Genomic DNA, 60,948 nt, shown 5'->3' with positions numbered 1-60,948 from the left:
TGGTAACGTGGTCACTAAAACTACTGTGCCATACTGTATCTCCACTACTACAGAGGTAATGGAGGCCCTAGATCCGCTGTGCCAGATCTCCCCTTCTAGAGGGAACGGAATCCCTAGAACCACTGTGTCGGATCTCCCTTCTATGGAGGTAACAGATTTCCTAGAACCACTGAGTTGGATATTCCATTCTATGGAGGTAATGGAGTCGCTAGAACCTCTGTGACAAATTTCCCCTTCTAGAGGTAGCAGAATCCCTAGAACCTCTTTGACGGATCTCGCCTTCTATGGAGGTAATGCAATTCCTAGAACCATTGTATCGGATATTCCATTCTATGGAGGCAACTGAGTCCCTAGAACCACTGTGCTGGATCTTCCATTCTATGGAAGTAATGGAGTCCTTAGAACTTCTGTGATGGATCTATCCTTCTATGGAGGCAACGAGTCCCTAGAACAGCTGTGATGGCTATCTCTTCTGCAGAGGTAATGGAGTCTCTAGAATTGCTGTGCCAGTTCTCCCCTTCTAGAGGTAATGGAATGCCTAGAACCATTGTGCTGGATCTTCCAATCTATGGATGTAATGGAGTCCCTAGAGCCACTGTGATGGATGACCCCTTCTGTGGAGGTTACAGAGTCCCTAGAACCAGGTGCTCGTAATAAAGTCCCTAGAGCCACTGTAATGGGTCTCCACTTCTACAGAAGTAATGAAGTCCCTAGAACCACGTGTCCGAAGCAGAGTCCCTAGAGGCACTATAATGGATCTCCCCATCTACAGAGGTAATGGAGTCCCTAGAGCCACTGCTTCCGGAGCAGACTCCCTAGAGCCAATGTGCCGAATCTCCCCTTCCCATACCTCCCAACATGACCCTCTCCAGGAGGGACACAATGCTCTGTTTCTGGACTTCCCTCCTAATGTATGATTGCTGTCACCTGTTTTAAACCGGTTCATTTGTAAAAAAAGGTGTTTCACCAAAGGTGATGACAATCATACATTACCAGGGAAGTCCAGAAACAGAGCGCTGTCCTCCTGGAGAGGGTCATGTTGGGAGGTATGGGAAGGAACTGCTGTGACTGATCTCAGCCTCTATAGATGCACTGGGGTTCCTAGAACCACTGTGTTGGGAACAGAGTTCCTAGAACTGTTGTGCCAGATCTCAACTTCTACTAAGGTAAAAGACTAGCGCTGACTGTGGTAAATACAGGTTTTGTCTATATTTCTGTAATTGTTATAATTAGGCCTTGGTACTAAAAGAGAGATCCTAACAAAATACATTTTGAGAGTGAAATATATTGTGTTAAGTTGTGTCTAGTTCTTGAGATCAGAGGTTCTCAAATTGTGGGTCCTGACCCCAAAGTAGGTCCCGACCTTCTCAGCATGGGGTCGCGGCTCCATGTTGCTGACCATCAGGCTGATGACTTTTCTAATCTCAGTCATACTACTTTCAGACCGCAAATGCTGTGTCGCACACAGGATTAGGACACAGGTCCCATCCCCAGAGCAACACGGCAATGCGGTCTGAAAGTTCCGACACGGCATATTGCCGAATCGGTGACGTCACATGGGGCGGTGCTGGGCGGCGGCGCGTCATCGGGGGCTCGGGAGGAGGCAGTACTTGGAGCTGACAGTGCTGCCTCCTCCATACTGTGAACGGGACACGGGTCGCTCGACCCAGGCACCCGTTCACACTACACTTGACACGGGTCATAGCCGTGTTCAACCCTGGTCATTACCAGGGTTGAACACCCGTGTTGCTCGACCCGTGGTGGCCTTTTCAGACCGCACCGTGACCCGTGTTTAGGCCCGGCGAACACGGCAATAAGCTGTGTTCGGAGTGCGGTCTGAAAGCGGTATCAGTGATTCAAGGAGTCTGAAAAGTCTGTTGAATTGTCTGTTATTTTAGACTCCTTCCATCAGTCTGTGCCTCCACAATGCTGCCATGTATGTGCCATCTTCTGACTACACATGTGATGTCATGACCTTCTGCAGTAACCTGCTGGGGTCCTGTGATTATTTTTATTGTCTGATGGGGTCCCAGAGCAAAATAGTTTGAGGACCCCTGCTTTAGATTGTCTTCATAGCCTTGTTTAGTGTCATTAATCATCAGCAGAATATGAAATGTCAGCTATGTTTATTTCCTCTTATTGCATAATATTGTGCAAAGGACAAGGACATACTGTACCAGACCTGGTGATAGTGGGATACAAGGGGCACAATTGTACTGAGCTCTCAACTTCCAATAAAAATATAATTTTTGTTAAATGCGATGCATCACCCACAGCTGATCAGAGGAATGCAGACAATATAGTTGGAGAGACAGAAGGGGTGTCTGGAGCTACATCGGGATGCTGTAGAGATGGAGGATGGCTGGAGCTGTAGTGACACTCGAGAGAATAGAGAGACAAAGGGGCTGGCTTGAGTGACACTTGGGGGCTGGAGTGACAGAAAGGGCCTAGCTGTAGTTTGAGTGTCACTGGGGGGCTGGCTGGAGAGACACAAGGGAGCTAGAGATACAGAAGGGGGTGGCTGGAGCTGCAGAGACACAGAGGGGCTGGAGAGAAAGAAAGGGACGGGCTGGAGAGATACTTGGAAGCTGGAGTGAAAGAAGGGGCTGGCTGGAGTTGGAGGGACACTGGGGAGCTAGAGATACAAAAGGGTGATGTCTGGAGCTGGAGAGGCAGTTGGTGGCTGGAGTAACAGAAGGGGCTTAGCTGTAGCTTGAGTGCCACCGGAGGGCTGGCTGGAGTTGGAGAGACACTAGGGAGCTGGAGATACAGAAGGGGGGTGGCTGGAGATGGAGAGACAATGGGGAGCTGAAGAGACAGAAGGGGGATGGCTGGAGCTGGAGAGACACAGGGGTTGGAGAGAAAGAAAGGGACTGGCTGGAGAGATTATGGGAAGCTGGAGTGACAGAAGGGGCTGGCTGGAGTTGGAGATACACTGGGGAGCTGGAGATAAAGAAGGGGGATGGCTGGAGCTGGAGAGAGATGGGCTGGAGAGACAGAAGGGGACTGGCTGGAGAGATACTGGGTGTGCAGGGTCACGTAACGTCTGTTGCCAGCTATGACTGTATCCCATCACAGCCAATAGGATATCTTCTCTCTAGTCTAGTCAGGCTAATGAAGTGAAATGATTTACATAAGCCACATTGTCCTTGAGCTGCCATCTTAACTAAGGGAAAATAAGACATGTTTGTCAAAGTGGCAATTCATTTATAGAAAAACACAATTAGTTAAATTATTGATTTTGGGCATACCTAGATTAAGGTTTACAACTCGACACTTGGTAAATAACCCCATAGAGTCTATTTTGCTATTTTAATTGCTGGTGCTGAAAAAGTATCTTAAGCAGTGCATTTTCCGCACCATTTGGCAAAGACACAAAAATACAAAGGTGTCCCCTGTTCTGGCGTCCCTCTGGAGGCTATAACAGAGATCAGGGGTCAGAGATACTGGAGACTGCTGACTTATACAGAGATTGCAGTCCTGTCAGGGCAAGTGCTGTGCAAGTGATTAGCAATGGAACCATATGTTTATTGCCTTAACACTGTCAGTCTACAAGACTCTCCCATTGACATAGCCAGGGAGCCTTTCCAGTGTCAGCCAAGGAGCATCTCCCATGTCAGAAAGGGATCTTCTCCCATGTCAGAAAGGGATCTTCTCCCATGTCAGCCAGGGATCTTCTCCCATGTCAGCCAGGGATCTTCTCCCATGACAGCCAGGGATCTTCTCCCATGTCAGCCAAGGAGCCTCTCCCATGTCAGCCAAGAAGCCTTTCCAGTGTCAGCCAAGGGGCCTCTCCTGCCTCTCCCATGTCCACCAAGGAGCCTCTCTGATGGCAGCTAGTGGGCCTCCCCTGCCTTTCCCATGTCCACCAAGGAGCCTCTCTGGTGGCAGCCAATGGGCCTCTCCCGTGTCCACCAAGGATCCTCTCTGCTGTCAGCCAGGGAGCCTCTCATACCTCTCCCATGTCCACCAAGGAGCCTCTCTGGTGTCAGCCATGGAGCCTCTCATACCTCTCCCATGTCCACCAAGGATCCTCTCTGCTGTCAGGCAGGGAGCCTCTCATACCTCTCCCATGCCCACCAAGGAGCCTCTCTGGTGGCAGACAGTGGGCCTCTCCCGCCTTTCCTATGTCCACCAAGGAGCCTCTCTGGTGACAGCCAGTGGTCCTCTCCTGTCTCTCCCATGTCGACCAAGGACCCTCTCTGCTGTCAGCCAGTGGGCCTCTCATACCTCTCCCATGTCCACCAAGGAGCCTCTCTGGTGGCAGCCAATGGGCCTCTCATACCTCTCCCATGTCCACCAAGGAGCCTCTCTGGTGGCAGCCAATGGGCCTCTCCTGCCTCTCCCATGTCCACCAAGGAGCCTCTCTGATGGCAGCCAGTGGGCCTCTCCTGCCTCTCCCATGTCCACCAAGAAGCCTCTCTGGTGGCAGCCAATGGGCCTCTCCCCTGTCCACCAAGGAGCCTCTCTGCTGTCAGCCAGGGAGCCTCTCATACCTCTCCCATGTCCACCAAGGAGCCTTTCTGCTGTCAGCCAGGGAGCCTCTCATACCTCTCCCATGTCCACCAAGGAGCCTCTCTGCTGTCAGCCAGGGAGCCTCTCATACCTCTCCCATGCCCACCAAGGAGCCTTTCTGGTGGCAGCCAGTGGGCCTCTCCCATGTCCACCAAGGAGCCTCTCTGGTGACAGTCAGTGGGCCTTTCCTGTCTCTCCCATGTCCACCAAGGAGCCTCTCTGCTGTCAGCCAGTGGGCCTCTCATACCTCTCCCATGTCCACCAAGGATCCTCTCTGCTGTCATCCAGGGAGCCTCATACCTCTCCCATGTCCACCAAGGAGCCTCTCTGCTGTCAGCCAGGGAGCCTCTTATACCTCTCCCATGCCCACCAAGGAGCCTTTCTGGTGACAGCCAGTGGGCCTCTCCTGTCTCTCCCATGTCCACCAAGGAGCCTCTCTGCTGTCAGCCAGTGGGCCTCTCATACCTCTCCCATGTCCACCAAGGAGCCTCTCTGGTGGCAGCCAATGGGCCTCTCATACCTCTCCCATGTCCACCAAGGAGCCTCTCTGGTGGCAGCCAATGGGCCTCTCCTGCCTCTCCCATGTCCACCAAGGAGCCTCTCTGATGGCAGCCAGTGGGCCTCTCCTGCCTCTCCCATGTCCACCAAGAAGCCTCTCTGGAGGCAGCCAATGGGCCTCTCCCCTGTCCACCAAGGAGCCTCTCTGCTGTCAGCCAGGGAGCCTCTCATACCTCTCCCATGTCCACCAAGGAGCCTTTTTGCTGTCAGCCAGGGAGCCTCTCATACCTCTCCCATGTCCACCAAGGAGCCTCTCTGCTGTCAGCCAGGGAGCCTCTCATACCTCTCCCATGCCCACCAAGGAGCCTTTCTGGTGGCAGCCAGTGGGCCTCTCCCATGTCCACCAAGGAGCCTCTCTGGTGACAGCCAGTGGGCCTTTCCTGTCTCTCCCATGTCCACCAAGGAGCCTCTCTGCTGTCAGCCAGTGGGCCTCTCATACCTCTCCCATGTCCACCAAGGATCCTCTCTGCTGTCATCCAGGGAGCCTCATACCTCTCCCATGTCCACCAAGGAGCCTCTCTGCTGTCAGCCAGGGAGCCTCTTATACCTCTCCCATGCCCACCAAGGAGCCTTTCTGGTGACAGCCAGTGGGCCTCTCCTGTCTCTCCCATGTCCACCAAGGAGCCTCTCTGATGGCAGCCAGTGGGCCTCTCCTGCCTCTCCCATGTCCACCAAGGAGCCTCTCTGCTGTCAGCCAGGGAGCCTCTCATACCTCTCCCATGCCCACCAAGGAGCCTCTCTGGTGGCAGACAGTGGGCCTCTCCCGCCTTTCCTATGTCCACCAAGGAGCCTCTCTGGTGACAGCCAGTGGGCCTCTCCTGTCTCTCCCATGTCGACCAAGGAGCCTCTCTGCTGTCAGCCAGTGGGCCTCTCATACCTCTCCCATGTCCACCAAGGAGCCTCTCTGGTGGCAGCCAATGGGCCTCTCATACCTCTCCCATGTCCACCAAGGAGCCTCTCTGGTGGCAGCCAATGGACCTCTCCTGCCTCTCCCATGTCCACCAAGGAGCCTCTCTGATGGCAGCCAGTGGGCCTCTTCTGCCTCTCCCATGTCCACCAAGGAGCCTCTCTGGTGGCAGCCAATGGGCCTCTCCCCTGTCCACCAAGGAGCCTCTCTGCTGTCAGCCAGGGAGCCTCTCATACCTCTCCCATGTCTACCAAGGAGCCTTTCTGCTGTCAGCCAGGGAGCCTCTCATACCTCTCCCATGTCCACCAAGGAGCCTCTCTGCTGTCAGCCAGGGAGCCTCTCATACCTCTCCCATGCCCACCAAGGAGCCTCTCTGGTGGCAGCCAGTGGGCCTCTCCCATGTCCACCAAGGAGCCTCTCTGGTGACAGCCAGTGGGCCTCTCCTGTCTCTCCCATGTCCACCAAGGAGCCTCTCTGCTGTCAGCCAGTGGGCCTCTCATACCTCTCCCATGTCCACCAAGGATCCTCTCTGCTGTCATCCAGGGAGCCTCATACCTCTCCCATGTCCACCAAGGAGCCTCTCTGCTGTCAGCCAGGGAGCCTCTTATACCTCTCCCATGCCCACCAAGGAGCCTTTCTGGTGACAGCCAGTGGGCCTCTCCTGTCTCTCCCATGTCGACCAAGGAGCCTCTCTGATGGCAGCCAGTGGGCCTCTCCTGCCTCTCCCATGTCCACCAAGGAGCCTCTCTGCTGTCAGCCAGGGAGCCTCTCCCATGCCCACCAAGGAGCCTCTCTGGTGGCAGACAGTGGGCCTCTCCCGCCTTTCCTATGTCCACCAAGGAGCCTCTCTGGTGACAGCCAGTGGGCCTCTCCTGTCTCTCCCATGTCGACCAAGGAGCCTCTCTGCTGTCAGCCAGTGGGCCTCTCATACCTCTCCCATGTCCACCAAGGAGCCTCTCTGTTGGCAGCCAATGGGCCTCTCATACCTCTCCCATGTCCACCAAGGAGCCTCTCTGGTGGCAGCCAATGGGCCTCTCCTGCCTCTCCCATGTCCACCAAGGAGCCTCTCTGATGGCAGCCAGTGGGCCTCTTCTGCCTCTCCCATGTCCACCAAGGAGCCTCTCTGGTGGCAGCCAATGGGCCTCTCCCCTGTCCACCAAGGAGCCTCTCTGCTGTCAGCCAGGGAGCCTCTCATACCTCTCCCATGTCCACCAAGGAGCCTTTCTGCTGTCAGCCAGGGAGCCTCTCATACCTCTCCCATGTCCACCAAGGAGCCTCTCTGCTGTCAGCCAGGGAGCCTCTCATACCTCTCCAATGCCCACCAAGGAGCCTCTCTGGTGGCAGCCAGTGGGCCTCTCCCATGTCCACCAAGGAGCCTCTCTGGTGACAGCCAGTGGGCCTCTCCTGTCTCTCCCATGTCCACCAAGGAGCCTCTCTGCTGTCAGCCAGTGGGCCTCTCATACCTCTCCCATGTCCACCAAGGATCCTTTCTGCTGTCATCCAGGGAGCCTCATACCTCTCCCATGTCCACCAAGGAGCCTCTCTGCTGTCAGCCAGGGAGCCTCTCATACCTCTCCCATGCCCACCAAGGAGCCTTTCTGGTGACAGCCAGTGGGCCTCTCCTGTGTTTCCCATGTCCACCAAGGAGCCTCTCTGCTGTCAGCCAGTGGGTCTCTCATACCTCTCCCATGCCCACCAAGGAGCCTCTCTGGTGGCAGACAGTGGGCCTCTCCCGCCTTTCCTATGTCCACCAAGGAGCCTCTCTGGTGACAGCCAGTGGGCCTCTCCTGTCTCTCCCATGTCGACCAAGGAGCCTCTCTGCTGTCAGCCAGTGGGCCTCTCATACCTCTCCCATGTCCACCAAGGAGCCTCTCTGGTGGCAGCCAATGGGCCTCTCCTGCCTCTCCCATGTCCACCAAGGAGCCTCTCTGATGGCAGCCAGTGGGCCTCTTCTGCCTCTCCCATGTCCACCAAGGACCCTCTCTGGTGGCAGCCAATGGGCCTCTCCCCTGTCCACCAAGGAGCCTCTCTGCTGTCAGCCAGGGAGCCTCTCATACCTCTCCCATGTCCACCAAGGAGCCTTTCTGCTGTCAGCCAGGGAGCCTCTCATACCTCTCCCATGTCCACCAAGGAGCCTCTCTGCTGTCAGCCAGGGAGCCTCTCATACCTCTCCCATGCCCACCAAGGAGCCTCTCTGGTGGCAGCCAGTGGGCCTCTCCCATGTCCACCAAGGAGCCTCTCTGGTGACAGCCAGTGGGCCTCTCCTGTCTCTCCCATGTCCACCAAGGAGCCTCTCTGCTGTCAGCCAGTGGGCCTCTCATACCTCTCCCATGTCCACCAAGGATCCTTTCTGCTGTCATCCAGGGAGCCTCATACCTCTCCCATGTCCACCAAGGAGCCTCTCTGCTGTCAGCCAGGGAGCCTCTCATACCTCTCCCATGCCCACCAAGGAGCCTTTCTGGTGACAGCCAGTGGGCCTCTCCTGCCTCTCCCATGTCCACCAAGGAGCCTCCCTGCTGTCAGCCATGGAGCCTCTCATACCTCTCCCATGCCCACCAAGGAGCCTCTCTGGTGGCAGCCAGTGGGCCTCTCCCATGTCCACCAAGGAGCCTCTCTGGTGACAGCCAGTGGGCCTCTCCTGTCTCTCCCATGTCCACCAAGGAGCCTCTCTGCTGTCAGCCAGTGGGCCTCTCATACCTCTCCCATGTCCACCAAGGATCCTTTCTGCTGTCATCCAGGGAGCCTCATACCTCTCCCATGTCCACCAAGGAGCCTCTCTGCTGTCAGCCAGGGAGCCTCTCATACCTCTCCCATGCCCACCAAGGAGCCTTTCTGGTGACAGCCAGTGGGCCTCTCCTGCCTCTCCCATGTCCACCAAGGAGCCTCTCTGCTGTCAGCCAGTGGGCCTCTCATACCTCTCCCATGTCCACCAAGGATCCTTTCTGCTGTCATCCAGGGAGCCTCATACCTCTCCCATGTCCACCAAGGAGCCTCTCTGCTGTCAGCCAGGGAGCCTCTCATACCTCTCCCATGCCCACCAAGGAGCCTTTCTGGTGACAGCCAGTGGGCCTCTCCTGTGTTTCCCATGTCCACCAAGGAGCCTCTCTGCTGTCAGCCAGTGGGTCTCTCATACCTCTCCCATGTCAACCAAGGAGACTCTCTGATGGCAGCCAGTGGGCCTCTCCTGCCTCTCCCATGTCCACCAAGGAGCCTCTCTGCTGTCAGCCAGGGAGCCTCTCATACCTCTCCTATGTTCACCAAGTAGCCTCTCTGCTATCAGCCAGTGGGCCTCTCCTGCCTCTCCCATGTCCACCAATGAGCCTCTCTGCTGTCAGCCAGGTAACCTCTCATACCTCTCCCATGTCCACCAAGGAGCCTCTCTGGTGGAAGCCAGTGGGCCTCTCCTGCCTCTCCCATGTCCACCAAGGAGCCTCTCTGGTCAGTTAGACTCTCCGTGTCAGCCACTGTTTTCCTCCACCCAACAACAAACTTCATGGTTACTGGCAACTCTATATAAATGCAAGATCACTCATGTGAACTGTAAGGTTCCACGCCAACATACTTGTCTGTTCCTGTAGCCTAATAGGTCACACCCTATAGGCGGTAACCTTCACCCATTTCTCTATTGAGGGCAGATTATGTGTACATGGTAGAACATGTTAACTGTCTTGTCTGCTGAACACAAGCAGTACAAATGCCGCAGAGGCTCGGTCACTGTAGATGACAATGAGCTGGACAGAAATCTATATGACTGAGGTGTATTTGGATACACCAGGAAATTTCCGTGGTGTGTTACACTGGCTCAGCAGAGCTAAATATACAATGATGTTTTATCCAACTGGGGAGGTTTGCGTGACATGCAGCCAATAGATGTTAGCGAACTAGCTGGCATTCAGGAACACTGGGCTGCAGATGTCTAGGTCTTACAATATCCCACTACATTTGCTGTAAGTTAATGAAAGGTGCAGATAAAGATTCCCAGGTAACCTGACAGCTGCCTCAGTGCTTTATCATAGGACCCGTTCTCCTACAGACCTCCATCCCCGCAGTATGCATCCATCCACACAGGATTGCTCAGTAATGTGATACGCTCAGTGTGTTGTAACAACAAATTTGATTGTGATAACACAGAATTCCGAGGATTTCATTCTCACCAGCTGTTCAAAAGGATCTGAGCTGTCTGTATACACCGCTTTCGGGCAAATTGTACCACGAAGCATCACAAAAGCAACACTTTATCATACAGATCTTGGTGCGTGGATATCAGGACAGCTCATTTTGTCTTTATGGGGAATAAAAGACCATGCCGGTTATTTGACGAGCTTCAAGATGATGTAACAGACAGGACTGGATTTTGGCAATGTGGATGCACTCCCCGGTTAAAAATGCTTTTTTTTTTTTTACTATTCCTGGAATGTACTGAGACTGAATACTGTAAGCTCAGAGGCGCGCCTTGCTGTAGGAAAATATGTCCGCTTTAGGGCCCTGTCAGCTGACGTCCTTCAGATTTATCTCAGCCTTGGATATTACATCGTTTTCCTACTAAAAATAGCAGCAACAGTGAGCGAGGATGGCGGTAATACAGCACAAGGGATCCCTAGCACCTGGGACGGTATTGGCCACTTTCTCACACTAGATTGACACTCAGTATATTTTTTTGCAGGTTACTATTGAACTAATTAATAAGTCGCATTTCTATTTTAAAGGCTTGCACAGTGCACCACTACAGTGGACCAATAGTCGACCACTATTGGTCCACACCTGAAAAAGACAACATATCTTAAGTCGACACAAGCAATAGGTCGACACAGAAAGGTATGTTTTTTCATACTTTACCATCAAAGTGGACATAGAGTTAAATTATAATAGTGCACCAAACATGGCGAAAAAATTGCATTATGGAAACTATGGATAAGGGATATTTGGATAAGGGATAATCAACCTATACACTTAAATGGTGTCCATGTCGACCTATGTCGATCAGCATTCCCCATCCTATAAACAGGTACCAGGTGGGACGACCCTGGTTACCTATTTACACTGCTGCTCAACTGGACCCTTCCTGGGTAGAACCCTGCTAGGTCCCTGGGAATGATTCCCGGGTTACCCCATTTTACATGGACGCTGCTCTCCAAGAAACTGGGATTAACCGGTCAGTGGAATAGGAGTATTTAAAATCCAGGTTTTAAGGATAGCCATATTTGAGCACATGACTTAATTAGAACTGCAGTTATTTTGATTTACGCATGTGTGTCCAGATATAGCTAAAACCTGGACTATTCACTTGAAAACAGTGGATGGGAACCCCTGTACTGAAGCAATATCACCTGCCGGCATGTGACCCTATAACCATATTCACCAGAAATATCTATATTTTTAGAATGTTTTTTTCCTGTGTGCCACTGGTAAAGGGTTAAAGGTATGAATCAGGCTGCGGCACGAGGGGGTTAACACTTTCCATTTCTGAACAGTAAGTCACCAGCTGTAGAGCTGGCCAGAAGCCAGGTACAGCTTCAGGCAAAGAGGCGAGAGAGACGGGCGTGAAAGCTGGCGCTATAGGTGTCGGTCGGATCGTACTGCAGACAAATGGTTTGGCCTGGAACAAACAATGCAATTCTATTTTTGGGAAAGGGGAGGCGATTTGCCGAGAAGCTTATGGCTTGGGGAAATATTAAACCATGGGTTGGACGTCCGTGGCACTAATTGGGCTTCCCTGGTCTGTTCTACATAAGCCATTCAAAAGCGAAAAAGGTAAAAGTTTTAAAAAATGCAAGCGACAGGTGTTAAGGTGTCACACTCACTGTTACAGCAGTTACTCACTCTGTTGTGAGTGTACAGTAATATCAGACTAGGACAACAGGTGGCTGCGTAATGCGGTCACCGCACAAGTCCTCACCATAGGCCAAGCAGCTGTATACACAGCATGTGGCCATTGGTTATGGCTTTCAGCCTGAAGTTTAGGATAAAAGATCAATAGCCCTTTTAGATCACATTTCATATACTCACTTGTTGCATTTATATCTACTGTAGAGACATCTTTGGCGCATATAATTGTCCCACGTCCATATCCCCTTCACTATGTCACCTACAGGCTAGGGTGGGGATGATTTATCAGTCTTTGTGACAGGAGATGATTATCTGTACAAACAGCTGCTTATCACAATTCACCTTCAATTCTTGAAGGAACCGGGATTTGGGACCGTGCCAAACTGTCTACAGATGTCAGCTGGGGTTGCGTCTTAAAACAGCAGCTGGGGCGGGAACAAGGACGACCCTTCCAAAAAAGTGATTGCTGCTGCCCTAAATCACCTGTGTGACAGCAAAGGTTAAGGAGTGGCACCCGTAAAATGTGCTAGGTAGGGCCGGGATCATTAAAAAAAACCAGAGGGCCAGATGCATCAAGCTCCAAAAAGTGATAAAGTGGAGAGTGATGAACAATCTGCTCCTAATTGTCATTTTTCCAACCCAGTCTGTAATATAGCAGGCAGGTGCTGATTGGCTGTTTCATCACTCTCCACCTTCTAACTTTTTGAAGCTTAGTGCATCTGGCGCTCAATGTTTTTATTTTTGTTCTATATAATGGTAAGGCCAGTATCTCCAATGCTAGGTAAAACCGGGGCATGAGTTATTTCAATGGTACACCAATGGGCAACACTTACACACAAACATGTTCGAGGAGATCACAGAACACTTAGATCAGTCTTTGGGTGGACAGATGTTCCATGTAAGATCACCCAATTTACAGACTAGTTGTCGGATGGTAGGAGTCTAGGTACTAATGAACTAATGAACCTGCTCCTGTAATTTTTCAAACAGCCTGTAACATGGGATTTAGGAACGGATTGACTGGTACTTTATCCCTCTCACAGACCCCAAAGTACCAACCAATCTGCTGCTGTGCTGTTTGAAACGACAGGCACTGGAGAACTTGGTTCTCCAGGCTTAAACTGGATCCACACCTAGGATTTAGCTGTCCAACTCACCCGTCAGGAAAAGGACATGTTTTCAGGATTAGTCTGGGGGAAGCAGGTGGGATAATTAACGCACCTGTGCATGATTACAGAAAGCCAGAAAACATGACCTGTTCATGGTAGTCAAAGACAGGAGAACCCCTGGCTGACAAGCGTTTTTATGATCATCTAAACCAGGCATGTCCAAATTCTGGCCCTCCGGTTGTGAAACTACAAGTCCCATCATGCCTTGCCACAGTTTTGCTATTAGGGAATGCTAAAACTATTGCAAGGCATGCTGGGATGTGTAGTTTCACAACCACTGGAGGTCCGGAGTTTTCACAAACTTATTGATTGGGTACTTATGTAATATCTGGGCTCCCGTTTTTCTTATGAGACCGCGTCCGCTCGCCACACTATATAAAATAAACTCCATGCTTAGTTGGATAGTAGGGGTATGAAAAAATGGGGTGCATTTAACATGGGAGCCCAGATAATACATAAGTACCATTGATTGTAACTGCAGTATAGACCAGAAGAATGCAAAAACCAAGTCATTGAAGTTTTTTTTTTATTCTTTTCTGAAGCTTATTCTAAACAGCTTGCCACGTAAAGGCTACTATATCAGTCTGGGCTGAGCCCAACATAGTGTAATTTAAGCAAACAAGCCTTGTTAAGAAACATTGATGAAATTTTTTGTTGACCACCAGCATGTCATAATATCATTAAGAGAAATCCATATAGAGCAAAAACCCAATTAGATAGCCTCTCCCCCCTTCGTGTCTCTACCACCCAAAGTCCATCGAGTTTCCCGGACCAGCTTTGGGGGGGGGAAGGGGGTAAAGTTGGCATTACAGGAAATCATTTTAGGAATTACATGTTGGTCAGCGTCTTTTTTTCATCAGGTCTTCAGAATCTGCAACTTTGGATCCAATACAGAAACATGAACTGAGGACAACTTTCATTAAGATAATATTTAAATATTAACAATACCAAAAAAGTTTAATCAAAGGCATTACGGGCAGGAGAGAAGCGGATGTTAAGACTTTGCTTCCGCTCGCCGTGTGTTAGCTAAGTGATAATACAAGTTTTTCTATAAAGATTTTGTTAAGGATATTATACACGTCAGCAATGATGTATATATATTGTTAAAACTATTCAGAGGCAAACTTCAGGAATCTGTTTATAAGAAAAATAAAGTTTTAAATACAAAGATATGTAAAAACAAACAAAATTTGCATCCCCAGGCAAATAAACAAAAAGAAGTTCCATTTATCCCGTATTCATATATTGAGGCAGTATTATAAGGTGCTGGCAAAATCTGTTTAAGATCTAGCCAAGGTTGTGTAGTTTTTCATCCTTTTGCATGCATTTTGTCAATACTACAAATTGTTGTAGGACTCAAGACAACCTTGAAATAGACTGTCACAGTCTCAAAAGTCTTATGGTTAAACGTTCAAAACTCAAAAACTCAAGTTCTTAAGCTGTTTAAGCTTCTGTTTTAACTGTTCTCTTTTGAGTTTTAATTGTTCTGTTTCCCGCGTGAGCCTCCTCTCGTCCTCCTGCATGGAGATAACGTACTCTGTCGCCTTTTTAAGGATAACTACTTTGGGGGCTTTTTCGTTATTGGCTACCTCGGGTATCTGGTCTCTGAGAGAAAAAAAGCTCATTTTGAGTTCATTCCGCCTTTGACGCTCTAGAACGTTGTGCGTTCGCCTCTTATCGTTCTCCTCGCTGTCCGACGACCTGGGGCTGGAGCACTTTCGGTTGTTGCTGAGCTGTTTGAGAACTCTGCCGTTGCTTTCCAGCTTGGCTCTTTTGGAAGAGGGAGAGTCTATTTTGGTCGAGGGGGACGCTGCATAGTTGTGCTGATGAATAGGGACGTGACACCTTTTCATGACTAGCGGACTGTGATGAGATCGGGACTGGGAGTACGATTCGTTCCTCTTGGATGCTGGGTACCGCTTTTCTACCGTGACCACATCAATCTCCTCTTCTTCCTCCTCCTCTTCGTCCTCATCATCCTCATCATCTTGTTCCTCTTCTGGAAAAAAAAAATATATATATTAGTTATCTGAACAATACAGGTATATAACTATATAAAGCAATTGTAAACCTTGCAGCAGATCTTGTACTGCAACAATAAAATACTTTCAAGAGCCAACACATGTGTCACTGCACAGAGCATTCTTAGAAAGCATGCCTCCTTCTCAGCCTCGCACTTCCACCCAAGACCCCACCCACTACTGCAGTGCTGCAGATCTCCAAGATAAGGGGACAGCTCCTAACAGCTGTGACAGATCACAAAACCAAATCCAGCATTCATGCAGCAGACGAACCCCACCCCACTTTTATACCCCCACTCAGCCATAAATTAAAGGGCTGCTGTCAATATGTTAAAACTTGCATAAGATTAGATCCATTGATCTATTAAGTAAAAAAGACCAGGTAGCAAGTTAACTTACCAGATTCGGAGCTGCTGCTGTTGCTGCTTATCGGTGGTGTATCCAATACGATCTCTTGATCCATGCACGGTGAGTCAACTTTGGAAATCGGATCATTCAATGGGTAAGGAAAGACCACAGACGGATCTATGCAATCAGTACTTGGATCCTGCAAATATCCAGTGCTGGTCCGACTGGTTCCTATGGGGCTAAGGTTAGCCTGGCAGGAATGGGACTTTTGTGGGCTTTGCTGCTGTTGGTTTGGGGCTTGGGAGGACACAGCGTTCTCCTTCCTAGAAGCCTGGTAAGATGCCAGCTTTTCCGACACCACTTTCTCCAGCTTGGCTGCTGCAGAGAATCCGCTCCACATACAGTCCTGGATGATGATGGATTTTACAAACGCCTCGTCATCCTGATCACAGATGAAGCTTTGATTCACCATGTCCCCTCCCAGGAACTCTGTGACCAACTCCAGCTTATCGGTAGAGGGGAAAAGGCTGGACAGGCTGGACCTACGGCTAGGAGACCGTGGTGGGGTAGGTAAGAGCTCAAACTTCTTCCAGATGTCCTCACTGGGGGCTGGAGGCTGAAGACTGTTGTACTGATGCTGGTAGAAATTCTCCTCCTCCTCAAAGTAAAAGAAGGGCTGCATGGTGTCATACTCCAGATCGTAATTCCGGCTCGGGAAGTTAGCGTTTGAAGGCATGTTGCACAGCTTTGCTTGTGACCTGTAAGAACAACATGTGGTTAGACTGGATGGAACCATCAGAGCATTTAACAGTATCTTCCCAAGTCATGAATCCCTAGATCTGACGCATCCAAGGGAACACCACAATAAACTAAGAGCTGTCACAATAGCCCCCAACACGCTATGTAAAGGTACTTTGAATGCATCTAGCAAGGGAGTGACACATTGCAGACTCAAACTTTCCCCGGGAACAAAGAGCTGAGTGTCAGACACAGAGCTTCCAGGAAAATGCCGGCTGTGCGAGTAAGGGAGGGGAGGCGAGGGAAGGAGGAGCTGCAGCCTGGGATCGCATACTGTAAGCTCAGCCCCGCAATACTACACCGGCTCTGGAGAGCCACATCCACCAGCTACAACCACAGCCAGACAGAATAGTCAGTGCGCAATAGATGTGGGCAGCACTGCCAGGGCACATCCAGCACCTCTGACTGTGCCAGGTGCCCCTATACAGCCTTCTCAGCAAGAGCAGCGACCAACAAGCTGCCAGTACTATGACAGCTCAGCATGAGAAAACCTCAATAGTCTCCCCAGTCTCTGCCACATAACTGCACAAGTATGAGCAGCAGCAGTTCCCAGCATGGGGTCATCCTGGGCATCACACAGCCACAACCCACCGTGGGCACTGACAGCTACTTAGGAACACAGCACTGGCAGAGGCAGCGAATACAAGCTCTGACAGATGCCAGACACCCCATCATTGCAGCATGGCATATCGATCAGAGGATCACTAACCTGACCACCTCCCCACACACAATGACACCCGACAGTACTTACACAATGTCACCCACCCACCAGCTTACTGCCCCACTCACCTTGTAGCCGCCATACAATGACACCCAATATACTTGCAGTCACCCCATACAATGACACCCACCCAGCTTGCAGTCACCCCATACAATGACACCCACCCAGCTTGCAGTCACCCCATACAATGACACCCACCCAGCTTGCAGTCACCCCATACAATGACACCCACCCAGCTTGCAGTCACCCCATACAATGACACCCACCCAGCTTGCAGTCTCCCCATACAATGACACCCACCCAGCTTGCAGTCTCCCCATACAATGACACCCACCCAGCTTGCAGTCTCCCCATACAATGACACCCACCCAGCTTGCAGACTCCCCATACAATGACACCCACCCAGCTTGCAGTCTCCCCATACAATGACACCCACCCAGCTTGCAGTCTCCCCATACAATGACACCCACCCAGCTTGCAGTCTCCCCATACAATGACACCCACCCAGCTTGCAGTCTCCCCATACAATGACACCCACCCAGCTTGCAGTCCCCTAAATACAATGACACGCACTCAGCTTGCAGTCCCCTAAATACAATGGCACCCACCCAGCTTGCAGCCCACCCACCCAGGCAGACCCCAGTTTGACAGATCCCAGTGACAGTAGCCCTCCACAGCAGCAGCAGCTCCCAGTACAGAGTCCCCATCCAGTGGCACTGACAGCTCCCAGCAGCGGCACCCTCCAGCAGACAAGTCAGGGAGCGGCTTACCCTGCAATCTCCAGTATGATCCTTTCCTTCGGAGGACAGAGCGGTAATAATCCCAGCCCAGACGCCGCTGCAGGCACACAGCGATCTCCCGTCTGACCTGTCTATCTGGCCGCCGCCTCCCAACGCAAGCGCCAGCGCCGCCACAGCTGCCTTATATAGGTACAGCCGTCCCACTTCGCGCCAAATCGGTGGGGCGTGGAAGGGGCGGGGCCTGATTCAGGGAGATGTGTGTGTGTGTGTGTGTGTAGGGGCAGAGAGCTGCTTGAGAGGGGCGGGGCTGTAGTAGCCTTGCTGCTTGCTTAACACATTCGTTGCCCGGCTGTCATGTCCTGCAGCAGCTTTGCTGAGCCTTATAGTTCCGCCGCAGAGACATTCACATTATTTTTTTTTATTAAAATAATGTGGAAAAAAAAGAGTTTTCAGACCATTTTGCATTATCTTAGGAATGCATGAATTTATTAAAGGGCTTTTGGAAAGGTTAAGATTTTGTGAAAAACCCTTTAATTCACATTTAAGTAAGCAGATCGCTTTCCCCATACTTATAACCTTATACTGCATACCATTGTACCAGCAACATATAACATGGTAACAGCACCAGCAACCTATAACATGGTAACATGTAACACGGACATATGAATGCAGTAGCAGCAGGACATTTGCATGTCTCTGTATAGATACACATTGTATTATATAATATTATTATTATTAGCAGCATGACTATTATTCCTGACTGCTACTGCTGCTGTTGGGTGACATCAGGTAACAGTGAGGTCATGCTCCGGATCTGTGTTACAATGATATCAGCACAGTGACTGGAAGTGACCGGGCTCTGCCTGGCTGTGCACCCAGGGACTGTGTATCATCTCTGCGAAGGAGAGTGTGTAGTATACAGTCCCATATGGGGGGTGGGGTGGTTATTCCCTGGGGGTGTAGAACTGCTTCCTTGCCCCCTGCTTCACTATTCACTACTAGGATTGTCAGTGTATATAACGGTCATTGTCACACTCTACAACAGTGACACAAACACACACACTATATATAATATTATATATTAGACAATCCCAATGGGAGGTATTACATGATCTTGTGCAACATGTTACAGGACACAGAACATGCATAGGCTTCATTGTTCCTTGATAGTTTATATAGTCATATTTACACTGCACTGGGTATTTACACATATATTACATGCATGTGCGACACCGACTATTACATGCATGCGTCCCACAGGCTGTTACATGCTTGTTTGACATGGGCTATCACGTGTGCTATTAAGTGTATGTATGACATGGACTGTTGTATGCATGGGTGACATGCATGTGAGGAGTGACATGGGCTGAGACAGGTACTAAGTGCATGTTTGTGAAAGGGGTTACTGCAGACATGTATGACATGAGCGCTTACATGCATGTGGGGCCATGGGCTGTGTTACATGCATGTGGGGCATGGGCTGTGTTACATGCATGTGGGGCCATGGGCTGTGTTACATGCATGTGGGGCCATGGGCTGTTACATGCATGTGGAGCATGGGCTGTGTTACATGCATGTGGGGCCATGGGCTGTGTTACATGCATGTGGGGCCATGGGCTGTGTTACATGCATGTGGAGCCATGGGCTGTGTTACATGCATGTGGAGCCATGGGCTGTTACATGCATGTGGGGCCATGGGCTGTGTTACATGCATGTGGGGCCATGGGCTGTGTTACATGCATGTGGGGCATGGGCTGTGTTACATGCATGTGGGGCCATGGGCTGTGTTACATGCATGTGGGGCATGGGCTGTGTTACATGCATGTGGGGCATGGGCTGTGTTACATGCATGTGGGGCATGGGCTGTGTTACATGCATGTGGGGCCATGGGCTGTGTTACATGCATGTGGGGCCATGGGCTGTGTTACATGCATGTAGGACATGCTTGTCAGGGAACTGCAGGGTTAAATCCCTTATTTTGACCCCATACTCGTGACTTCTGTGTTTTTTGCTTTGTATTTTTCTTAGGGCAAACTTGGTTTGGGTATTAACCCTTACTTGTCCAGCCTGCATGCTTCTCTTTGTAATGGGCTCCCATATCGGTCATGTGTAATTGCAGAGGACCCACCCCTGCCACTGCAGGCTCCATTCATAAAATAGCCGAGCAGGAGTGCATTGGCAGTTTGTGTTTGAAAGGACAATTATTTCTGAATAAGGAATAGAAAAGAGGATCTGAGACTTCCTCCAGCCCCAATGACAAGTCATCTCACAGCCCCGGCTCATTCTGCATGTGTGGTTTATGCAGCGTAGGTCTATAACACTGCATTTCAGATCACATAAAACCCCTGGGAGCTGCTGGTAATTTTTCATTGTGTGTAAAAGGAAAAGAAATTCTCATCATTCGCTGTAATGGATTTTAATGTGAACCACTCCTAGGTCAGTTGCGTGCAGCAACAGCGCCCTCCTTTGGTGGCAAGGGGGAGCACTTCCCTTGTTTCCACCCCCGAAGCATTGTGATGAATGATTGCAGTCACTTCGTGGCTGAGGTAATTTAGGGTAAGGAAAGGCGGCCGGTAAAACCGCTGGATTATAATACCAGGACAGTTTCCAAATTACACTCCTAAACATGAAATAAACAGCATAGGTACCACGGAAGAGTCTCAGAGGAATGATATCTACATTGTAAAAAAAAAAAAAAAAAAAAAAAAAAAATATAATAATAATATATATATATATATATATATATATATATATATATATATATATATATATATATATATATATATATATATATATATATATATATATATATATATATATACACACACACATATACATACACACACACATTCCTGTGTAGCGTGGAGGTTGTGGCCTCCGCTGATATCTCCATAGTCTAATTCCAGCGACCACACATCACTTATACGCTGTCCACAAGTGCTGCTACTGTATAGTACTGTACTTCCTCCTTATGTGTCCCCCCATCCTTGACTTACCCCCTCATCTTCCATATCCGATTCCACTTTCATTTCCCCTTTCGTAGAGACAGCTGAAGTGCTGGGCAGCTCGTTTCCTGGCTGTAACAGACTTTAAAGTTGTGACTTTGTTGGAGGGTACTCGGTTAGGGCATAGGGGGTAATTCTGGTTGATTCGCAAGGCTGCCAATTTGCAGCCTTGTAAATCCACAAAACCCCAACCGCCGAATGTCCGCCCCCCCTCGTAGCATGGGATCGCCCACACAGGCTGCAAATGTATGTTTAGCATAAACATCCATTCGTATGCCTGCGGGTAACCTCCCACATCTTTTGATGGTCGCCGACCATTGAAAGTTGTGGATGGTACACGCATATAAAAGTGCGCACAGGGAGAACGAGGGTAAGCGTGCACAGAGAGAATGATGGTAAGCGCGCACAGGGAGAACAAGGGTAAGTGTGCACTGAGAGAATGAGGGTAAGTGCGCAGGGAGAATGAGGGTAAGCATGCACAGGGAGAACGAGGGTAAGCGCGCACAGGGAGAACGAGGGTAAGCGCGCACAGAGAGAATGAGGGTAAGCGCGCACAGGGAGAACAAGGGTAAGTGTGCACTGAGAGAATGAGGGTAAGTGCGCAGGGAGAATGAGGGTAAGCATGCACAGGGAGAATGAGGGTAAGCATGCACAGGGAGAACGAGGGTAAGCGCGCACAGGGAGAACGAGGGTAAGCGCGCACAGGGAGAATGAGGGTAAGCGTGCACAGGGAGAATGAGGGTAAGCGTGCACAGGGAGAACGAGGGTAAGCGCCCACAGGGAGAAAGAGGGTAAGCGTGTACAGGGAGAATGAGGGTAAGCGTGCACAGGGAGAATGAGGGTAAGCGTGCACAGGGAGAATGAGGGTAAGCACGCACAGAGAGAATGATGGTAAGCGCGCACAGGGAGAATGAGGGTAAGCGTGCACAGGGAGAATGAGGGTAAGCGCGTACAGGGAGAATGAGGGTAAGCGTGCACAGGGAGAATGAGGGTAAGCGTGCACAGGGAGAATGAGGGTAAGTGCGTACAGGGAGAACGAGGGTAAGCACGCACAGAGAGAATGATAAATATGCACATAGTGCTGTGCTAGGACGAGCAGTGCAGAGAACACTTCTGTGGATGTGTGCCTGTTTTCCAAGCGATAACACTTACAGGATTTTTTAAACTTAATTACAGCATTTTTCTCTTTAAAGATAGGAAAAGGCTACAAACTGCGTATTGTTTTAGGAAGCTAATGCTGCAAGCTAATGTCCCTTTAATGACACCTTCCTTCACCGCCAGTTCCAGGCATTCTGTAGATTGACAGCATCACAGCCCCAGGAATCCAGCGTCATCACCACCTATCTAGGCTACATAAAGGCCCTTATTCTGGTTGACACCCACATCATTCGATCGTTTCCAACCATCGAATGATGTGGTGAGTACACGCAAAACTAAGACACTCTCAGTTGTGTTAGTTTTACATGTGTCCTGTGCAAGAACAAGGCAAATTTGCATGGGAGCGCATTGACCAGAATAAGGTCAACAGTGTAGTTACACATTTGTCTAGGAGCCCTGCACTGAGATCAGCTGGTTGTGCAATATGTGTCACGTTGGGCCATGCACATTAGTGCGGTCTGCTCCTATGCGCGTCGCACTAAGGGCCTTATTCTGGTTCACTCGCAGAGGCAAATTCCTTCTCAAATGGACAAAACCATGTGCACTGCAGGGGGGCAGATGTAACCTGCAGAGAGAGTTAGATTTGGGTGGGGGTTTTCTTCAAAGTGAGATCTATATTGCAGTGTAGAAATAAAGCAGCCAGTATTTATCCTGCACAGAAACAAAATAACTTACCCAAATCTAATTCTCTCTGCATGTTACATCTGCCCCCCTGCAGTGCAGCATGGTTTTGTCCAGCTGAGAAGGAATTTGCCTCTTTATCTTTTGCTGAATAGCTACATAAGAACCTGATGGAATTGCCATGCGTTGCTGTCTGTCTTATTCCACCTCAACCCTAACATGTTCTGCGCGGTTACGGTATACATGATAAACAATGTCTAGCTTGACGCCCAAAAAGGTAGACACTTCCAAAAGGTCGATAAAAGCTTTCGTTCGACATAGGCAAACGGGTCGACATGCGTTTTTCATGATTTTTTAAAAGTCTATAGCTGCTTACAATCTCTGGGGCAGATGTATTAAGCCGGGTAAAGTGATAAAGTAGAAGGTGATAATGCACCAATAAGCTCCGAACTCTCAATTTTCAAACCCAGCCTGTTGCTTGACAGTTAGGAGCTGCTGCATTATCACCTTCCACTTTATCACTTCACCAGGCTTAATACATTTGCCCCAATGTTCGTTACCATATGCACGGGCTTACACACTAGGGTTATTTTTTTGTTCAGAGCCAATTAACCGACCAGTATATTTTTGGAGGGTGGGAGGAAACCGGAGTATGTGGAGAAATCTACGCAAGCAGGGCGAGAACATGTAAACTCCACACCGTTAGGGCCACGGCAGAATAGCATGGCCACATAGGCAAACTGTAGCAAGGCATGCTGGGATGTGTAGTTCCACAACAGCTGGAGGGCCAAAGGTTCCTCATATCCCTGCTCGTACATTTATTTTTGCAGTGCGGTTTGAGCGGAATCAGAAACTGTCCAATTCTATGGACGGCCGGGAAAGAAAAATGAGAAGTCTGCTTCTAATACTTGTTTCAATTCTGCACCAGTGTTACCCTGAGATCTATGGGCCCTGCTTAATGTAATATTTTGGCGCCATCTAGCTGCAGCTGTTGCTCCAACATACAAGACAGAGGTCATTGTAGAAACTTCTTTCACAATCCATTCTGATTTTATAGCTTCATTTGCAATTTACAGCATTACGAGCATAAGGAAAGCTGAAGCGATATTTATATGCGGTTCCAGTTTGTATAATATGCAAAATGAGTGGTCAGCATGGTCGGGGGGAAGTTACATAACAACTGAAGCGGGCAGGATGTTCCATTCATGACAACATTTGGTCAGTTATGCATTCACTATTACATTTGTATACAAAAGTATTGGTAGCCCAAGAATGATCATTTCATTATTGATGCCTTTTGTTTTTAATGGGGAAAGTACTATCGCTGTAATTATTAGTGCCATTGATTTCAGTGGGGAAAGTGCTATCATTGTAATTATTAGTGCCATTGATTTCTGTGGGGAAACAGCCATCATTGTAATTATGGCTTCCATTGATTTCTGTGGGGAAAGTACTATCACTGTAATGATGGGTGTCGTTCTTTTATCTGGGGAAACGATGTTCATTGAATTTAATGGTGTCAGCCTATTGCTACCCATACACTTGTGCGATTGCATTCGACGTGATATCGGGTTCGATTTCCCTTGAATCTCAACTTTGTGATAAATCGCGCCGAAAATGCATTTTTTGGCGTTGTGTTGTGCATACAATCATGCAATTTATCGCATGCCCCTTATGATTAAAAAAAATTGTGTGGGATCGCATGAACGAATGCGATTGCATCGAATGCTGACAAAAACACATCAGATTATCGAACAGATCTTTAAAAATTTAAATAGAGGGCTGGTTCATCTGGGGTATATATAAAACAGACAGCCATTTTAACGCCTTACACTCCTGTTTGCTTTGTGATAAATGTTATGTACAGCACATAAGATCATGAGACGCGAGATTCGACCGGCGTGCCCGCGCATTGCGTCGCATGGTACACAAAATGTGCATACAATCATTTGATTTATAGAACAGATGTGGTTGAAATTGAATGGTATCATGCAATATCCCATAAGTGTATGGGCAGTATATGAAGCATTGAAAATCGATTAATGTTTCAACCTGGACACCGTCTAAATTCACCGCGCCCCCTCGAATGGCTTGCTGTGCTCGCCCTGATTGGGGCACGATGCCTCGCTGCACTCGGCACACTATTATATTCTCCCACCGCGTGTAGTGGATGGCAGGGTATAAAATACCGCCTGTCGGCACGTCGGCTAAAAAAAAACGTGAAAAACTCATCTCGACCTTTTGACTGTCAGTCTAATTCTTGTGTCGACATTAGCCATGTCAACCTATTTATGTCAGCCTTCAAGGGGTTGACCTAGTGACCCTATCCGGTTGCATCCCCCCGTAGGTTTCTATGGGGGATGCAATGCTGCCAGATTTAGCCTGTTGGCTGGGATCGCCCCCCCCCCCCCCCCTTGCGGGCTCGCTGCGTTCGCCACACTAATTTATTCTCCCTCTATGGGTGTCTTGGACACCCACGGAGGGAGAAAGTGTCGGGATTTCGGCAGTCGGGAATCCGGCGTCGAGATTTTGAACGCCGGGATTCTGACCTGCATCCCTATGGGCTCTGCCGGAAATGGCCGCTGTGGATAGCGGCACAGCGAAGGAACATCCTCGGTGACACACGCCGAACATGGCAGGGAGCTCATATCGCACCCAGGTCACATTGCAAATTCAATCAACCAATGATAAATGTGCCCATCGAGTGCTGTCAGATCACGTGCCAAGTACCTGTTCCCAGAAGCTCTGTTCAGGTGCATCAGAGAACTACAGGTTCCAGCCTGCTCCTGTATAAAGCCTGAATCTCCTGTGCGTTATTTCAGCAGCCTGCAGCTTTTCCAACAAAGTCTAAACTCTGTGAATACTGCTGGCTTCCTGCTTCCTGTGTTCCACTCCAGCCGGTTCCAGTCCGGTCCAGTTGCATCGTCAGTTTCACCCAGACTTCAGTGATTCAGTTCCACTCCAGCCAGCTCCAGTCCGGTCCAGTTGCAATGTCAGTTCCACCCAGACTCCAGTTCCATTGTAGTTGGCTTCACTCCGGTCCAGTTGCATTGTCAGTTCCAGCCAGACCCCAGTTCCACTCCTGCAAGTTATAGTCCAGTCCAGTCGCATTACCAGTTTCAGCCCGATTCCAGTTCCACTCCAGCCAGTTCCACTACAGTCCAGTTACACTGTCAGTTCCAATCTTACTCCAGTTCTACTCCAGCTTGTTCTAGTACAGTCCAGTTGCAGAGTCCAGTGGTTCTCAACCTTGGTCCTCAAGGACCCCCAACAGTTCACGTTTTCCAGGTCACCCAAGAGGTGCACAGGTGCACTCAGTATTCACTGACACATTTTAAAATATCACAGGTGAGCTAATTATTTCACCTGTAATTCTGTGTGGAGACCTGGAAAACATGCACTGCTGAGGGTCCTTGAGGACCGACGTTGAGAACCACTGGCACAGTCAGTTGCAGCCTGACTCTAGATCCGTTCCAGTCATTTCTAGTCCGGTACAGATACATTGCTATCAGTTCCAGACATATTCTCTCCAGTTTATATGACCAGTCTTATTCCAGCTTTCTTCCTAAAGCAGACAGTTATATCTGTGAAAGAACTTAAGTTGACATTTTCCATGTCAACATTTTGCTAGTGTCGACATTTTGTCAATGTTGACCTTGCGCACGGCGGACTTTTGTCAATGTCGACCTATTGACTGGCAACATAGACACTGTCTATTGTATGGTCCACATCCCTCTTGCCCTATATACTGTAGTCAGTTCTCCTGTTCCAGCATACATACATGCCGACATGTCATCCGGACCAAGGGCGTAACTACCATAGGTGCAAGGGGTGCAGCTGCTATGGGGCCCAGAGCTGAGGGGGGCCCATCTTTACTGTCTAAGTAATATGTTTTACAAACATTTATCACCATCAGTTGGTAAATGGGGGGCCCTTACAAACTTTTGCTATGGGGCCTACTGATATCTAGTTACGCCCTTAATCCGGACCGTAGAAAAATGGAGTGGGCATGGTCACCGGTGGGGGCAGGGCCTCCGGGAGGGGGCGTGGACGCCTCTGTGAAAAAAAAGTTAAACGAGAGGGAGAGAGAGAGGACAGGCTGCTGCCTTTGTCTCTCACCCCAGTTCAGCACTGAGAAGGTTTGAAGGCAGATAGGCAGGTAGCGGCTGATGACCCACTTTCGGATATCTTGGCTTCCCCAATCACCTGCCCTCACCCCATGAGACTTTTTGGTTGTGTTGTTTTATTATTTGAAGATGCAGGTAGACAGCATTGGGCTAAATGTTTTTTAAGTGACTTATATTGTAACATCACCACTTTGCAGCAACATTTGTTAGCAATAGCGCGGATCCGAGTGCTGTGTCTGACCATACGGCTTCGGATAATCATTGGTTATCGATGGTTATAGAGCTCAAACTTACTCAGACCGACTGCCAGGTCCAGACCGACGTCCTGGAAGTCTGCAGATCATGTACCTGTCACACCTTCACAATGGGGGTGACATTCCCCCATTTTGAAGAACAGTGCAGGGTGCCACTGTTCTTGGTGTCAATCATCCTGTGACTGCAATCAACACCGTAAGACCTGTTCTACACATGCACAGAAGGAGTCTTGCTTCTGTGCAGACCCCCAATATTGTATTTGCATGCAAGCCATCAGATTTGCATACAACCTCAATCAGTTCTTTAGTTATTCTCTTGCCCAAGATAGGAACTAAAATAACACTGTTCATCTCTCTTCAGGCCCCCATGCGTTAGTCCGATCTGTATTTTGGACCCGATTTCCCTTGAGCTCCCCCGGCAGCTCTGGGGCCTGGGATGTTTTCCAGTCTGGGCCCCTCCTAGCCCATCCCCATCTCCGGATCACCCCCTCCCCCCCCCTCCCCTCCTGCTGGAAGCACAGGCTTCTTCAATGCAGGAAGCTGGCAGCCAATTAAAATGCAGCACCGAGTGGTGAGCCAGTAAGAGCTTATGTACCAGCAGCCGCTCTGATTGGCTAAAGGTACATGAGCACTGATTGGCTCAAAAGCCGGTGCAGCATTTTAATCGGCCGCCAGCATCCTGCATTGAAGAAGCCTATGCTTCGGGACCTGAGGGGATGAGGGACTCGGAGCAGGAGTCAGATGGTAATGGAAGGCAGGCACAGCGGAGGCAGTCGGGGGGGGGGGGGGGAGGGTTTGCGGTGGGCAAAATGAGCTGCCCGGGCCCTTACATATTTTACACATCTCTCATAGCAACGTTTTCACTCAAAGGGTTAATAAGTATGAATTTATACATCGTGGGCGGTGTTAATGTGGAATAAACTATGACCAGAGATACAATATGTGAAAAGCGCAGGTTACGTAATGTGTCCGCAACTGGCTTACCCTTTATACCTAACTACGTGCGAACAAAACGTAGCGCAGCGTAGCGTACCTATTAATTGTATGTTATACAGTTAAGAACCAATACCTCGATAAGAGATCTCTTCGCAGGACTTTGTCTCTAATTCTGCGAATATACTTTAAAGGACAGAGTCCGCAATGTACCTTATCGCTATTATGCGAATAACCAGACACGACCACTGAATAGAAGTAAGGAGGTTAGAACTCCATAAAAAGGTTGTATTAAAGTCCCTAATGGACAAAAGGGGGTTACAGAAATAAAAAATAAACAGGTATAACAAGTGATACAATATACTAACAATGAATGCTAACAAACTCTGCTAAGGGGAAAGAATACAATAATACAAGACACAATCAGCCAACGATACTACAAAGATAAATACCGTGAAATGCAACCGTTACCCGTCTCACTCTAGTATGCGAAGCGCAGTCCGGTCAGAGCTCACTATCGTTCAGGAATGAGCGATAGTCCGGTAAGAAGGTCCAGGGAAGGTAATTGTGCCGAAGTGACCGAGCCTGCTCCGGGTCGCCTATCTTATAGGGTCAGAAGGGGGAGGTCAAAGGCCATTCTCATTGGTCAGAGATCATATGTCCGGTCCACTGTGATTGGAGGTTAGACGCTGTACCTGGTCTGACCAGGTGCAGGGGAGTGAACTTTAAGAGTCCTTTGTTTGGTGGTTTCGGCGTCAGCAAGGATAAGAACCGGTTTTATCTGGTTTCCTTTGTTAACTACTTACAACAGAAACTGTCTCTGGGATATGGAATATGTCCATAACTATCGGACAGTGTACATTGCGAAATATTCGCAATGACCGGAATACTTCGCATAATGAGCTGAACGGAACGGTACTAAACACGATATAGACAGGTGTGTGCAGGGCTAACTAAGCTATGTGTGGCGTTCTAAACCTTTTAACTATATTTCATTTCGTGTAAGTGTGTTATTATGAATTTATGTGTGATAGTATGTCTACTCTTCTGGTCCACATTGTCACACATACTCGGGTATGGTAACTTTATTTGCGCAACTCTGCGAACCAAAATGGCGGCCATACTATCACAAAATGGCGTGTGTGCACCTAGACTTCAACAGTCCACCCTTTAACAGTAAATATAAAACTGTTACAATACAAAACATTTCACACGACAAAACAGAAATTCATAATCCTAACAGAGAAATTGGGATACATGAAATAAACATATAAGGGGAGTAAACCATCTGCTCTCGGCCGATCCAGGATCATGGATAAACGATGGGCCGCATTTATCGAACAATCTACTCAGGGTCACGAAGGATAATGTACAATTTTGGGATAAAAATAAAAACAGGGGTGGTTACAACATATACACGTTCACAAATATGGTTTCTTTAAAGGGAGGTGGTTTCGATTTTAGGGTCATATACCAAACCCTGGTCTTCCACTGTATCTCTCGTTCTTACACTCATGATTTCGGTACGTTTTGCCTTTCCCCGGGTCACCACCTTTAAACATTTGAACAATAGCACAAAGACTATGATGGCACCACCGATGCAGAGAAGGAGTTTTCCTATGCTAGCTATGATCCCCTGCGCCCATTCTCCTAAACCAGAGAACCAGTGCATTGGATTCAACCAGGAGGTCCATTCGCTAACTTTGTTACCTATTTCTGCCAGGCTGATATTATGTTCCCTTCTAAATTCCCATTTAAGCTGAAGAATCTCATCCATCCGGTGATCGATGATTTCTTCTGGGTCTTCAGTATTGTTGGTGATATATGTACAACATTTCACCCCAAACTGTGTAGAGAGGGTGACACAATATCCTCCTGTCATGGCTGTCAGATAGTTCAACACCATTCGATGTTGGACTAGCTCTCTTTTATACGCTTGCAACTCCTTCCCAGTGTATCTAAAGGTGTCATCATAAATCTCAGTGATGTTATCTACCAAGCTGGCTAATGCTTGTATGTATTTAAAATTGATAACTCCTCGGGCGGTATGGGTGATATCTAATGCAATGAGGAATTGGATACCGAACGACTCGTGTATCATTTCAGAAGCTAGGGGTTCTTTTCTTATTGTTAAATCCCTTTTATGGATTTGGTCATAATGGGTATGAGTGTAAGGAGGAGAAATACCTCTGTGTACGTTCATCATCTCATCGTGTGTGAGGGTCATCACTTCCGGTAACACTCTGCCTAGATAACAAATACCAACGTAGTTTATGGAGAGCCATTTGTACGCCCTTCTACCACAAATATAATAAACATCGTCAGGGAGAAAATAAGGGACAGAGTATTTCATTATCTTGTCACACATTATCCATAAGAACATCCCCGTCCCCTGCTCCCTGACTCGTTCCTCACATGTTTCTGGCTGTAGGGTCATATTACAGTAGCCGGCTGATACTCTGCCGGCCATCATTTTACTTTTCTTCACCGTGTAAACATATTTATAGTGTCTTCCACTGGTTCGGATTTTTAATAATAATTCTTTATCTATGGGCTCTCCATCTGGACGCTGGGAGTAAGTTATTGTCTGGTTTTGCCATGTCACTTCCCAAGTACCAATTGTTCTGGAACTTGAGAAGTTCATACATACCAGGGATTTATCCACTTGGTATGGGTGTAATCTAAGACTAGGGGACCTGGTATACAGGTATCTCTTATCCAATGGCCTCCCCTTATTTAATACGCTTATCTCTGAAATATTAAGCGGGTATGGGACTAGGCCTACACTACTCCTTTTATGTAATACTTGAGAACACACCCAGCACTCTGTTTGGTTTAAAACCTTACCCACTAATGAGTGGTAATCACTCAAAGGATGTTGGCCGGTAGTTGCCTTACTGGTCGACTGACATCGCTGGATGCATCCTTCTTCCATTTTAGGTTGACAATATCTACAGACACAGTACTCACCAGACAATAAATCATCACATAGCCCTTGAACTACGTTTTCCTCATACCTTTTACCTTCTCCTGTCATGGGTAAAGTGTCAAACTGGTTTAGGGATTCTACCTCACCCATATCTGGGTCCATTATTACACTGTCAGGACTCCGCTCCGATCGCTCTAGAATGTGGCAGCCACCGAGTATTTTAGGATGAAGAGAAGAACACAGAAAGAAAACAAAGACATATATGCATAACTGTGAACCTTTTGCTTGGAGTCCTTCCATCATCTCTACCAGGGGACTTGTATTTTGCTCTGCTTCTTAGACCTTTGTTCGCTCAGGTTGCTCGACCTTGGCTGCTTCTCATTGTTCCCGAAACAATGCTTCTAGCGACACTTCTTCTCTCTCGCTCTCTGCACACTGGGATTCTGGGTTACTGGCTTTCTTGCAGTGGGACGAATGTATCCAAGTCTCTCTCTCTGCGACTTTAATTGATGTAGTGCTGGTCAACAAAACTTGGTACGGTCCTTCCCAACGGTCTATCAAACAACCTGAGCGTAAGAAATTTCGGATCATAACAAAGTCTCCTGGTTTAAGATTATGACAATTCTCGGTAGGCATATCAGGGTTCAGTAACTTCAGCTGCTTTTGTTGCTCCCTTAGCTGTTTGTTTAGCTTTAGGATATACTGTACAGTTAACTCATTGTTACATTTTAGATCATCCTGTGGGTCTATCATGATGTGTGGCTGCCGACCAAACAATATCTCGAAGGGGGACAAGTTGAGCGGAGTCCTGGGAGTGGTCCTAATGCTATACAGCACAATAGGCAATGCCTCTGGCCATAACAACCCTGTTTCAGCCATAACTTTACCCAATTTGTTCTTAATAGTACCATTCATTCTCTCAACTTTGGCGCTCGCCTGGGGACGATATGGAGTATGAAGTTTACTATTAATCCCCAGGAGTTTACACATGATTTGGAAGACCTCTCCTGTGAAATGAGTGCCTCTGTCACTCTCAATGACCTTTGGGATACCATACCTACAGACAAACTCCTGACATATTTTCTTTGCTGTAAAAGTAGCAGTGTTGGAGGCAGCGGGGAAAGCCTCCACCCAGCTGGAAAACATGTCAACACAAACCAATACATATTTCAAATTTCTACAGGGTGGTAACTGTATGAAGTCGATTTGTATTACCTGGAAAGGGCCTTCTGTAGGAGGGATGTGGGATGGCTCTGTTGGGATGGCTTTTCCAACGTTCTTCCTCAAGCAGGTGAGGCATGACATTGCCACTCTACCTGCTTGAGAAGCGAACCCTGGTGCACACCAGTAGGCCTTTACCAGCTTGCACATACCTTCCTTCCCAAGATGTGTCAGCCCATGGGCCGCCTCGGCTAGACTAGGAAGGTATGCTCTGGGGGCCACTGGTTTCCCGTGTCCATCTCTCCAAAGTCCGGTGGACTCTTGGCCACATCCCTTCGACTTCCATACTGCTCTTTCCTGTGGGGAACACAAATTCTGCATGTCTATCAGTTTGGATGTGGATACCATGTTCAGTGTACAAAGGTTGGTGGGATGGGTAAAAATATTTACAGGGCATGCGGCCCTTTTCGCTGCCTCATCAGCGCGGCTGTTACCAAGTGACACCGGGTCTTTCTCTGATGTGTGAGCTTTGCACTTGATAACAGCCACTCTGTCTGGAAGCTGGATAGCTCCCAGAAGTCTCCTAATGTACGTCGCATGCGCCACTGGTGTGCCAGCCGCCGTCATGAAATTTCGGAGGCGCCATAGGGCTCCAAAATCATGGACTACTCCGAAAGCATATCTGGAGTCGGTATATATGTTCACTGATTTCCCTTTGGCCAGTTCGCATGCTCTGGTCAGTGCCACCAGTTCTGCTACTTGCGCTGAGTGAGGTGGTCCTAAGGGTTCAGCTTCCACAATACCTTCTCCATCTACTACCGCGTAGCCTGTGCAAAGCTCTCCCGTCTCCGTCTGTCTATGACAGCTACCATCTGTGAATAAGGTTATGTCTACCTCACTTAATGGGCTGTCGCTTATGTCAGGACGTGCTGTAAAGGTCTGATTTAGGTAGGACATGCAATCATGTTTGTCCTCACTCTCACTAAACTCTGCTTTACCATATTCAGCAACATTCCCATCACCCTCCACCCTTTGTGCCTTGGAAGGCACATGAGGAAGGAATGTGGCTGGGTTTAGTGTGTTGCATCTTTTGATGGTAATATTTACTGGGGCCATCAGCGCCAGTTCCCACTTAGTGAACCGTGCTGAGGACACATGACGTGTTTGGGCAGAATTTAGGAGGGCAGAGACAGCATGGGGAGCATGAACAGTTAAATCGTGTCCCAACACTACGTCCTCACTCTTACTTACTAGTTGTGCTATTGCAGCCACACTTCGTAAGCAAGTTGGGAGTGAGCGTGCTACTGTGTCCAGCTGGCCACTGTAGTACGCTATTGGTCGGTTGGCATCACCATGTTTTTGTACAAGCACTCCTGCCGCACACCCACCTGATTCAGTTCCGTACAGTTCAAAGGGTTTCCCATAATCTGGCATTCCCAGTGCTGGGGCCTTGGTTAGGCTCACCTTTAGTTCCTCGAAAGCCAGCTCAGATTCCTCAGTATGAGAGACCCGATCAGGCTTAGTTGAGGAAACCATCTCTTGCAGTGGTAATGCCAGAATAGAGAATCCTGGGATCCAATTGCGACAGTATCCACACATGCCTAGGAACGTACGGATCTGATGTTGGGTCTGTGGCAGTACCATGTTCTGAATCGCTTGGATTCTGTCGTCGGTGAGGTGTCTCAGCCCTTGGGTAAGACAGTGGCCCAGATATTTAACCCTGGTCTGGCATAATTGCAGCTTATCCTTTGATACTTTATGTCCTGTCTCTGAGAGATGCATCAGTAGCTGTCTAGTGTCATCCACTGATGACTCCAGTGATTCAGAACACAACAATAAGTCATCCACATATTGTATCAGTATCGAACCCCTCATGGGTTGAAAGGATTGCAAACAATCATGCAAGGCCTGGGAGAAGATGCTGGGGCTGTCTATGAACCCCTGGGGGAGTCGTGTCCAGGTATACTGTACTCCTCTGTAAGTAAAAGCGAACAGATACTGGCTGTCAGGATGCAAAGGGACGGAGAAGAACGCTGAACACAAATCAATGACTGTGAAATGAGTACAGTGGGGTGGGATTTGCATGAGGATGACAGCTGGGTTTGGCACTACGGGGAATTGGCTCTCAACTACCTTGTTTACCCCTCTCAAATCCTGCACTAGTCTGTAGCCCCTCCCCCCGCTCTTTTTCACAGGAAAAATGGGACTATTGGCCGTGCTGGAAGTTCTAACTAGGATTTCCTGCTGGAGCAATCGTTGGATCACTGGAAATATTCCTAGCTCAACTTCAGGTTTTAAAGGGTATTGCGGTATTTTTGGGGCTATCCTGCCTTCTTTTAAGCGGATTTCTACTGGAGCTACATTTGCCATCAGCCCAGCATCCTGTCCATCTTTAGTCCAAAGGGAACTCGGTATTTGTGCTGTAATTTCAGCTACCCTAGATGGATTTGATTCTACAACAGTGGAACACAACATTAGCCTCTGAGGACTATCCAGCATATCTTGCACTTCTTGTGTAAGATTTCTAGGAGTGTCCAGAAATACCCCATCGGGGGTGCAATAGATGACACATCCCATTTTGCATAGTAAATCTCTACCCAGGAGGTTAGTCGGGGCCGCTGCAGCCAACAGAAAAGAGTGTTTGGTATGCAGAGGCCCGATTGTAACCTCCGCTGGTTTCGTCAGTGGGTAATGTTGTATTTTTCCTGTTACCCCAATTGCCGCTACTGATTGGTTAGTGAAACCCAAGTGAAGAGGAGTGTTGAGAACAGATCTGGCCGCCCCTGTATCAACCAAAAAGGTTTGTCTTACTCCAGCTATATCAACCTTCACCTGAGGTTCCTCTCCAAGGTGTTGTGTTAGTCTAACTGGCTGTAGGATACAGGTATGACCTGTTTCCTATGGTCTGACCTGGGTTGCCCTTAGCACAGTGTCAGCCATCAGATGGGGAGGAGGCATGTTGCGTGACCTGTCTGTCTCCTCCCATTGTCTAGGGGCTGGGTATCTCCGTGTCTCACCTTTGTGAGATTCCCATTCTCGCTTATGTGTCTGATAACTCCTGTGGTTTCCGAACCTACACTGAGCTGCAATGTGTCCCTCCTTATTGCAGTTGTAACAGATAATTGGCTTTCTACCTGTTTCCCTGGTGTTTCGTTGTTGGTATGCAGCTTTGTTTGGGGCATTAGTAAGGGCTTGGATGCTAACCATCATCAGTTTGTCAGTTTGCAGTTCCCTGTGCTTCTTAATGTTGCGGTCGTGGTCCACAGCAGATTCCCGTAGGGCATCCACTGTCATTCCACGCCAATTTGGGAAAGAGGTTTGGACTCTGGCTCTCAGGTTTTCCCTAAGCCCTTCCACCAGCACAGAGACAATCATCTCCCTCAGGTGGGGGTCGTCCTTAGGCTCGGAGACACCAGTGTACTTTGATACCTCCAGTAAGGCTTTTGTAAAATAATCAGCAGCAGTTTCGCCATCTTTCTGTTTGATGGTGAAAATCTTGCTATATTCTACTGCCGCAGGAAAATATACTCCCAACTGTAAGTTAATCAGGCGTATATTCTCCTGGTTGATCTCATCATTTATCTCCTTGTCCACTTTCAATCCACTATCCTGAATGAATTTCGGGATGTCAATGTGAGTGGGGAGACAGGCCCTCAACATGATTCTCCAATCCTTGTTGGTGGGCTCATCAGAGTTTCCTAGATCCCTTACAAATTTCCGGCACACTGCCAGATCTTTCCTAGGATCAGGGAAATCTGTAATGATGGACCGCAGCTCTAACCGTGTCCATGGGTTTAGCATGGTCATCTTTCTGGTAGGTATCACACCCTCTCTGTCTGCCTTACCATAGGGAACCTCCAGTGTGCGTACAGGGTATGTTTGTACCACATTCGCATTACTGGGACCTGCTTGGGAGTCATTTGTGTCTGTGCTGTGTGGTGCATCATTACCTGAGTCCAATACTATGCTGTTGGCATCAGCCGTCTCCTCCTCCTGTGCTGGGGCCTCAACAGCGGGTTGAGCTTTTCCCTCAATCATATTAATTGCATGAGAGACGGCCAGTGCCAACAGCTGCTCGTTTTCCTCTCGGGTTTCCTTGTAAGGGGATAAAACAGGGTACAAGTTAGTAACAGGTACATTATTACTTAGGTCTTTCTTATGAGACATTAACCCCTTCGGCACATATGGGGGTGGGGGAGCTGATTCTAGTGTGGCAGCGGTTGCATTTGCATTTTTATTGTGGCTGATTGCATCAGGTATTGCCAGACCTCTGGCTCCCCATTGTTCCTGTCCTTCCTTCTGCCACAATTTAAGAATATTTATATGCTTCACTCTCTCCTTACGACTGGAGAGTAGGCATATTTCATCTTTTACTGCCGATAAGATTTCTGGATCGAAGCTACCAACACTGGGAAATTCTAACTTGCTGCCTTGTGTCATTTTTCTCCATTTATTTTGGTAAACAACTGCGAGTTCACCGTGCTTCCTGCACATAATAAAAGCAGCCGATCCTCTTGGCCGGCTTGCTTCCTCCCTATCTTGCACGTTATCACAGCGTGACCCGTTATTACCCATAGTTACAGGAATAAACGTTCACAGCTTAATAGATATCGGTGGGTTATTACTTATCTGAGAGCTCCCCAAACACTCACTTCTACAGCTTCCTAGAACATCCCACAGTCAAGCAGGTGCGAAGGATACGAGGTATTATACTCAATCACCAAGCTCTCAACTAGCAGCGAACTTCTAGCCAACTTGCTTGATGCGGCACAATTTTTCCAGGGTATAACAAACTTGTTTTCCTATACCCCCAAAAATCGGATTTCTAAAGTAGCTAATCGGAAACAAGTGCGTTCCGATATATCTTCTTGTACCCTCCTAGCGGAATCAATTCCACTGAAGGGGCAGTTCCTATGTGTACGTCGGCACGTACACCCTGTCCTAACTGGACCTGTCCTACACTGGACTACACTGCGCTTGGGTCGTGTCCGTCTCACACCCGTCCGCCTCAGTTATTTTTCACACTGGGCGCTAGTTACACCTTGGTCTTATGCTTATTTTTGAAATATTTCTGTACAGAAAATTTTTCCCAGGCCGGTAGCTTTTCACTAGATTCTTATGCAGGTATAAATCCCTTATAATAAGCTATAGGAATCTATTAAAATAATGTTTGAGTTGCTTGCTTATGAAAAAATGAACAAAAAGAAAAAAACTTATTTTCTTTTATTAATCACCGCTTCATTCGCAGTATATTACTATACTGTTTAAATAAAGCTAGTGGTTAATTACTGTTCACCTCTTAATTCCTATGTGTGCTGCGTGTGCAGTACCAATGAACAGCCACGTGTGTACGTGCGTTGTTCACAGGCCGCCGATGAATCGGCCACCCACGTGTTCTATGGTGTATTTTCAAGGTTGCGCTCGGGTTTCGCTATACGCGGTAATTGCGCTTAAATGTGGAATAAATCCCTTAACTCTGTCCGAGAGTTACGTATCAAGATGCGAAATAAATCCCGCACTTAATCCGTAAACCACGTACAAAGATGCGAAACTTTCCCGATGTGGGCACGTGCGCGCGCACCTTGCGTAATACACAATAGACGCTTTACGTTACTGCAAAAGGCCCAGGACTTGTCGCCACGTGGCGGAGTCCCTGTTTTTGCGGTAGCTAACAATAAACAATTATAGTTTTGCACAGAGGGGATCCTCTATGTACTATAATAAACACAGATTCCACGTGTGCGAACCTTATCGCACGTGGTACATATACTATAATAAACAAGCAGCCCAAGACACTATACCCCGTTAAACTACTTGTGGCAGGCAGAAGTACAGTTTACTAAACACTTAGGTATGATATGCTTTAAAACACGTGGCCTTCACTTATTGTACTCCGGGTTCAGCGCTAGCACTTCCCGAACCCCGCACCGCCGTGGACTCGGCCTATCCAGCAATGGAAACAAATAAATACTTAAATACTTCCACCCTTTTGCTGGTATAGGTCGATCCGCACGCCTGGTACTGAGTTCTGGATTGTGGAGCGGACGGACGAGCCCTCAATTGTTAATGTGGAATAAACTATGACCAGAGATACAATATGTGAAAAGCGCAGGTTACGTAATGTGTCCGCAACTGGCTTACCCTTTATACCTAACTACGTGCGAACAAAACGTAGCGCAGCGTAGCGTACCTATTAATTGTATGTTATACAGTTAAGAACCAATACCTCGATAAGAGATCTCTTCGCAGGACTTTGTCTCTAATTCTGCGAATATACTTTAAAGGACAGAGTCCGCAATGTACCTTATCGCTATTATGCGAATAACCAGACACGACCACTGAATAGAAGTAAGGAGGTTAGAACTCCATAAAAAGGTTGTATTAAAGTCCCTAATGGACAAAAGGGGGTTACAGAAATAAGAAATAAACAGGTATAACAAGTGATACAATATACTAACAATGAATGCTAACAAACTCTGCTAAGGGGAAAGAATACAATAATACAAGACACAATCAGCCAACGATACTACAAAGATAAATACCGTGAAATGCAACCGTTACCCGTCTCACTCTAGTATGCGAAGCGCAGTCCGGTCAGAGCTCACTATCGTTCAGGAATGAGCGATAGTCCGGTAAGAAGGTCCAGGGAAGGTAATTGTGCCGAAGTGACCGAGCCTGCTCCGGGTCGCCTATCTTATAGGGTCAGAAGGGGGAGGTCAAAGGCCATTCTCATTGGTCAGAGATCATATGTCCGGTCCACTGTGATTGGAGGTTAGACGCTGTACCTGGTCTGACCAGGTGCAGGGGAGTGAACTTTAAGAGTCCTTTGTTTGGTGGTTTCGGCGTCAGCAAGGATAAGAACCGGTTTTATCTGGTTTCCTTTGTTAACTACTTACAACAGAAACTGTCTCTGGGATATGGAATATGTCCATAACTATCGGACAGTGTACATTGCGAAATATTCGCAATGACCGGAATACTTCGCATAATGAGCTGAACGGAACGGTACTAAACACGATATAGACAGGTGTGTGCAGGGCTAACTAAGCTATGTGTGGCGTTCTAAACCTTTTAACTATATTTCATTTCGTGTAAGTGTGTTATTATGAATTTATGTGTGATAGTATGTCTACTCTTCTGGTCCACATTGTCACACATACTCGGGTATGGTAACTTTATTTGCGCAACTCTGCGAACCAAAATGGCGGCCATACTATCACAAAATGGCGTGTGTGCACCTAGACTTCAACAGCGGTTTCCTTTTGCATTGTCAGTTCTCATTGACCTCCACACAACAGAGGAAGCCTGGCACCGGCCCTGCTGATGTAATATATAACGCTGCGCGCTTCTGCAAAGAAACATAAAATGAAAGTACCGGTCCGTGTTATCTGCCCTTCTTCCTATCCTGATTTGTGTGATTGGAATGCAAATCCTGTTACAGTCCTGACCTATTACACATCACAAATGCCGCATTAATGACTCAGCGGGCACTGGTCCGTTTTGACACAGTTCTAGAATGTGAGAAACTTAGAAAGGAGAATGTGGTGTATGCAGTGCCGGTGCAAGGCGCCGGAGCGCCCCAGGCGGGGGGGGGGGGGGGCGCCCCGGCGCTCACCCACTCCACGGGTTGGGAGGAATACTGCCGCCGTGCTGCTCCTGGGGGGGGGGGGTGGGTGATGCATGATGTGGCCGTGATGCGCTGATCTGGGGGGGGGGGGGGAGAGGGATACGGCCGCCGTGCCAGTGTATATTACTCACCCTTCGGCGCTCGGGTCTAGCTCAGCAGGCGGGAGGGAGAGCTGGAGGTCTGGCTTAGCGGGCAGGAGGGAGGCCTTGCAGTTCAGTCCCGGCACAGTGTAACTGACATCTTCCTCCACCCGCACCGTGTACAGCACTTGGCTCACCCTCAGACGCTGCCCGGCTGAGCGGCTGTACGCGGTGCAGGTGGAGGAAGATGTCAGTTAACATGCACACAGCGCAGCGAGCCCTCCCTCCTGCCCGCTAAGCCAGACCTCCAGCTCTCCCTCCTGCCCTGCTCCCAACCACCGCCCCCCAGTGGCCGGCGCCCTAGGCAAATGCTGCTACTGTGTCCTCCTGTGTTGCCCTGAGCTGTAAATGGGCGCTGCACTTTCTGCTGTAAAAATAAAGGGGTGCTGTCCTGTGTGCTGTAAAAATAAAGGGGTGCTGTCCTGTGTGCTGTAAAAATAAAGGGGGGCTGTCCTGAGTGCTGAAGAAATTATTGGCGTAAAACCACAGACAAGAAAAGACAGCCCTAGAATATTTGGATCCAGAATGGAAAATGTTCTGTGCATCCAGCTAAAATGAGGCAGATACCACTGTAATTAAGGTATTTTACACTATTTATTCTCCTGCTCTGCACAGTTGCCCTCGGCAGCACCCAGTACAGAGTTTCCTGTCCTCATACACAGAGCAGGCAGCCTTTTTGTACACTGAAGGAATATTATTGAAAATGTAGTTTATCAACTAATATTTATGGTAGTGTGTGGAAATTTCCCATTGCACTAGAGGGTGAAAAACAGAGCAATTCAAATATTGATCAGTTCAGATAAGCAGTTTTACTTCCAGAGACATTGGAGGCAGTGGCCGCTTGGCTCCAGCTGTCAGGGGGGCATCAAGAAAGAAAACCTGAGGGGACCGCTCAACTAGGACAGATCTCTCTCCACTCATAGTGATTTGCTACAGTCACTAGTGAATGCTGTCCAAATTCACAAACCCCCTTTGCAGCCCCCTTAACCTGAAGACTGATGTGACTTTGTGATACGGATCAAAGTGTACACTGTATATAATGGACTACAGCTCTGCTGTTGTGTCTTATATGACAAAAGAAAGGAGGGCAGAAATTGTTTTAAGGAATTGTGGAAATGTTTAGGGGGGAGGGGCTTGGAAATGATAAAATGTACCAACGTGCCGCTCTAAACTTTTTTCAAACACAGCCTATAAAATCTAAGGCAGAAGCTGATTGGTTGGTACTTTATTTGACATAATTTTATCTCTCTCTCTGAGCAAACGCATATGCACTAATGAACCGGCCTGAATAAGGTCCAATATGTATACAGGCTTACTGTCATATCTTATATATTTAGCTACATCTGTCAATCAATTTGTGAGTGTGTCTATAACGCTGGGCGGAGTTATACACATAGTCACAAATTGTGCACTTGAGCAGCCCCCCATATACATAATTTGCCCACATTATAGCTGCACACATTACAGCCCAGATCTAGCTAAATATATAAGATATTTTCACTTGCATAGTCCCCAGGGAAGCCGCCGGAGCTCCTGTGACGTCACCGCACCCATGCCCTCTCACCCATCAGGGGCGTGTCCAGGGAGCGGAAGATGGCCAGGTCAGAGCTGCCTGCCGCCATCATGTGCGGCCCACTGGCTACAGCTCCCCAAGTGTCCCCATTGTGCGCACTGCTGCTCCCTCCCTCAGCCCTGTCCTGCTGCGTGACCAGTGACCCGGCTCCTAGATCCCGCCAGTGCCGCTATTGCCGCTGCCACCCGGGTCTCTCTGCCCTCTCCCTTCCTGGCGGTGACTGCGGAGGAGGAAGATAAGCAGCACGGAGTCCGGCCTACCGGTGGCCGCCACCACCGCTATTGAAGTGGGTTCTGCTGCTGCCACCCGCCTGCCTCAACCGTCTCCCGGCCCGCCCGTCACTGCTGATGCTGCAGAGGAGGAGCGCAGACTCCTGGCTGCCAGTGCCTCGACAAGTGTCAGAGGTAACTGGGGGGAGAGGTGCAGCCCACATGATCTTCCAAACACCTTCAGCTGAACCTCACCCACCTAATGCACCCTCACTTTCAACACCACCCCAGCCACACATAACATATATTATTTTCTTTATGCCTGTGCACTGCTGGATGTGCACCCACCTACGGAACACACACAAACACGACCGCCCCGCATCTACCACACCCATACTAGCACTGCAACTGTTCCTAGCTCAGCCCATGCACCCCCCACACCTAAACACCACACACTACCCACACAGAGATAACACCCACCTAGGCAGCCACAGTATCCACCCACCTGCCATTACCCCACCCACAATACCACCAAGCACATTACCCCACACACCCCACACTTAACACACACAACACCACCACACACCCCCTCTATCACGTGCAGCACACTCAAGCCCGCCCCTCCACCACCCACGCCCCACCGGACTCACCCTGTTTCACATCACGCCCACACCTCGACTGTCACCCACGCACACCACACAACCCCCACTCCTATGTCCTTCCCTAATCCACACACAACCATTCCCCACCCAGCTAAACCACCATTGCATCCACCCCTCCATCTCCAAAAGCACCTAACCAAAACAAGACCACACCCAAGCACCCTTGCACCTGTCACCCACCCACCGCACCCCCACCTGCAACAACACCGCCCCTACCCGCCGAACCCACGCATCCACCTGCGGCAACACCGCACCCGCCCCTCTCCATCCTACAGTACACCCACACCTTCCCCTACATAAAGTGACTCACAGGTTAAGGGGACGGAGCCCTTTACGATGCTGTGAAGAGCGCCCGTAGGGCGCCGATCAATCACCTAGTACATTAATATTTTAACTATTTTTTGCAGCTTGCGTTATGGGGCATACACACGGGGAGATTTAAACTTAATCTGGCTAGATCGCTTAGAAATTAAGCACAAATCGCTCAGTGTATATGCTCCATAGCGATGTCGCAATCGCCAGGCTACATCATTCAAGCCTGCAGTATCTATCTAGTCATCCCCAGTGTTCTCTCAGCACAGAACACTGGCCATGACAGATCGCTGTGCACATGTCACTTGTGCAGCGCTGCTGTGCGGAGCGGTCTGTGCTTAACTAGAAGTTTCCCAAAGTTCCCCCGTGTGTATGAGGGGACACGGTAATTTGGTCTACAGCATGATGGTCGACAGTCATTAGGTTGACACCATTAGGTCGACATGGGAAAAATGTCGACATGGGCCTAGGTTGACATAGGAAAAGGTTGACATGGTTCTAGGGCGAAAGGTCATTAGTTCGACAGGTCGTTAGTTCGACAGGTCATTAGTTCGACAATGTCTAGGTCGACATTTAAAAGGTCGACATGGGGTATTTCACTGTTTTTTGAGCCGACATGTGCCGACAGGCGGTATTTCATGCCCTACCATCCACTAGGGTGTGGTGGGAGAATAAAATAGTGTGCCCGACGCATTGCGAGCGCAGCGAGCGATGCGATGGGGTGCACTTGAAACTGTGTCCATGTTGACTGTGTTGACAGGTAAAAACACAGTAAAAAAACCCATGTCGACATTTTGACTGTCGACCTAGACATTGTAGAACTAATGACCTGTCAAACTAATGACCTTTCGTCCTAGAACCATGTCGACCTAGAACCATGTCGACCTAGACCCATGTCAACCTTTTCCCATGTCGACCTAATGGTGTTGACCTAATGACTCTCTACCATCATGCTGTAGACCAAATTATCCCTACCCGTGTATGAGGCATGTGTATGTCCCCTTTCTGGTAGATTTAATGGCTCGGGCGGGTAATACAGATTTCCTAAACTAGCCAATGTCAAACAATCTCATGTTGCTTTACCATTTATGACCCCACTTTGGGAATTCAGTTTCAAGGCAAATTTACTTTACATGTTTGCCAAGGTGATGAGTAATATCCTTTTCATGTTCAGACCCTCTCGTAGCCTCCGCGGGATAAAGACAGAAGGTAAAAGCAATCTGGAGTGGGATTATCTACATTTCTCACTGTTGAGCAATGCAGCAGCTAAACACTCCGGGTCAGTGGTGGAATATGTCATTGTTCCCAGCACCGGTGATACATTTATTGCTAATATTTAGGTGTCATGGATAAATAATGCCATGGTGTGTTTGGAGAATTTGACTAATTTTCCACTATGACGGGTGTACAAACCACATCGGGTCAGTGGCTGGTTCTCCCCGTGATAGAAACAATGTACCATGATGCAACGGGGCAGCACAGATGATGTAGTGGTTAGCATTAATATCTCACAGCACTGAGGTCATGGGTTCGACTTCCACCATGGCTATAAGGGATGCGGTCAATTGGTCTACAGCATTATGGTAGACAGTCATTAGGCCGACATGGGAAAAAGTCGACATGGGTCTAGCTCGGCATAGGAAAAGGTCAACATGGTTCTAGGTCGACAGGTCATTAGTTGTCTAGGTCTACAATGAAAAGGTCGACATGGGGTTTTTCACTGTTTTTTGAGCCAACATGTGCCGACAGGCGGTATTTCATGCCCTACCATCCACTAGGGCGTGGTGGGAGAATAAAATAGTGTGCCGAGCGCAGCGAAGCACCGTGCCCGAAGCAGGGAATGCAGTGCACTTTAAACGGTGTCCATGTCGACTCTGTTGACATTCAGGTAAAAAACCCAATGTCAACCTTTTCACTGTCGACCTACACATTGTCGAACTAACGACCTGTCGAACTAATGACCTGTCAACCTAGAACCATGTCGACCTTCTCCTATGTTGACCCATGTTGATCCTTTCCCATGTCGACCTAATGGTGTTGACCTAATGACTGTCGACCATCATGCTGTAGAACAAATGATCCCAACCTGGCTATAACTGTGCAGAGTTTGTATATTGGGGGTCATTCTCATTTCTTCGCTCCCCCGCGTGTTTGCACTGGGCACCGCTGTTTTTTTTACTGTGCATGCGCATAATGGTTTATGCGCACGTGCAGGGTCCCTGTGCAAACGACTACGGCGACTTGCATAGTTACCGAGCCGCTCACACGGAGCGGTGCAGGCCGTGTGATGCCAGGACGGGTGTCACCAATGGGAACGCCGAGCATTTCATGGGCGTCCCCATGAAAATGCTGGACCTTTCCATGGGAATGCAGGTGGGGGACAAGGTGTCCCGGGGCTGGCGGCTGACGTCACAAAATGACTTGGCTGGATATGTATTTATTTATAATAAAAGATCAGCTGCTGTTGGTTGAAATTTTTTAGAAGATATTTTTCTCACAGCAACATTGCCACTCAAAGGGTTAAGCCCTACAAAAGATGTGTCCTTCCGTGCTGACAGGACAGACCGTTACCGCTTGGCCTGTCTTGGCACTTAAATACGGCAAAAAATATATTTTCCGGTATGCAGTGAACAGCGTGGATATTGGAAAGGCAATGTCATCTTTTCTATTTAAATGTAAATAATATTTTTTGATTAGTCCTATAAAGTATATCCTGTTATGTAGATAAAAAAGGAAATGACAGGGCTGTTTTGAGGAAGGTTATGTAACTCGATTACATCTCCGGATAAATTGTAAAATAAGACGTAATTATTATATAAATTACTTTATTGTTAAAAAGGTATTTATATATATATATAGATATATATATATATATATTTTAGGTGATTCATCGCACCCTACGGGTGCTCTTCACACCGTCGTAAGGGGCTGCGCCCCCTTAATTTGTGAACGTTTGTATTGTGAGAAAGATGGTTAGAATTGTATGACAGATGCCTGTATTGCAACTTGAGTTATAGGTGAAATGTGTTAAATAGAGAGCATATGATGTGGAAGGGGGTGTGTATTGTTTTGTTTAATTAAAAAGCGGTTACAGAGTAAGATGTACATTGATAGTGTGGAGGGTACAGTGACATTTGTGGGTGTGTGGGGGGTGTGTGTGTGCAATAGTATAGTAGGGTGTTTTTGAGTCAGCGGCTCCCCACTGGCGGAGGTCACAACACAGGAAAACAGGAGGCTGGGTAGTGACAGGGGTGTGTGGGCATAAGGGGGACTAAAGAGGAGGGTGGGAGACACAGTGCAGCTTCTGCCAGTGGGTGAGGGTTCAGCGTGGCAGTACAGGACGGTGGCCCTGAGTCAGTGTCTCCTCCTACTGGGTGGGAGTTAGGGTGCATGAGAGCAGGAGGCTGGGCTATGAGGCATGATAGGGGTATGTGGGCAACACAGCGTCAGCGACTCCCCAGTGGTGGAAGTTATGGTTCAGGAGAGCAGGAAGCTGGGTAGTGATAGGGGTGTGTGGGCATACGGGGGACTAAAGAGGGGAGCAGGGGTGCCGTGAATTGTGGGAGGGGCGCAGGGGGTGCCGTGAATCGAGGGAGGGGGCAGAATTGCGGGAGGGGGGGCGCAGGAGTGGGGCGTGAATCCCGCAAGGGGGGGTTGCGAATTGCGGGAGGGGGGTCGCGGGGGGTGCCGTGAATTGCGGGAGGGGGGTCGCGGGGGTTGGGTGCCGCGAATCGCGGGGGGTTGCAGCGAATTGCAGGAGGGGGGGTCGCGGGGGCAGGGGGGTTGCCGTGAATCGCGGGAGGGGTGGGTCGCGGGGGTTGCCGCGAATCGGGGGGGGGGGGGGGGTTGGCGGCGAATCGCAGGAGGGGGGGGGGTCACAGGGTGGGGTGGTGCCACGAATCACGTGAGGGGGTGGTCGCAGGGGGGGGGGTGCCGTGAATTGCGGGAGGGGTCGTTGGGGGGGTTGGTGCCGCGAATCGCCACAAGAAAAAATCAAGACAGAAAGGTCAACACATGTAAATGTTGACATAAGTGTGGCATTTCATTGGTGTCCATGTCGATACATGAGAATGAATATGAGAACAAAATCTCATGTCAACCTGTTTCATTGTCGACCATAGCCATGGGGAGGGGGTGGGGTTGCCGCGAATCGCGGGAGGGGGGGTCGCGGGGGGTGCCGTGAATTGCGGGGGGGTTTTGCCGCAAACCGTGTGTGGGGGGGGTGTTTTGCCGCGAATCGCGGGAGGGGGGGGTCGCGGGGGGTGCCACGAATCGCGGGAGGGGGGTCACAGGGGGGGCGCGAATCGTGGGTGGGGCGGCGGGGGGCACTCACCTGGTGCAGTGTCTTTGCTGGGCAACATGGGGAGGCAGAGGATGTCTGGCACTGTGAGCTCACTGGGCTAGTTCTCTGTCATGTGAGTCAGTCACATACCTCCCAACATGACCCTCTCCAAGAGGGACACATTGCTCTGTTTCTGGACTTCCCTCATAATGTATGATTGCCATCACCTGTTTCACACATGTTATTAATTGATTAGAAAGGTATTTCAACACAGGTGCTGGCAATCGTTAATTAAGGGAGAAGTCCAGAAACAGAGCAATGTGTCCCTCCTGTTATACACACACTCACACACTTTGAGTGACAGATGTAGCCAAATATATAAGAGATATATATATATAAATACAATATAACTAGGTATTTGCGCTAGGTGAGAGTGGTCGCTGATAACACTAGATCCCCTACTAGAGGGATCCACAATCCAATACATAACCCAATAGTGTTAAACAGCGCTCATACACAATTTATCAATATAGTGAATTCAGTCTTTCCACTTGTTGTAAAATTATCAACCAAGACTTATTTTCAAATATAAAACATTTATGATAAAACATATACAAAGTAGATACTCTTGGAGTAGAAGTATTCACTTGGATTTAGGAACGTACCCTGGGTTTTGAATCACTCTTCAGTTGATGCCATCCCTGGAGTAGTGGGCAATGTCCAGATGTCTTCATGGGTCCAAAGGGTTCACCTCTTTGTTACATGAAGTCCAAGGTCTGATCTGGGGGATAGGCCATAATAGATCCAAATTTCTGAAGATGAAGACGCAAGTAGTGGGTTGCGCTACCACATTTAGCTTGATCACCGAACTGCCGCCAAAATCCCAACACCAATGGTGGTGCCGATGCTGGAATTTCCGACAGCAGGCATCCTGATTTTAAGTGTCACGCTCTTAGAAGCACCAGCTGGAGAGTAACGGAGGCTGGGTGCTTTAACGTATGGTGGTTGCATCCACGACAGAAGGGAGTGAAACAAGGATTATAAAATATAATGAATTAAATGAAGATATTGCAGACAGTGATAATGATGATAAAAACGATATATGGCAAGTATGCAAATATAAAGTCAATTGTCCAGTAAATTATTATAATAGATGATGAAGCTTGGTCCTTGAAGAATATTGCAATATAATTGAAGAGTGTAATAGAATATAAACCGGAGTAGTAATTAAGGGTTGCAGAAGGAATTGAGGATTGAATGGCTTGAAGAACGAATGAAGATTGTATTGCAGATTGAAAGATTGGATGAAGGTTGGAAGATTGGATGATGTGGATGAAGATTGGATGATGTGGATGATTGTATGAAGGTTGGATGATTGGATGAAGGTTGGAAGATTGGATGATTGGATGAAGGTTGGATGATTGGAGGATTGGAAGATAATAAATGAAGATAACTGGAGAAGAGGAATCCTTGCAGTTTATGGTCGTGGCTGCTGCCAGAGGTAATCTTTGGAAGTGACCGTCGGGAGTATAGCAAGGTGAGACCCCTTTGAGGATCTGACCTCGCTGTCCACATAGGCGGTAAGCAGAGTCTGGTGGTACTTGATGCAGTAAACGGCCAGCAGGATCTTCTCCAGGGGAAGCTCAGGATTGTAGTGGGAACTACAGAGCCAGGTGAGAGCGGAAGCTCAGGATTGTAGTGAGTACTACAGAGCCAGGTAGGAGCAATGATGCTACGGGGTAGACATCATTGTACTGACTGCTGGACTAGCCTGAGCAGCAAGTACTTACCAGGTGAGCTGTGCTGGGATTGGTCAGGCAATCAGAGAGGGAGGCGGAGCCGTGCAGGAGAGGCTGGGAAGCCCTGATTGTATGCAGCTGCACAAGCACCGGCCTTTACCCAGACACAGACCAGGCACAAACACACGTGGCGACATGCTACTCATGTCCTGCAAGGAGTTGGAGAACAATACGCCAGTGTCACCACGTGATGACAACACGGCCACATGTACCCCAGTGGAGCCAGAGACATAGCAGAGGTGAGCGCCATGGTTTCTAGTGCACCTAGAGGGTCCAGGACTGGGCACAGTACAGGGGTCTTTAGGCAAGCGCCATGGTGGATGTGACATTAAGTATGTGAGGCTGGTTAGCATAAGACCAGGTGGGAGGGTTATGTTTAGGCACTGAAGGGACTTAGGGTTAGGCTGTGGGGAGGTATGATTAGGGTTAGGTACTAAGAAGGGTGTGGGTAGGTTTAAGCTGCAGGGGAAGTAGAATAGGATTAGGCACTAGCGTGGAATGTTAGGGTAAGGCTGCGAAGACACTAGTGGTTAGGGTGAGGCTGCTGAAGAAAGGGTTAGGATTAGGGAGGGCAGGGGCAAGATCTAGTGGCTAGGGTTAGGCTGCTGATGAAAGGGATATGATTTTAGAGGGCAGGGGCAAGGTACATATACTTACTGGACCCCTGTCAGCATTTCCTCCTTCATGATGCAGTTGTTGGTATTCTGACCTCCGGCATCCCCTCCGCTGGTCATTTATATTTAGTGAAAAGTGATGTCACTACTATAAATATATCCTTATTTTTATTGGTACGTGATGTCACTTCTGTATACCGTAGCAGAAGCAGCATTAGTAAGTGGTTTCTAAAATATACCCTTCAATGAATCAAAGCAAAGCATGTGACTATGGATCTCACATTTGAAGATACTTGAATGACTTAGGATAAAAAAATCTAGACTTTGATTCTACAGACAGAAAATATAACAGGGCCATTTCACATTTATTTTGGAAGATTTTCTTTAACTAACTTGAACCCGAGTAATGACTGTGACTCCGTGACTAGGTGGAATCTCACGTCTTACATTAGGCCTAAATTACATAATTTCCCTTTCACAATGAGCTATTGAAATGAATGTAAAAGGCTTAATCTTATCTCATCGCAACTATGAAGACCTGCACGGAAAAGCTACAGTTTAGCACGACCTTACAAAATTGATCTTCAATAGAAAATTGTTTGCACCCAGCCTTCTTCTAAGACCTGCTGGACACTGTGCTGGGACGTATTCCTGAGCCTCCGAGACTTAGAGGATCCGAGTTGAACCGAGTCCTACTTTGGAGCATTTCGTGGTTCGGTACTCGGATTTAAGATCCGAATCTTGGGTTTTGCAATACTTGTAAGTCCCTGTGATGAGTTTGGTTAAAATTTACTAAAAATGAATAAAAATTATACTGAAAAGGAATAATACTGTAGGAATAAAAATAGATCTAAATTAGAGATGTGCGGCGGCCACTTTTTCGGGTTTTGGTTTTGGATCTGGATCTCCCTTCGTGTTTTGGATCTGGATTGGTTTTGGCAAAACCACCCTTGTGGGTTTTGGTTTTGGATCTGGATTTTTATGAAAAAATGCTAAAAATGGCTAAAATAACAGAATTTGGACCTGTTTTTGCCCCTAAAGTATTAGTAACCTCAATAACATTAATTTCCACTCATTTCTAGTCAATTTTGATCACTTCACAGCTTACAAAATTGTTTTAATTTACTGTAGTTGGGCCAAAAGGGTATACCGAGGTAGCTGGATGACTAAGCTAAGCGACAGCAGTCGGCATCACATACATGTGGACCTTACACTTCCAACCTGGCAGAGCGGCACTGCAGGGGCAGACAGGGTGGCAGTTTAATAAACTATCCCAAAAAAAGAGAAATGCTCCAAAGAGCAAATACAAAGAGGTATCGGCCTTGTCATGACTGGTGGTAGAAGCTTCAGCACTTCTATCAGGTTGCTGATCTCCCACTATTTCCTCCTCCATCATCCTCCAAAAATGTGTTTTTATTTTATTTATTACTTTTATTTATTTTTCTTACTTTACACTGGACACAGCCCCTTGGACACTGGACACTGCCCCTGGACACTGGACACAGCCCGTCACCCTGGACACAGCCCCTGGACAATGGACACAGCCTCTGGATACAGCTCTTGTACACTGGACACAGCCCGTCACCCTGGACATAGCAACTGGACAATGGACACAGCCGTCACACTGGACACAGCCTCTGGACACAGCTCCTGTACACTGGACATAGCCTTCACACTGGACACTGCCCCTGGACACTGGACACAGTCCGTCACCCTGGACACAGCCCCTGGACAATGGACACAGCCCGTTACCCTGGACACAGCCCCTGGACAATGGACACAGCCCGTTACCCTGGACACAGCCCCTGAACAATGGACACAGCCTCTGGACACCGCCCCGGGACACAGCTCCTGTACACTGGACACAGCCGTCACACTGGACACTGCCCCTGGACACAGCCCCTGGACACTGGACACAGCTCCTGTATACTGGACACAACCCCTGTACACTGGACACAACCCCTGTACACAGCCCCTGTACACTGGACACAGCCCCTGTACACTGGACACAGCCCCTGTACACTGGACACAGCCCCTGTCACACTGGACACTGGATATATGTAGTCACACTGGACAATGGATATATGTCACACTGGACACTGGATATATGTCGTCACACTGGACACAGGATATATGTCGTCACACTGGACACAGGATATGTCGTCAGTCGTCACACAGGACAGGACACAGGATATATGTCGTGAGTAACTCGTGACACTGGACAATGGATAAGATATAGGCCGTCACACTGGACACAGCCCCTTGTATTAATGCTGCCCCTGTACACAGTGTACTACTCAGCAGCACTGCAGCCCCTGCGTGTGAGCACTGCAGCACTGAGTTAGTTAGTTAAATCACAAAAAAAACACAGGGTTCAGGGCTAAATAAAATAAATCACAACACAGGGCTTAGGGCTAAATAAATCACACCAGGGCACGGGCCACAGGACAGCCCCTGGACAGTGGACACTGCAGCCCCTGCGTGTGAGCACTGCAGCACCTAGTTAGTTAAATCACACTACAGGGCTCAGGCCTATAAACAGTCACTGACTCTCAAGTCTACAACACAGGGCAGTGAGGGCAGGTCACGGAGCACAGCACAGCACGGAGCACATGGCACGGAGCACAGCACAGGGCAGTGAGGGCACAGGTCAGGTCACGGAGCACATGGCACAGAGCACAGCACGGAGCACACGGAGCTTCCCAACCACCCTCTTCCCTCTCCAAGATTGGAGTGAAGATGGCGGGCGCGCGTGCGTCTTTTATAAGATCCCGCTCCCGCGAGAATCCGACAGCGCGATGATGACGTTCGGCCTCGTTATTGGTCCGGAATTCAGGCGGGAACACCCGAGCCGGCTCGGATCTGGCCCGGATCCCCGATATTCGGATCTGTCGGATCTCGGGGATCCGGACCCGCTCATCTCTAATCTAAATTACAAGTTTTAACAATGTTCAAGTCATCCAAAACCAAATTTAAACCTTGGTGGTTTTGCCAAAAACCAAAACCAAAACACAAGAGTCCTTGTCTCTAGTTTTGATGCGGTTCAACGGTGACCAGTTCCTGAAGGTGGAAGAATTAAGTTGCCTCTTTAAATAGAATCTTACAATAACCAATGTCATGGATGAGTTCTTAAGAACAAAGTCCATGGTCAACAATTCTGGAGAATCCTTACAAGATAAGAACTGGTTATGAAGGCTCTAGAAATAGAATAACCAAGAAAGCAACCAAAGGCCGGCTTTGTTGAGGACATCAATACATTGGTGAAATCAGATGCAACCACACTGGAACATGCTAATATCCAGCTTTTAACTGGTTACGATAGGCCTGGATTGGCCAGATAAAGACATGTGACAGTTGCATGCAGCCATAAGAATCCACTTAGATTGGAGATCATTTGGGATGTTACATTGGGGGAGAAGTACTAAGCCTTGGAGAATGATAACGTGTAGAGAGATAAAGTACCAGCCGATCAGCTATGTTACATGTTTTGTTTGAAGAAGTACAAAAATAAATTTTTGCATGCCTACAACAAATATTAGTGACTGCCAGGGTTCAGCCAGCCCACAGGAGTCATGACTCTGGCGCAGTCCACCATGCATGGGCCTGAAAAGAGGGCCAGTATGGGGGTGTGGCCAGTGCTGTGAGAGCTGCTGGCCATGCCGGCCTCCTCTCCCTCTGCCTCCTGGGAATAGACTCAGCAGCCCAGGGGTGCCGGGGACAGCCCTGGGCTTCAACCAAGGCATGGGGTGTCCTGGAGGGTGGGACCCCTTTATTGTTGTGTCCCCACTCCCCCAGGGACCTGGCCAGGGCTGACCAGCTACAGGGCTGATGCTTTGGCCAGGGGAGCTTGTTTAAAAAGTCTCCCCCAGCTGTGGCAGCTCACTAATGGCTGTTGGAGCCTGGTACTGGTCCTTTAGTCCCCCATACTTTGGGAACCAGGACTGGTGCTGGTTTTAGGATACAGGAAGAACCCACGCACTTTTGTCTCCTGTATTTCTGGAACCAGCACCATCTCGTAGAGCCTGGGGCTTGTTATACTCATGGGGGGGGGGGGGGGGTATCCTACGCATCAGCAAATACGGATGAAAAATGAGCCGACCACCATAGAACTATATATATTGGCCAAGTTCTATTGATGGTGTATAGCCAAATTCAGCTGAGCTTGACGTTTGTAAAAACAGCAAATAAGCCGGCTGTAAGTAAATTGGACCCTGGGTCCCGGCTGTAATTAAAATCAAATGAATACGAAGGGGTGCATCGTTCCCATTCCAGTTTAGTAAATTTCCCCCTATGTTTTTATGCATGGGGCATCCAGGAATCATAGCTGTGTGTAGACTTTCCCGACTTCTTCCCAGATTGTGCCCACAATATTATTCTGATAATTGCACAGAGTAAAAGAAAGCAGTGGTAAAACTTAAAATATCAAAAATAGAGGTTGGGGGGGATGTTCCCGGGCGCCCGTATGTGAGGGGCAATGGGCTTAGAATGGAGGGCGTATTTCTACCAAAAGCAGATGTTTTGCCGCCATATCAATAACGACCACATCACAGAGGGACTTTCGCTTGGATCTGCGTAGCGTAGCTTCGGCGTCATTTCCCAGCCGCAACGGCAGCTACGTAGTTATGTGCTTCCAACGCTACCTGTTTTTGTTTCTCTAAGTAGATAATGTAGGCGCTTTGTCTTTGTATTTCTTCCTGACCTGCTACTGAATTTTAACTCAATTTCCCCCCTGTATCCTTAGGTGCCTTCTCTCCGCCAGCTGCCAGGAAAGTGTATTGAAGTTCGATAGACCCAGGACACACACAGCTAACTATTAGTGGTGTCTGGTTTGCATCCACTTCTGTGCAGGCTGTTGTGTTTTCTTGTCAGATATTGAATGAGCTTGATGGAGAGGTGCACAGGGACCCAGCGGACCCTTCTCTTCCTTTGTAGTTGAGTCATCTTTTTTTCTCTCTCAAAGGGAATCTGTCAATAAAGTCTCTAGATTTCTAAGTGCACGATATCCAATTACATTAAAATAAATATTTTTTGTCCCATTACACGACTCATTCGCAACATTCCAAATCCTGATGGTCAAAATGTCGGCATTTTGACCCTTTTGACTTTGTCGTTATTTTGACCATCGGCCAATGGTTGTCGGGATTTTGACCGTCGTCATTTTGACTGTCGGGAAATCATGCTGAACCCCATTTAAGGGACTGTCCCTGCGATGCCGGTGTCGCTAGTCTGCCTGCATGAAAAAAATTGATGACGCATCGGTGTGTCGGGAGTTTTGGTTGTGCTTTGTGCGTAAGTCTCCGTACACTGACAGAACAGACACAAAAATGGAATTGGGATAAGAATAAGAAAAAAATTACATATTGTGCAAAAGTGTCATTTATGCAAATTGTGTAAGTAAAGACTTCAGTAGTGTTCGGCCTTGGGGTAGGTTGGCTTAGGGGTCCGTAAAGTTACAGACGTAAAATGTGCAGCACCGCTGGCACACCCCTAGTATCGGAGTGTATCGGATGAGATACATCGCGGGTGCTAAAAAGCACCCACAATGTGCCGCTGACAGCTGCCCGTACGAGTTATCTTATGTGCACGCCAGTCGACCACCGACTCTGGTCCAATGCATGCGGGACCGTGCATCGGATCGGATATCATACACACAGGGACGCATTTCACCAAATTTCTTGGCCCGATCCACCAGTATTAGGTGAAATTGGGACCAAAATCGCATAGTGTATTTAGAGTCCAAGCACATAGCACAAATGCAAAGTGTTTTACTTTGTTGAAAAAATCTTTCTGATGAAGCTTAAAATGCTGCTACAGCACTGTACATACATTCCTACTGGAAGGACCGGCAAGTTTCCACAATTTTTAGGCCCCCTCATGCCCAGGTGACCACTTACCGAGTAAAGTGGCTGGTATGAGCGGCAGATGTCGTGATTCCGGCTAAATCCTATTATCGAAGCCACGCCCTCTACTTCACAATGCTAGTAATCTCGTCAAGCCCCTCCTTCTTTTTCATTTATTTAATCATTTAAAGTGTTGTACAGAAATGAAAATCCCTTCTGCGTTATGTTCAAGTCAGAACAGCATTTAACGTGTTACAATAAACCAGAACAACTTTTTAGGAGTCTAGACCCACCTCCTTTTTAAAGCCCCCCAGCTGCCCGCCCCCTTTCCCTACATCCCCCCCCTTTACCGGAACTGCTCCCCAGCTGAGCTGACCTGAAAGAGAGCAAGAATGCTACAGTGTATTATTCCAATATAAGCGTACATACATGACGTTACATGAAATCTCCGGTGCGAAATGTTGGGTGTGTTTATAGTTTATATACATGTGACTTGTTGCACATTTATTAGATATAACTCTGACATTGAATGATTAAGTGTCCTAATAATAACAACATAAAAGGCCGTTGAGCGTGTATGTACTTTTCTTTCTCCCAGTAATTTAAGCTCATTTTAATTCCATTATATGTCAGGTTTCGCTTGCTCATAAACTTGGTTTATGACATTGAAAACGCTGAGTGCGGAAAAAAGGGCTCTCAATCGCCGTCCCCGACTCAGTTGTAAACATCGGTTCCATTCACTAATACAAATTGCCCAATCCCATCCACGCTCCCCCTTCAATCATTTAAAGGACATAAAGGAGAAGGTCGACGTGACCTCACAGATAGGGCCATTTGGAAGAAGCATTAGCGCTCTATGCATACAGTATAACCCATTTGTATTTTTATAGAGGGCCTCCGAGGATGTAACCGCGTCCCCGGTTGTCACAGGGTATTTGCAGCAATAATGCAGATTTCCGATAAAAAGCTGCGTTTTCCGGGACGTCATGCTCGCTCTCTTATTCCCAGGATACTTTGCCGCAGCCAAAAGGCAGCATGAATAATACAGGAGCATATCCCCTGATTTACTTACAAAGTGCACGCAGTTAATAGACATTTTACGCAGTGTTAAGCATCAAAGTCACTGTACTCTGCACAAAAAGAAATGAGAATCAAGAAATGGAGAGTAAAAAAAAGAAGAAGAAGAGAAAATGGATCATTGTACTTTATTTGACGTGCCGGGAAGCGCTGTCTGCGATATGCCAGAGAGAATGTCATTTGCATACAATGAAAATGTGATGCCTTCTGTAGAGGCTGGGAAAGGGGACGCGACGTTCTAGCAACCAAAGCCCTGTAATCGCAGAGAAAATCACGCATAATATCTCACTGCATCTCGCCAATACCAATGTGCGTTATCTTACACAAAAAAATGTCGATATGCCAACACATGAAAATGTCAACATGAGTTTTTCACAATTTTTTCCTGTCCACGTGGACTACAATTAGGAAGTGCGAGGGTATGCGCTACACTAATTGATGGTCTATGCGGACAGGTGTTGACCTTGGCACCAAATACCATGAAAAATGTACGTCGACTTTTTGAAATGTCTACCTTTTTGCTGTTGACCTTTTGTCACTATTGACTTTCGACCTGAAACACTGTCGACCCTTTGGCAGCATGAATAACACAGTAGCATCATGCAGTGTGAAAGGCGCAGCAGCAGCCGGCAGCCACAGAGGACAGCAGGGGATGTAGAGCAGGGAGAGCACCTCTACCTCCCGGTGCCTCCCTGCCCTGCATCCTCTGCTGAGGGGGTAGCGCCGGCCCTGGAAGCATGTCCCCTGAAATTGTAGCCCCGTCTCAGTTATACAAGAATGTAATCTAGTCATTGAATAGTGGGGGGTGGGGCCATGATGACATGATCATGTCTACATGCTCATGTACCACCCACCCAGGATGAGACCACACCCCCTGTTGTACTGACGTGGCTACTCTCTCCTGCGTGAGGAAGCCGGAAAGTCCCTAAGTATGATTTAAGCCCACACTCAGACTCCCATTGGCTAGTTTAAGAGGAGTTACCCACTGGTAAGGCAGCTAACACATATAGACCATGGCATTAGTGGCTCTAGCAGGAGGGCACCAGCACAGTCCAAAATTCAAATAGGTAGTACAGATGGCGTAGTGGTTAGCATTACTGCCTCACAGCGCTGAGGTCATGGGTTCAATTCCCAGGATGGCCCTATCTGTGCAAAGTTTGTACATTTTCCCTGTGCTTGCATGGGTTTCCTCCGGGTCCCCTGTTTCCTTCCACAATCCAAAAACATACTGGTAGGCTAATTGGCTCCCAACAAATTAACCCTTGAATGTCTGTGTGTGTGCGTGTGCATGTGTTAGGGAATATAGTTTGTAAGCTCCACTGGGGCAGGGACTGATGTGACTGTTCATATATTCTCTGTACAGCGCTACAAAATATGTGTGGGCTATATAAGAAACTGTTAATAAATAAATAGTAGTTCTACACCAACTGCCAGTGGTGTTTGGCAGTTTCCCTTATTTGAATTTTTGGACTGCGCTGCAGTCACCCTCTGGATCCGCCACTGGTCCATGGTCAGATGGAGGAAATGCACCTGCCATAGAGCTGGCTCAAATTTCAATGCTGCGTCTTACGGTGCACCAACACTGAAATGCAACTGGGCGTCTCAATAATCCAAAAATGGTATTAACCTAAAGCACAGACTTGGCTACGGCCCCTTATTCAGGGTGTATCTTTTTGTTACATTACGGTTGAACCTGCGGGTTTCTATATAAACTGCTGACGGCACCTGCGGGTGCTATATAAATCTATTTAACATCTGTTCTGGAGGTAAAGGTCGATGAAGATAGAATGTGTCTGTTTCATAAAAATAAATAAATAAAACGCTTATTTCCATGGTGTGATTATTAACTATTAACTTTTGTGCAGTTAATCACCCAAGCAGTTATTGTTAATTACTCATTTCCTGTGTGTACTGGCACACAGCCTGATGTATGGGAATACACGATGAAACACTCTGATTTATTGATTGGCGATATCTGTGAAAACAAAGTCGTTATTTACAAACAACCGCACCATCCCAATGTGGTGTGGATGGCGCCTGCTACATCGTTAGGGGTCGGTGTCTGTTTTAAATGAACTGACAGATTAAGGGGTCTGTTTGATAAATAGAGTTAACAGTTAGGGGTATATTTACTGTATTTACTAAAAATGAAAAAGAAGTGATGTTGCCCATAGCAACCAGACCCATTCATACTGTATAGGCCCAAATTTGGCCCCTTCCCCATTGTTTGGGGTCTATGCATGCGCAAACCACGGGAGGCAACGGCTTTGGTGACTTGTACACTCGCCGAGTCGTTTGCTCTGGACAGGGAGGTCCAGGGCAGGCAGGGGTCAATAGTAGGGGAACGTCCAGTGGTTTATGAGCGCCCCCATGGACATGTCATGCGACTGCCCCCTTTTCAGCCGTTTATCCACGAACGGAGGAACAATCATTCTATGTGACCAGTCAGTGACCATCAAATGATTTTTCGCCTGGGTGCCGTATCCGAGGGGATGTATTCACGTAAACATCCCCTCGCAGGCTAGCGAGGGGATTCGTGGGGGGGGGGGGGGGGGGGGCATTAGTTCAGGGAGTGGCGGGCAGTGTTTACCTGTCTAGCAAACAGTTCTGAATCGACAATGTCTCGACAAACTGTCAGTAGGTCAGCGGCAAAAAGCCAACTAGCGCAAGGTGGACAGTGACAAACGTTCGGCATGGCAATGGTTGACAGATGACAAGGTGTACCACTGCCCATCTCATGGCACGCTGCACTCGCCATGCTTTTGGGCACACTATTATATTCGCAATCTACTTGGATAGTAAAGTATGAAAAACCACGTTTAAAAACAAACCAAAAAAAAGTGAAAATCTCATGTTGACCATGTCCAAGTTGATCCTAAGCTTGTGTCGACCTTCTGTCAGTGTTAACCTAGGGTATGTCAACCACTCTTTGATGCCGACCTAATCAATATCAACCATCAGTGGTCAACCTAGTCACTGTTGACCTAGACACTGTCGACGCAGAGACCGCATCCCCCGGACTCTTACTTTGATGCTTCCCTGTTTATTTTCTCATCCTGTCCTTACTAAGGGCCTTATTCAGACCTCTTCGCTAAGCTGCATATACCCGCAGCCTAGCTGGCACCGGTGTCTTAGTTCAAAGAGAACTTGGCACTTTAATATATTTCTAAGGTGGAGATGTACTAAGCCTTGGATACTGCCAATGTGGAGAGAGCTGAAGTAACAGCCAATCCACTCCTAACTGCCATGTTACAGCCTGTGCTATAATAATGACAGTGAGGAGCTGCTCAGTTGGTATTTTATCTCTCTGCCCACTGTATAAGCAGAAACCAATGCCACCCATTGCCCAAGCAGAAACCAATGCCGCCCATTGCTCAAGCAGACACCAATGCCGACCATTGTCCAAGCAGAAACCAATGCCGACCATTGTCCAAGTAGAAACCAATGCAGCTCATTGCCCAAGAAGAAACCAATGCTGCCCATTGCTCAAGCAGACACCAATGCCGACCATTGTCCAATTAGAAACCAATGCAGCTCATTGCCCAAGCAGAAACCAATGCCGACCATTGTCCAAGAAGAAACCAATGCAGCTCATTGCCCAAGCAGAAACCAATGCCGACCATTGTCCAAGCAGAAACCAATGCTGCCCATTGCTCAAGCAGACACCAATGCCACCCATTGCCCAAGCGGAAACTAATGCAGCTCATTGCCCAAGCAGAAACCAATGCCACCCATTGTCTTAGAAAACCAATGGCACCCATTATCTAAGAAAAAATATGTGCTGTCCATTGTCCAAGTGGAAACCAATTCCGCCCATTGTCCATGTGGAACCAGCGCTGACCATTTTCCAAGCGGAAACCAGTGCTCCTACTGATTTTGTGCCAGTAGCCGGATCATTCATAATTAGTAATAGCACTTGCACCATCCCCATTCTGGGTGCAAGAGGTTTGCAGGAAACAGTCTTCCTTATCCCATACACACAGCTCAGATTCACACCAAGCTTTCACGTTCCGCATGATACTGGCACACGTCCATACCAGCCTCAGCCCCTTATTGTTACTGCTTAGCATGCTGCATGTGGGGAAACGGCCCAGCGAGAGATTAGGAGCACACAATGATGATGAAGCGGGGCCTGATGTTTTAGCATAACTGCTTCCTAAGCAAGAAAATACCCCACAATATAAATTAGCTCAGCTCATTTACTGTCTACACAGGAATCCCAAGGAGGCGGATTTGCATTTTGCTATGATGAAGTTCAGTCACCTTCCCCTGTCCCAGGAGATGCCAGATTGGCTGCTTGTGTAAGGCAGAGCCGTACATGAAACAATGACTGCATAATACTGCTATGGTCGGAATAGTGGATCAAATAAAACATTGTGCAACAACTGTATTTAATAAAATATGTGTAGTACTCGGAATGCTTTAAATTATATTCATATAATTAGTTAATACAGGTTGAGTATCCCGTATCTGTGCATCCCTTATCCGAATTATTCCAAAAACCGTGGTTTTTGGAATCATTCAAATTTTTTTTTTTTTTTTTTAACCCCCCTAACCCTCTTTTCATACTTACCAAGTCCCAGGGCGTCCACAGCAGGCCTCCGGCATCTTCTCCAGGGTCTCCAGCGGTCCCAGGAATGCATTGCGCGAGTGTGCGCGCGCGTGCCGGTGACGTGGGGGTGTGTGAAAAATTCCCCTATCCGGAATGCTCGTGGTCCCGAGCATTTCGGATAGGGGATACTCAACCTGTAATTATTTTATAATTGTTTGGGAACAATGATGTGTGCAATGTATACTATTGTATTATATCCTGCCTAACACGTTGTAACATAACAGCTGTGCCCAATTGTACAGATGCCAATCCCCTAGCTCACAACACAGATCCCCTCCGTCCTACCAAAGCACTGCAAAGACCCCCACACCACACTTCGCAGACCCCCTCCTTCCTTCCACTGTACTGCGCACACTCCGACACCACACTGCGCAGACTCCCTCCTTCCTTCCACTGTACTGCACACACCC

The 60,948-nt window shown here is 48.2% G+C and overlaps 1 protein-coding gene across 2 annotated transcripts; it reads right to left on the bottom strand.

Moving 5' to 3' along the window:
- Nucleotides 1–13,484: 13,484 nt before the first annotated feature.
- MYC (MYC proto-oncogene, bHLH transcription factor) lies at nt 13,485–25,264 on the bottom strand. 2 transcript variants are annotated; one of them, XM_083144838.1, is made up of 3 exons: nt 25,118–25,264; nt 15,396–16,102; nt 13,485–14,974 (listed from the first exon to the last, which is right to left on the bottom strand). In XM_083144838.1, exons 1-3 carry the CDS (start codon nt 25,144–25,146, stop codon nt 14,394–14,396), a joined length of 1,317 nt encoding a protein of 438 aa, XP_083000964.1. In that variant the 5' UTR covers nt 25,147–25,264; the 3' UTR covers nt 13,485–14,393. The 2 variants fall into 2 exon arrangements, with proteins under 2 accessions (XP_083000964.1, XP_083000965.1); XM_083144839.1 differs by lacking the exon at nt 25,118–25,264 and adding an exon at nt 17,634–17,783.
- Nucleotides 25,265–60,948: the final 35,684 nt, after the last annotated feature.

The sequence above is a fragment of the Crinia signifera genome, chromosome 5, assembly GCF_055691185.1.
Source record: "Crinia signifera chromosome 5, ASM5569118v1, whole genome shotgun sequence".
Lineage (NCBI taxonomy): Eukaryota > Metazoa > Chordata > Amphibia > Anura > Myobatrachidae > Crinia > Crinia signifera.
Note: the sequence above shows the minus strand (reverse complement) of the source record. Positions and strands in the feature narration are given on the sequence as shown.

Bases quoted from the DNA above. Each gene is read 5' to 3' on its own strand.
- MYC (XM_083144838.1), bottom strand. From the start codon at position 25,146: ATGCACCTGAACAGAGCTTCTGGGAACAG. The intron at 16,103-25,117 runs GTACTTGGCACG...TTGTTCTTACAG, and splicing joins AACAGAGCTTCTGGGAACAG to GTCACAAGCAAAGCTGTGCA. The intron at 14,975-15,395 runs GTAAGTTAACTT...TTTTTTTTCCAG, and splicing joins CAGCAGCAGCTCCGAATCTG to AAGAGGAACAAGATGATGAG.